Raw genomic sequence first — 72,089 nt, 5'->3', positions numbered from 1 at the left:
TGATGATCTCATCCACGAATGTGAGCAATATCCTACTGCTCAAGCCATGTGGGCACATTTAAGAGAGGCATATGGGGGTACAACTGTGACTCACCTTCGACATCTGACAATCAAGTTTAACACGTACAAAAAGCGTCATGATCACAGTGCCAAGCAACATCTAAGGGTGATGTCAAATATGATTGCTCAACTCAAAAGTGCTGGCCATGTTCTCTCTAATGAGCAGCAGGTTAAGGCAGTGATTCGGTTTCTTACCAATAATTGGGAATATTTGAAGGTTAACTTTACCCACAATAATAGATTCAGAACTTTTGCTGATGTTGCCCGTCATGTGGAACATGAAGACGAATGACTTGGTGTTGCTAAAGTTGTACCTAATGCCTTTGTGACAGAATCGAGTGGTACAAAGAGATCAAGCTTCAAGCGTAAAAGAAACTAGAAAAATAACGGAAAGGGTAAGGAAACCGGAGAAGGATCCTCCAAGAAAAGAAACAAGCCAAATTCCAAGAAAGGAAAATGGTTCTACAAGAAAAAGACAAGAGAAAGATGAAGTGCTGCAATTGGCAAGTCCTAGGGCATTTTGCTCGTGAGTGCACTGAGCCGAAAAAGGTAGCATTTCAAAATGCATCTCTTAGTATTATATATGTTTCTAGCACTGTTTTACTAACTGAATCTTATCCTGTGTAGATTGTAGACTTAGGGGCCATCGACCATGTGAGTCGCGATAGAGAAGCGTTTATAGAGTTTCCTCGAGTTCCACCTGGATCAAAGCATGTATATGTGGGAAATAATGCAAAGCTTGAAGTCAAATGGATAGGCACTTGCAGAATGGGCATGCGTGGTGGACAATCTTTGATGTTGCATGACGTCCTATACGTTCCAGAGATTCGATGAAACTTAGTCTTTGTATCTGTTCTTCTAGATTTAGATTTCAATTTGAACTTTAGTCGCAATAGTCTTAGAATTACTCAAGACAATGTTTTTTATAGATTTGGACATCGTTATGATGGTTTTATTGTGTTAGATTGTAATCCTTCTATGTATAACTATTATGTTGACCGTTGTGTTATGACATGTTATTCTAGTAACAATGATATTGATATTATTACATGGCATGCAAGATTAGATCATATAGGGCAGGATCGAATGAATAGATTGGCTAAGGAAGGACATTTAGGTTCTTTTCTAAAATTGAAATGCCAACTTGTGAAAATTATCTTGTCGGAAAGATTACACATAAACCATTTGGAAAGGCTAAGAGAGCTGACTTTCCCTTGCAATTAATCCATTCTGATATTTGTGGTCCAATGAATGTGAGGGCTAGGTCTGGTGCTTTATATTTTATTATATTCATTGATGATTTCACACGCTTTGGTTATGTTTATTTGATTTCACATAAATCTGAATCACTTGAATGCTTTAAGAAATATGTGAATGAAGTTGAGAATCAATTAGACAAAAGGATTAAGACCTTAAGAACCGATAGATGGCGTGAATATCTTTCAAAAGAGTTTGAAGAATTGTGCAATGAAAAGGGAATCACCATACAGTTAACTATTGCGTACACACCTCAACAAATTGGTGTAGCAGAAAGGAAGAATAAAACACTACTGGACATGATAAGGTCCATGATGGCATAGGCAAATTTACCTATCTCTTTTTGTGGAGATGCGTTATTGACTGCAACTTATATATTGAACAAAGTGCCTTCTAAATCAGTTTTTTCCACTCCTTATGAGCTATGGACTGGTAATAAACCAAACTTAAAGGATTTACGACCTTAGGGTTGTACTGCATATGCAAAAGATTCTTTTAGCAAGCTTGGTAAATTAGGTCCAAAAGGCAAGAAATGTATCTTTATAAGATATTCAGAACACTCCAAAGGGTATGTTTTCATTGGTGAATTAGAGGATGGAAGTGTTAGTGAGACTGAATCACGAGATGTCACATTTCTGGAAAATGATTTTCCAAAGAAGGGCGAGTAAAGAATAGAGAGCCTCTTTATGAAATGTTGAACTCAGATAGTCAGCAAGTGTCTTTTGACACAGTTGATAATTGAATTGATCAAGATCTTATTCTTGATGGGAGTGGGAGTGGGAACTTTCAATCCCAAAATCCATCTGACGAACCTGAATTTCAACTACGAAAGAGTGCAAGAAAAAATATACCCAAACATACTTATGAAATTGAAGATTATATTTTCTTGGTATCTCCCACAGAAATGGATGAGCCAAAGTCTGTGACTGAGGCTTTATCGAGCCCTGGAAAAGATGAGTGGATGAAAGCAATGAAAGAAGAATTAGAGTCCATGAAAACCAACAAAGTCTGGGATCTAGTTGATCTTCCGCCTGGGCATAGAGCCATTGGGAACAAATGGGTTCTCAAAGTTAAACACAAAGCGGATGAGTCAGTAGAATAATACAAAGCACGATTGGTGGCAAAAGGCTTTACTCAAGAAGTTGGAATAGATTATGAGGAAACATTTTCACCAGTTGTGAAGTTTACCTCAATTCGCTTACTTTTGGCTATTGTTGCACGTTTGGATTTGGAATTACATTAAATGGCGTGAAGACAGATTTTCTCAATGGAGAATTGAACGAAGAAATCTATATAGAACAACCTGTAGGCTTCGTCGTTAAAGGCCAAGAAAAGAAGGTTTGTAAATTGAAAAAGATCTATTTATGGTCTGAAGCAATCTTCAAGGCAATGGTATTTGAGATTTCACAAGGAGGTGATCTCATATGATTTCATCATGATCAATGAAGACCATTGCATTTATGTGAAGAAGTCCAATGGGATGTTTGTAATTTTTTCTCTTTTTGTGGACGATATTTTATTGGGCGGAAACAATTTGGAGTATTTAAAACTATCAAGTCATGGCTTTCAAAGTCATTTGACATGAAAGATATGGGCGATGCAGACTATATCCTTGGAGTTAAGATCCAAAGAGATCGTTCTAAAAAGTTATTGAGCCTATCTCAAGAAACTTATATAAAGAAAATTTTGGAGCGTTTTCGCATGAATGGTTGCAAATTCATGGATACTCTTATAGAGAGAGATGAAACTTTAAGCTTTGAAATGTGTCCCAAGACTGAAAATGAAAAGGAATACATGTCTCGAGTTCCATATTCAAGTGTTGTCAGGAGCTTGATGTACGCTATGATGTGTACTCGCCCAGACATTTGTTATACTGTAGGTCTGGTTAGCAGGTATCAATCCAATCCTGGAAGAGATCATTGGAAAGCTGTGAATAGGGCTGGGCATATATCAGGTATAGCCGATAGCCCCAACCAAAAAAAGCTTATTGGAGTATCGATATCGGATTATTGGATTAACGGTTCGATAATAGTTTAAATTTTTTTCACTATTGGGTTATCGGTTCGGACCGAGGTTTTCCCTATTTCTTAATGGGTTAACCGATAACCCAATAAGAATTAGTACTATTTCAGTTGTGTTTGGACAAGTTGAATTACTGGTACTCTTGTTGCTCTTGCTACAACTAGACTCTGAAAAAAGACATTGATCTCTTGATTATGGTTTGGCAGGAAACCAAAAAATTGTTATTTATGTTCCCGTTAACTGCTATTTCCAGCGAATTGGAGATGGAATGCTTGTGGAGTTGTAGTATCAATTTTTGAGATTGCACAAGTCTTGAATTTGTCAAAATAAAGCATGCTTCAAATATTAGTTGTGGCCATAAAGCAGAAATGAGTAGTATGTTATATGTGAATTCTTCTCTTTTTTGCTTAACTCTAGTGAATTGTCTTTTTTATTTTTGCTTAACTCTAGATTGATTTATCTTATCGGGTAAACTGATAACCGAACCGATAATGGTCAATAACCAATTAACCGATAACCGATATCTTATCGGTTCGGTTATCGGTTTATCATATTTGTAAACCGATAATATTCACAACCGAACCGAACCGACCGATGCCCACCCCTTGCTGTGAAGAGAATTTTCAGATACCTGAAGGGAACTGCAGATTATTCACTATGTTATAGTGGAAATTAGTTATACTTGAGAGGATATATAGATGCTGATTGGGCTGGTGATCGGAATGATAGAAAATCAACATCCGGTTATGCCTTCTTACTTAATGGTGGTGCTATATCATGGAAAAGTAAGAAACAAACCTGTACAACCCTTTCAACAATGGAAGTTGAGTTAGTGGCTTGTGCGTCTGCAGTACAAGAAGTTGTTTGGTTGAAGAGATTCTTTGAGCATTTGAATATTACAAAGAACTCTGAGAGTCCCATAACTCTATGTTGTGATAGTCAAGCGGCTATTGCATATACAAAAGATCCTAAGTATCACAACAAGACCAAATACATTGATATCAAGTATAACTTTGTAAGAGACATGGTAGCAAGTGGAGAGATAAATTTACAGTACATTCCTATGCGAAGCATGATAGCTGATCCTTTTACAAAGGCGATATCTAGAGATCTGTTTGAGAAACATGTTATGGCTGTAGGTTTGCGAAGGATATGAACATATTTATGTATTGTAAAATAACTTTAATATTATAATATGCTCATCAATATTTGACTCTTGAATTTTGCTTATATCTCGTATACATGTGATGAATGTTTTGTTAATAATGTGTGTCGAACAAGTCGCTGGATTGGCTCTCTCACACGAGCGATCGCCTCTTACATTAAGAATCGTGAAGAGATGAGACCTTATAGAACCTTAGACAATGCGGGGTTATATTTACTTGTAGAGGTCGTTCTTGATAGCTTATGAATTTCATTATTCAATTATGACTTATTTTGTAAGCCAGATGCGAGTTTCTCTAAGAAGATAGATTGAGGATTATTGAAGTGAGAAACTCGGGTTAGACACTTGAAGGTGTCTAGACCAAGATCTGTATGGTGTTGGAAATTAAAAGAATAAGACACATGCGCCAATATAAGGTGAGAATACCGTAACATGTGTTTCATACCACGTGTGCTATCGACCAATGGGATAATAGAAGAATGAGTCCCTACTTCTTCATTGTGTGAGATCCCAAAGAAGTTACATTAACTTTTATTGAAATACCCTTTGACCTTTTACTGTTTCTTGAAGTGCCAATCAGTGTTGCTACTTTAGCATATTACTAATAGCCATGAGTGATTCGACAATGCAGTGCATGTCTAGGAAAGAGGTTGATTTGGAATGGAAAGATTCGAGTAAAAAGGGAAGACAAATAAATAAATTTTTTTTGTAATTTAACTTATATTCATAGGTCGACTATTACACTTACCATGAAGGTATCAAATGTAATTATGAATACAAAGTTAAACATGAACTCGAGTTCACCTCTTTCGAGGATGAGAGATTAAATAACTAGCTACTGGAGTAGCAGGTGATGTCTGGGGTATTGCGAGTAACAAGATCCTCATATTAATAGTAAATCCCTTCCGCATGTGATTGGATTTCTACATAGAGCTGTTAAACAACCTTAAAGGGATTAAGAATATTATGGCTCTTAATGTTCGCAGGTCGCACGGACTATTTGCCGGTATGAATTATGTATGTTGTTTTCATGGTAGTTACTAGTTTGGATCTAATCCACCTGTGCGAAGTAGGAGATGTTGGATATAAGGTTTGGGTCGTGGGTCGCCCATGTGGACTGACCCGACCCGTTTTAAAAGAGATAAAACTTAAGGAGGTTATAAACGTAGGTTTTATTACTCCTAAAACCACCGCACGTTATTTTGAGAGACGTGAGAACGTGGAGTGGTGGTTTTCATCGGTAGTTTTTCCTATTCCTCTTCTATATATTTGTTCTACAGAAGAATTATCAAAGAAGAATGAGTGTGAAAAACTTTCTTTTCTTCTCCCAACAAAAATCACATACACAGAAAGGAAGGCTTTTAGTTTGTGAATTAATCTTTGTTTTCTTGTGATTCAAAGTTCGACTTAAGGCAATTCTTTTGGTGGTGAGTTCAACGGTTTCCGCTGCGCCAATAAAGTACACAATTTGTTGTTCTCGCCCCTCGTTTTTCTTCAACACATCCTCTAATGCCCCACACCATTGCGACAAGAGGGGTTGAACGTGAGATATCCTAATGTCATCAACATGTTTATGTGTTCCAAATATCATTCCAAAATTTCAACAACTTATTCAACAATTTCAACATTAAAAGCATCAGTATTAAAATTACATGGTATAATATAATCGGTGCCATTTGAAGTTGTTATTCTTGAATAGCTCTAAATTATATGTTCACATTATATAGAAAAACAACCGTTTTAAATACTGCATATATAAATTACGGACGAGACAATTATAACTGCAATAGATATGCTACATGTCCAAACGAGAATTTGAGGCTTTCACTAATGAGCTTGCGTTGTCTCAAATTCACTAATTATGTGCTTGCGTTGTCTCAATTGACTAATATTAGCTTGCTTTTGATTGGATGTGAAATTTAAGATTAATTTCATTATGTGTTATATTGGTAGTAGTAGGAAGAAATTATTGAAGAGTTAATTCGAAAGAGAATACTACGCTAGGAACTGTCCATTTAAAGATAACATTTCCTTCTGAATAATCATATTTGGACCTGTGTGGCCATAGATTTTGCCAAAATATATTTGGATTTTTTTTGGCAAATACATGTTTGGCTATAGATTTTATCTACATTTTGGCAAATTCCCAAAACCCAAATCCTAATGGCCCAAAATATCAACTATTACATTTTTTATAAATTGCCCCAAACTTTTGTATTTCATAAAAGAGTCTACCATTTATTATTTTATAATAATGCTGCTTCGTCTTCTCGGTCATCTGATAGTGTATTATATAGTTTATTATAAAAATAATAATTTTGTACCAAATTTATTTATGTTCAGGACTATGGTTTGCGATAATATAATGAATGTTATTGATAAAGGTACTGTTGGGTATTTGTGATAGTTTTTAGAACTTGTAGGTATAAGTCATGTAGGGGTTTACAAACCGAACCGGAAAACCACACCAAACCAAAAAGTCAAACCAAACTGATTAAAAAACCTAACTATGTTTGGTTTGATTTGGTTTGGTATTGAGTAAAAAAAATCCGAACCAAACCGACATATAAATATATAATTTTAATATATACTTTTAAGGTTTTATATAGAATTTTCTTTTAAAAAAAGTCCAAAAATATTTGGGATTCTCTTACGGGATATAATATTTAATAAAATATGAAGTACTCCATATTTATTAACCTTAAATAATGGGTTGTATGATCACTTTCTTATCAAGTGTTACTGAAATGCATCAATCTCTTTGTTCTTTCGTATTCATATGTCAAGATCTATTAAATCCTGATATCTATTTAGAATTTGAAGTGTTTATTATTATGTAGGTATCATACTGATTTTTATGTTGACTTACTAAATTCGGTTAACCTTGAAAGCGTACATCAACGAAAAATTATTATGTTTATTATTATTTAGGTATCATACTGATTTTTATGTTTACTTACTAAATTCAGTTAATCTTGAAAACGTACATCAACGAAAAATTATTGTCAGACGACTACAAAAACAACTATCATGTGTTACTAAGTAAATTCTCCCATAATATTTAATATTTTTTAAATTTTTACTAAGATATTATTTCAATCTTACTTTGATAAATTTTTTATAAGTAAATATATGTTAAGTGACAAAAAATCCGGAAAACCGGCCAAAATCGAACAAATCCAAACCGATATAGTTGGTTTGGTTCGGTTTTGATAAAAACCTCAAAATCGAACCAACCCGGTTCATGTACCCCCCTAAAGTTATGTTTCATGTTTTTTCAAAAAAAAAAAAAGAAGTGAAATATATTTTGAAATCTTATGGCCAAACATATTTTCATCTTCAAACCAAACTTTACCCAAATCAGATTTTTCAAAACAAATTTGAAAATTTATGGCCAAACGCTAGCTTAAAATCTTTTTGCTCTAGCGACTATTTCAAAGATAAAAGTACAGAAGATTTATGACACAGGCAAAGGTAAAGGAGCATTCTCATCTTATTGTACTATTTTTGGCGAATAAGAGTTATAAATTCTAAAATAAAACGTGATAACTGTTATGAAATAAAAGCAATTTAGTAAAACATGAACAAGAAATAAAAGCAATTTAGTAAAACATGAACAAGAAATAGAGATAGAGAGAAGGAAGAGATTTTCTTCTTCAATTGTGTGTATTTTCCTATCTATTACAAGGCCTTTATATAGGCATGAAAAATGAAGAAAATATGTCATGGAATATGTCATTGAACATAGAAAATATGTCATTGAATATGTCATTAACCATTTGAGAGAAAGATCATGGAGGAAGAGTAGACATCCACCATATTTTGATTTTTATCATAACACTCCCCCTTGGATGTCCATAAATAATGTGCCTCGTTAAAACCTTATTAGAAAAAAAATCCTAATGAAGGAAAAAGAGTACACATATTTAGAAATACGCCTTTTGGTTGTCTCGTTAAAAACCTTGCAAGGAAAACCCAATGGGACAAAACCTTGTAAGGGAAAAAGAGTACAACGCGTATTAACTACCCCTGATGAGATCATCAGTTCACATCGTTGAGCCTTCGTATCCTAATCTTGTACACTAGTTTCTTGAAGGTTGACGCCGGTAGATATTTGGTGAACAAATCAGCCATATTATCACTTGAACGGATCCGTTGCACATTAATATCACCATTCTTTTGAAGATCATGTGTGAACAATAATTTAGGTGAAATGTGCTTTGTCCTAACTCCTTTATGAATCCTCCCTTTAATTGGGCTATGCATGTTGTATTTTCTTCATACAAAACTTTGGGTAGTTTATCACACTTCAAACCACATTTGTCTCGAATAAGATGTATAGTAGACCTCAACCATATACATTCTCGACTTGCTTCATGAATAACAATTATCTCAGCATGATTAAAAGAAGTAGCCACGATTGATTGCTTAGTCGATCGTTAAAATATGACAGTACCACACATGTAAACACATAACATGTTTAAGATCAAGCCTTGTGTGTGTCAGATAAATACCCCACATCAACATAACTAATAAGATCGGTATTGCAATCATTGCCATAAAATAAGTCCACACCGTTAATCCCCCTTAGATAACGCAATATGTGCTTGATTTCATTCCAATTTCTCCTTGAGCAGAGCTATATCTTGCTAAGACATTAACTGAAAAAGTTATGTCATGCCTTGTAGTGTTAGCAAGATGTATTAGCGCACCAATTGCATTAAGATATGGTACTTTAGGACCAAGAAGCTCTTCATTATTTTCATGAGGTCAGAGTGGATCTTTATTTATATCGAGTAATCTCACAACCATCGGGGTACTTAATGGATGTGTTTTATCCACATAGAAGCTCTTTAAAATCTTTTTAGTGTATGCTGATTGAAGGACACAAATTTCATCTTTCATATATTCAATTTGTAGACCAAGACAAAATTTTGTCTTTCCAAGATCTTTCATTTCAAATTCTTTAAACAGTCTACTGCTTTAGGAAGCTCTCCGGGAGTTCTAATGATATTTGAATCATCAACATACATGGCGATTATAACAAATTCAAATCCATATCCTTTTATAAGGACACAAGGACAAATTGAATTATTCTTATACCCTTCTTTCAACAAGTATTCTCTCGGGCGATTATACCACATGTGCCCTGATTGTTTCAATCCGTATAAGGATTTTTGAAGCTTTATTTAATAAATTTCTTGGAAACCTTAATATGCTCCAAGACAATTTAAATCTTTCAATGATATCTACTATACGCATATCAAGTTTTTCATATATTGCCAGATTAAAACCTGAAGTGACTATATCCACTATAAGAGAACATGTTTCCATATAATCAATGTGAGGATATTTACTAATTTTCTTGTGCCACAAGTCGTCTTTATGTCTATCGACTTGAACCTTTCGCACAAGAACACATTTATACCTCAATTGACTTTATACTTTCAGGTGTTGGACTATCCGTCCAACTTCACATTTTTCAACTGAAGTCAATTTCATTGCATATTTTTTATTTGGCCAATCTTTTATCCGTCCAAATTTCATGACAGATTTGATCTCAAGATCCTCGTCAATATTAATCATATTGAGCGCTACATTATATTAACAATATCGTCGACAATCATTTTATGTCGGTTCCATTATTACCCAATAAAGACATAACTTATTGAGATCTCTTTATTTCATTATTTTCAGGTACCTGAGCCTCTCCCATGAGGTCTTATGAAGTGTTATGTCGTGGTGCTCTTCTAGGGCACTTGCCTCCTTATTATGACCATTTTGAATATTTTCCCCTCTCCTTCTTCAAGGAGTTTTATCTTTGGAACTGATTGGTCTGTTACACTTCATGCGTGCCATAGACTCTGTCCCTCATGGACTTTATTCTATTTGGAGCATTAGCAGCTGAAATATGACATTTAGCTTTGGGTCAGCAAATGCGTCTGGCAATAATTTGTAAATGAATTATCACTTGAACTTCAAGTTTATATTTTCTTGTACGAGGATCTATATGTATTCATAATAATTCATTTCACGTATCACTTTCTCAGCTGCCCATTTTCTCCCCCTAATGTTGGGATCACCAACACATTTTCCAACTATCTTTGGGAACTCATCTTTGTGCATTTTGGTGGCATAATTAAATCATATAGCACATCCATATTTCTATATAGAAATTATTTGGTTCCTGACCCTGAACCGATTGTGATAGGGAGAAGTTTTTATAACTTGGCTAGATGCGTACAAGTGCTGCTGTATATTAAATAATAAATCTCATACCAAATTTTGTTTTTGGAAGTTTTGTTCTCATAACCAATGATTTAGCTATAATTGGAGGCATACAATTTCTGCTAAACCAACTTGGATTTAAACCAGTATTATTAAGATAAATCATCATAATTTATATTCTGGAATTGTGCTCTAATAATTTGAGCAAACAATCTTGCAAAAACCAAACTGCAAGTTGATAACAAATGCACATGTGACCATAAAATAGATGCATCTATTAAAATCATATAATAGTAAACGGTCCACATGGCAGGTGACTGGGCCCATATATATATATATATATATCACATGGCAGGTGACTGGGCCCATATATATATATCACCTTTTATTCCTTCCAGAAATCAAAGGATTCAATCCCAACCTTTAACTGGTATATCATGAGAATAAGCAGCACAAGAGAATTCTTGAAGAATCTTCTATTCTTCAATATGTGTCAATGTAATTCTTAATTAATTTTTCGCATCATAATTGAACCGATATGGTCAACCGGTCATGCCAATTAATATTTATTTTAGTAAATCTCTAGTTTACTTGTGGCATATGATTCCAGCATCATGCTTATATTTGTGTAGTACAAATAGAAAGAGGATCGGGTAACCTTTCATATTTACCCGGTATGATTATAGAAATATGAAGATATTCAATCTTCCTTTCATTTATAGTCTCAATATGTCAATCACTTTGACTTATCTATTTGAAACTCAAAAGGTTTTTTTTGAGACTTTACAATATCAATGTCATGAATAAGTTTATTCATCGGGGTAGTAACAAATTGGTTTTTTCGGAGTTCTTAACAACTTTTGTACTACAAGATCTTTTATCATACCATTCATATGGTAAATGTCTCCTTCACGGAGAAAATTATATCATAATAAATTATCATGGTCAAAATCATCATAAGCAAAATCATTTCTTGCTTTAATTTTGCCTTTAATAACTTTTATAAGGCATGGAAAAATAATATTTGGCATATCACATGTACGCGACCAATGACATATTCATGTAACCACACAATAATATTTATTCTCTTTATTTTACTCAAACCTCCCTTAGAGGGGAGTTGTGTGGTATTCATATAATCATGAATTGCATGTCTTTATTCATTGCTTTTATCACATATTGCCACATTCAACTTTAGGAATGAGTTTGCATTCTCAATGCTTATCATAAGTCACATTCTCTTCAAGGAATGGATCATAATCAGCGACGTGCTTTATTATTTTCATACCAATTTGATGGTAAGCATTGCCTTCACATTTTGAAGGACTATTTTGAGGACCCTTATTGTTCTCCTTTTATAATCATAGTGATGATTATTATTATTTTGATATTTGGAATGCCAACGTTCATTGTTCAACCAATTGTCTTCATTGAAACTTATTATGCATTGTTATCACATTCACTTCAAGAATGGAGCAAATCAAGTGGGACAATTTTCATGCCTTTTCATGAAAAATATATTATTTTTCTTTAGTCATCATTATATCATCAATATGGTACATTGGGACTCAAACCCAATGTCTTACCAATATAAAGGCATGTTAGGCCATAATAAATTGGGACTCAAACCCAACTCTTATCATTATGGAGCATCAGGACTTGATCCCGATGTCTTATTCTCAATTAATGGCATAATAGGCTAAACAATATTGAGATTCATTCTCAAGCCTTAATTTCAATCACATGCCAAAAAAATTATATACAACTAATTTGCAACTTAGCAAATCAAATTTGCTTTCTTAAATAAGTGTACAAATCTCAAATCAGCGTAAAGCTTTATTAATTATTTGTAACATCTATATGAAATACAATCATTTGTAGTCAGAATATTTTTTCTAAATTCTATTAGAGTTTAAAAGGATCATAAAATCATTGTCATAATATTTATTGAGTCTCTCTCAAAAATATTGTCGTTTTCGGGGTATACCCTACCTATTGGATTTGATTTAACGCCATGACTTTCCTTCACTCAATTCAACCAAGCAATTAGTGAATAAATTTATCAAAAGTACACCTAACACATATATAGCACTAATACACAAATTCAGCATTTATATTACCTGAAAAGTGACATTATAGGTAACAACTTACCAGTTGTAGCTTGTGCATCATTCATATAAAATACTTAAAAATGGTAAGTCAGTAGCAAACATCAAGTAGGTCATGGATACTCAAAAATACCTCTTCTAGTAATCATACTAATCATTGTTTGCTTTCAAATGATACGATCATAAATTATGAAGTATATTTTCAAATAGCTGGTTTGTTTTCCAAATATCAAAGAAGTACTAATTAATCAACCTAGATAAAGATGTGAAGTATTTCTTGTTTTCTTCAAGATGATTTATGCTTTTAATCAGTATGACCAATTTTATTTTATTTTTTATTCCTTTTTTTGTACTATATGCAAGTGTAAAAATCCAAAAGGAAAAAAAATATTCATCCAAGTAAAAGAAAATGTTTAAAGCGGCAGGACAGATTGAAGATAGTTAACACATAAATATGCATAGGACAATTTATATAAAATATCCTTGGTTACCATGACATGCATCATATCAACAATTAACTGCTACTATGATTTTCACATATAGAACTTCGAAAATTTTATTCCATTCATGTGGTATAAAAGATGTAATATTAATATGTGCTTATGCAATACAGGTGTAGTACGAAGTTGTGTGCATATGAGATTTTAAAGGAATGACAAGTATAAGATAATCATACCTTCTTACATTTCATTACTTACCATATGTAGTTTCTCTTTACATTTAACCATGTGATGATATGTATGGCTTCTAATTGTAATCTTTCCGGATGTAGAATTTTTTTTGTAGATATATATATATATATACAATTAGTTAGAGCATCGTGCTGATAACGTGTTATAAAATAAAAGCAATTTAGTAAAACATGAACAAGAAATAAAAGCAATTTAGTAAAACATGAACAAGAAATAGAGATAGAGAGAAAGAAGAGATTTTCTTCTTCAATTGTGTGTATTTTCCTATCTATTACAAGGCCTTTATATAGGCATGAAAAGTGAAGAAAATATGTCATGGAATATGTCATTGAACATAGAAAATATGTCATTGAATATGTCATTAACCATTTGAGAGAAAGATCATGGAGGAAGAGTAGACATCCACCATATTTTGATTTTTATCATAACATTATCATCATTTTCTGAGTTCTACCCGTTATTGGTTTTTTTTTTTTTTGCCTCAGTGTGTGCAGGGGCGGATGCACATATCTACTGCATACATACAAAGAATACTTAACAAAATATATTTTATTTCCAATGACATTGCTTAGAAACTCACATTGCGTGGTCCACTGGTTAAGCGTGTCTTTCTTTTGTAAAGGTCAGGGTTTTCAAACCAAGAAAGCCACATTAATTCCTTAAACTTTTTATAGCCTTTTTTAGCCCCATTGTTTGGAAATTGCATGGATGAAGCTCTCATAACATTCTAAGTGATAAATATTTCTATTTCTATAGAATTACTAATCCTAAACTTTGCAAAAGGACTACATAATTCTATTTCTACAGAAAATTTGTCTTGTTCTTTTTTATTTCCTTCAACATAGATGAAGAATTAAAAGATAGAATATTTATGTTTGTGGTAAAATTTCTTTAATTATTTACTATCGTTAATTAGTAGCTTTATAATTCAATATTCATTTTAATTTTTAAATATAACACCGCTTATGAATAATTCTGCGTACGCCACCGAGTGTGTGTACCATTATTGGTATTTTATGACCAGTATTGCAAGTGTTCTATACTTGAAGGTCATGGAAGACTTTGGTAGCACTGGTTTAAGTTCTTTCTGGAGAGGTATCCTGATAAAGTGAGAAAGCATATGTAATATAAAACCATCATGATGCAGAGCCAAAATGTTAAGTGCACTCTCTTAATACCAGAAATAGATGCCCTTCAACTACTGTGCATGAAATTAGCTTTCTGACAGTGTTACTCAAACCTAACCAAAGAATACACTAGTCTACAATTTATAAGTCTGTCAAAATCATTAAATGGATAATTGAGGAATCATTAAATACCTACGAGAAATTAGTATACGAACCTACACTGAGTCTAGTATATATTAGACATTTTGTTACAATCTGAATAATTCTACTTCATTCCGACCTTAAATTCCCCATTTCTAGGGAAGATTGAGGATGTTGGGAAGAGCCATCAAAAACCTGTGCAGCGTCTGAAGGACTCACCAAGTGCCACCTTGACGAAGCCCCTCTCTCCTCTACCCCGAGCCCTGCTGCCCGACCAGATGTTACTCTCCTTAAAGATACTGCAGGCTTGTCCTTTTGGTAATACCGTATAATTCTAGCTGTCTTTGTCCAGAAACTTTGATCAGTTGATGGATGAACTACATTGTCATAATATGCTTGACTCTGTTGCCAGGATCTTCTGCATAAACGCCACAGGAAAAATAGCAGACAGACAGTAGATGTTGCACCAGACACTAGATATAAGCCCCAGAAGCTCCCTAGGGTGAGACTTTCTGTTTCATTACTAGCATCAACATTGTCACAATTCCTTGACAAAGCAAACCAACGTTCTTCCAAACTGTTAAGCGTACCATCTTGTGTTAGAGTCAGTATGGCTTCAGACACATCACGAGCTAGCGGAGAGCCTTTCTGGAACACCTGTTAGCCACGTTATGCAAATGAGTCGAATCTACAGACTACTAGACATAAATAACGGACTATTCATGCTAGTGAAAAAAGCAAATGTCGTAGTTATTTATTTAATAGAGGCAATGTCTGCTTACAAAGGCTAGTCCGCCAAATCTGTAATTAGGACCAGCTACAACATACTGGTTGCAATGCTCTCTAAGGAAAACCTTCTGATATGGGATTTCAAGAAAGGCTGCTTTGATGTTTCCACTTTCAAATTCCTTTGGGTAATCTTCCTGATTGCTAATGTTCTTGATATTTTGAAGCTCCAGGACTTGCCTCAAATAATCCTTAACAAAGGAATCACCATCACATCCAACTGTTGTGTTTGTTCTCTTTATCCAATTTATGTCTTTCACACTTGGTTCCAGTCTTGGAACAGTCAGCATTGAAGTCAAAGAAGCTGTATAACTCGAGGTCAGCACAAAGACCAGGAAAAGCCAAACTACGACTACAATCTTCGTGTAGTTGCTCTTGATTTTTTCCCCTGATTATCAGCCAAAGTAAAAAAAGTTATCTCCTTGCAACTTTTATTATTTAAACATAGCTAATAAGCTAAATATAACCTTATCGAACAAACCAGCATTTCATGGACACTTCATTTAACATTAAATCATTATTGATGGATAGCAATACTTACGGTGAGCAAAAAACAGTGAAGAGAATGTAAACCACATTGCAGTTCCAAGTTGATCTTTCCACCGGCCTCTAAATTCAGGATTCGACTGATGCTCCATGAACCAAACTACAAGCATTGTGTAAACTAAGATAGAACCTGTTACTATCCACATGCTTATAGTGAAAGGCTTCAAGAACATCCATGCCTTCTTCGATCCATCAAACTTCACTGGAACCACCATGGTCAATCCTGATTCTGCAAATGGCTGTGTGAACTCCACGTATTTTATCCTTTCAGCTAATATCGTCATGTCTCCAACAATAGCATCATACCTCTGACAGAAGGAGAAAAAAAAATAACACACCCCATTATTTTAGGAGTCCAAAGCAAAGAACTGTGATATAGGAAAAATAGGTAACAAAAGAAAACTGGATAGTATATTTAGGATATCAGAAACTAAATGCTTACCCTATTAATAACTTGCTGAACCAGGTCAGGATATGAGCCATCATATGGTTCAAATTCATAAGGTAGTGTATAATTTTGCTCCAAAATTTTAAGTACTTCTTTGAAAAGATCAATACAGAAACCACTATACTTCCTTTCATTTGAATTTGCCACCTTTTCAACCTTTACAAATTTCTCAAAAGTGGTTCTCCCTGGAACACCAATGATTAATGGTTTTGAATCAGTAGGCATTGCCCACCCTTTTGGGACACGGTTCAATTCCCCCGGCCACTTTACCTCACTAGACTTCATGGTATGGGAACCATTAACTTGGATTCTCCCCCCATTTTCAGCTTCAACAACTTCCGAGAACCCAACCTTTGATGACCAAAAGCCAAGTCTTTTATACCTGTTTCCTACGACGTTTACAATCCTAAATGTTGAAGGGTGTGACAATGCTCCATCAACAAAGCTAACTTGGCCACTCAAACCTGTGAAATTGCTCGAAAGAATTCTGTTTTTCAGTAACTTTGAGTCATTGGAAGTCTTTGTACCCAAATTGTTCACAGCCATAGCAAAAGCTGTGATACTGTCATATGCTTTTAGAGCATGAATTCCAGGCTCTGAGTGATCTTCCATAGGGTACTCAGACAGGAAAATCTTTTGGAATTGACCTTTAAAATCTTGGAAAGACTTAGTGGCTTCTGAGTAGTGAGTTTTGATTCCTAAAGCTCCTTGGATAGATGAAATAAAGGGGGTATGAACAGAATCCAAGAGATCAGCGAGAGAGTCTGCAAGTATCCAAGCTGAATCTCTTCCCATAAGTCCAATCTCTTTGGCTTCTTTAAACAAATGACTTGCAGTGGATACTGATGAGCGAAGAACGACAAATACCCTTGATTGTTTCCTTAGTAACTTCACAACCTCTCGTCGAACAACTTCCCTTGGATCGGATAGAGAAGAGGTTTGTGGAAGAATTACTTGATGCTCTATTTCTGCACCATCACCTTTAAGTGTTTCAGATAAAACTGCAAGGACACTAGAATCACTATACATGTCATCTTCATAAATTATTATGACTTTCCTCCACAGGTACGAACGAACAATAGCAGATATACAATTAATTTGTTCCAAGCTACTTGAACTCATTTGCACCAAGAAAGGCCATTTTAGCTGCACCAACTCTGGTGTGTAGGAAGCTGTAACAAAAGAGGTAATTGGAACTTGATGCCTTTTCCCAATATCAGCTACTAAAGCAGTTTCTTCCCAAGTCTGCATGCCTACAACTATCATCTTGACATTGTTTTTCTCAACAAGATCTTCAGCTGCACCACAATTATTAAGACAAATTAACACTTATGAAATGAGTCAAAGTTCCATTTATTGACGTTGTAAAAAGATATTATTTACATAATTAGGTCACATATAAGATAATAACAACGAAATTTCCATGATAATTTTAATTGGTAACTTGATAAAATGGTAACTAACATGCTATCGCAGGTTAAACTACACTGATAGAGCAAGAATCTCTAGATTATCAGTTTATAATATTTATAGAATTATTTCCTAGAACATATAGAGATACAACAAGTTGATAAATGTTAAATGAAAAGCCAAGTATGAAACCTGTGGAAAGGTCCTCAACTGCATCCTTGCTGGTGTTCCTAAAATGAACTGTTATAAGCTGCTTGTGGTTTCTTTTGTCATGGTTATAATTCTCAACTGCTATACCTATGGCTGTTTTCTGTTCCTTCCCAATACGGGAATTTATGTCAACAATTGCACCTATTTCTATGGTTTCATTTGCAGTTGCTTTGAGAGTTAAAAGGGAGATTAAAATATAGGTTTTGAGGATGAAGATTAACATAGGGAATGGCTTAGAACTCATGCTTTTTTCTACTCAGCTGAAAAGATTTCTTGCTTTAAAACAATTAACCACTATATATAATCTTATTTCTATGTACTAGTCAAATGGTTTTTTCAGTTTACAGTTGAGTTGACTATGTCTTGTGGTTTAATTTGAAAAGTAGAAGGATGGTCATACACTCATATATACTTTGGCACCACGTTAAGTGAATCGCGTGGACTCGTACAAGGGTGAGAAATAGACTCATTTGTCAGCCTTGGGAATTCTCCTCGAAAGTACAACTAATATAAAAGAAAATTGAGTTATACAAGGTGAAAAGTTTATTATGCCCTTTACATTATAAATCCCCTCATTCTCTCATTTATGTAATATCTTCTATATTATATGCTATATAATATAATTTACCCAGATATTTTACTTATAATTAAAATAACTTAATATTATTTTATAATAAGTATGCATTATTAAATTTGTCAATATATAACCGTGAACAAATCTGAAGCCCACATTCTTAACCATGCTTAATGAGATAATTTTAATAAAAATTATAAATTCTAAGCTAACTGATTTATCAGCCAAGTCATACCCATTAGTCCAATAAATAAAATACCCACATTTAGCACAATGATACATCAGATTAATACTTCCAAATAAATAATATTAATAGATAAAGCTTTAAAAAATCTAATATAAAATACAAGTATCTTTGAATGCTTTTTTAAAATTTTTATTGACTATAAAAAACTATCATTTGTTAAGCAAATCTGTTTTTATTATTTCAATAAATATTTTAAACATTTTTATATTCAAGATATGTTCATGTTTGAATATGATTAAACAAATTGAGTGCCATGAAAAAAATTAAATGTATTGATATATTATAAAAATAATAAATAAAAAATATAAATTTATTTTAATTATAAGTAAAATACATATGTAAAAATATATTATATAGTATATAATATAGAAAGTATTACATAAATGAGAGGACTTATAATGTGAAAGGCATAATAGGCTTTTCAAGTAAAAGTATTATAAATTCTGGTCAAGGTGACTTTTTGTGATATATAAAATAAAATAATTTTTGCGTAACAAAAGAAAGAAAAGTGACTTTTAGGTAATGAACACAAAGTTAAATAATTTTTAGGTAACAAAAATAAAAAAAAGTGATTTTTGCATCGTGAACACAAAGAAAATTGCTAATTGTTTGAACTTTGAAATGTATAAAGTCAAGGAATGAACTTACACTGTAGATAAGATGTCACAAATTTCATTCTGGAAGAATTAAGTAGTCCTTGTTATTGGCTCTTATGATAGTATAGTATAGTATTAGAAAATAATAGAAACTGAATTTCAGAACTTAATTAGCTGGCTTTTCCTCAATTGGATATATAAATTAGATAACAGATTTCCCTTGCATTGAAAATTTAGCATTCTTAAAATTAATTCATGATAAATAAATTAAATAAAATAAAACAGAAAAAAAATAATAAACTTGATTTCTTTTTATCTTCTTATGCAGTTATTGCTCCTTTTTTCTGCAAACACGATTCTCCTTTTCCGAAGTAAAATCAAGGGAATCCAATAAAAGAAGTTCAACATTTTTTTGTGTGTGGTAGAGAAAATATTAGCTTGCTTTTACCAAAAAACAGCCTTACTTCTTATTATATTCCGTGGTCAGTCAAATTATGTCAGATAAATTATTATATTCCGTGGTCAGTCAAATTACGTCAAATAAATTGAAATATATGGAGTACAATTTTTTAAGATAACTTAACAGGGATTTAATTTGGCATGGATTGACTTACAGCATAGGTATTTGGTTAGTTTATCTCAAAGGTTTTTGGTATTGGGTTTGCAAATTTAATGCAGCAAGAGAAATGTACCAACTAAGTGGCATAAAGTACAACATTATAATGCACATATTGCCATGGGAAAAAAGAAAATCGAAAATAGAAAATACAAGGCCGGTTAAATTAGTACTAGGAGTAGAGTGACTCATAATCCAAAAATGAGAGCGTTATGTCTGAACCTTTCTTTATTCCCAGCAACTCTTCTTCCCACAAGAAATTACACTTCTCTTATCCATTCCCACTGTAATTGCTCTTCACCTTCCAATGGCCGTTTCCGGCTACGCGCCACCACTAGTCGCCGCAAGTCGGAGCCTGTCCTCGGTGACGAAGAAGAAGAAGTTGAAGCAGAAGAATACGACAGTGAAAGAACCTCTAAGACTATGAGAATGAGGTCTAAGGGTGTTATAGGCATAAATGAAGAGGAAGAAGAAGAGGGAGAGGATTCGCCGATGGTGCTGTCACTGAGTGTGAAACCAGACCGAAACATGGCTTTACTTGATGATTACGAATTGGAGGAGCTCGATTTTGTTCCCCTTGATCCTAATCATCGCAGTGGTTTGCTTTTTCACCTTCCTTTTGTTTATTTTTAATTTAAAAAAATGAATTAATTTAGTTCAAGTTGCTCTTAAATGTAGGATATGTGGCAGTGCTTGGGAAGCCGAATGTAGGGAAAAGTACACTTTCCAATCAAATGGTTGGCCAGAAACTGTCCATTGTTACTGATAAACCTCAAACCACGCGTCATCGAGTTCTTGGTATTTGTTCTGGCCCAGAGTATCAGGTTTGGATTGTTCTACTGCTACTATTCCCTCCGTTTCCTTTTACTCGTTCACTATATTAAAAATAAATTTTCTCTTTTACTTGTTTACTTTAGCAAATTAAGTAAGATTTATTATTTTCTTCCAATGTTACCATTCACACTTCCCAATCATTGCTTTGTTGATAGAATTTTAATTGGGTGATTTAGTAAAAAGAAACTCTTAATAAATGATTTCTTAAAGGGAGTACCAAGTCAATAGTGGACTAGTAAAAGGGAACAGAGGGAGTACTATGTTTCTGCTGAGCTGCAACATGTCTGAGATTATTTATCTTTGGCTGCTCATTCATGTGAAAATATGGTGCTTATACATTGCTTTGTGCTACTTATTAGTGATTGCAACGGAAATTTGTTTTATGTAGTTATACCTAGTTTTCTCAAAAACAGATTTGAGAGTGATGGTTTGCTCACCTTATCTATCAACTGAGCCTCCCTTAGATAATTTTTCTTTTTTGCATGTAGCTGTGAAATGGGTGGCAAGCAGGTGGTTCTTTTTGGTAGAAATTTTGTTTCTTTTAAATTTTACTATTGTCAGAAATCAGAAGAAACCTCTTTTTTGGCTTTTTACTTTTGCCTCGCTCTGCCTGCACACCTGTAGTCGTTGTTGTGTTAATCCTAGTTACTTAAGCATGCTTGATTCTTTCATGCAGTCTGCAGCTTGTCATATGTAATCAATATGCACTCCTCTTTTAGCTGTTGCAATATGCCTTCTATATCTGCTCCATAGATTTCAATTTGTTCCAGACATTTTGTAATCCCCTGTCTCAGACTCATGAACCATTACTGGTTGTTCCCATACAGATGATACTTTATGACACTCCCGGTGTCATAGAGAAGAAAATGCATAAGTTAGATTCAATGATGATGAAGAATGTCCGGAGTGCAGCTGTTAACGCAGACTGTGTGGTTGTTGTTGTGGACGCATGTAAGGCTCCTGAAAAGGTATAGTTCTTCACTGTAAATAGCCATCTGGAAAATATGATCTCTTTCTAACTTTTTCTAGGTTTGCTGCTTTCAGATAGATGAAGTGATGGAAGAGGGTGTTGGAGACCTGAAATATAAAGTACCGACATTGTTAGTCTTGAATAAGAAGGACCTGATCAAGCCTGGTGAAATTGCAAAGAAACTTGAGGTAAGGTACCTGTTGATGTTGAGATCATTTATTGCATTAGGTGTTGCAAAGACGCATTATTATTCTAGTCAGACAAAGTATAAGCAATTTGAATCAACTTATGCGATTCTTTGTAGAATCCATCAACTACATGGCAGTGGCTATTATCATTGGAATTGAGCCAAAATTTTGCTGTTTGATTACCTTATCCAAAAGAAAAGAAAGAAAATTTTGCGTTTTGGAGTACCCATTTTTGAATTAGTAGTATATTGGTGTGGAAATCTAAAGGTGGACGTATTCTAATAGTTGTAAAGGTCACGTAGAACATGGATTTGAGCCAGATGTCAAAATTATGAATTTGAGACATACGTAATTGAACTTATATAGATTGGATATTCTTTTAACGAAATTAGACCAACTAGTCAAGTATTTAAATTCTGGCATTTTCTGATGTTATGTTTTATTCCTTTCAGTGGTATGAGAAATTTACGGACGCTGATGAGGTCATACCTGTAAGTGCAAAGTATGGTCATGGAGTAGAAGATATCAAGGACTGGATATTATCTAAGCTTCCTCTTGGGCCTGCTTATTATCCCAAGGTGTAAATATACTCTGTTTCTATGTTCCCATCTCCTCTTTTCATTGACTTCTTTCTTGAAAATGAGGAAAAATTCATGACTTTGGAATCATCTTCAACTTTAATCTTTATGATTTTTTGTGGCATTTAAGCTTGTAGAGATCTTTTTGGGGTCAACCACTCAATTTGGGCCTTAGACAAATGGCATCTATATTTTGCTAGATAAGTTCTTTTCAAAATGTGAGTAGATTGCATTCCTCAGCTCTCCATGCAACTACGCTTGCCAATACTGCCAAAACTTCTCTATGTAAATTTGATTCCATAAGGTGTTTTTATCTATTTCTTTTGAATTCTCTGCTTTTTAAACTAAATAGTATGATTTGTATGCCATCTGAAAGTGATGACATTTTTTATTTAAAATGGAGCGAGTCTTGTTTTCTTCTTCAATATTATACAACTGATACAGTTCCAATAATTTTATACTTAACTCTATAAAAATTCAAAATCAGCCTTGATGCACATTTGAATTACACCTTAAAATTCATTTAAACAATGTGCATTTGCAAATCTGTTGTTTATATCCAACCAAGGAGAATCATTTCTTTGAATAGGTCGAGTGTGGGGGAGGTCAGAGTAGGGTTGGGGGGGGTGGAGGATTATCTTATTCAGTTTATGTAACTTTATGAAAATGAAACCTGCAAGAGTTGCAACAAAATAGAATCAAAGTTGATTGGTGTAAGGTCTCCAAAAAAAAAAAGAATGTTTGTCTATACCTTCCAGAAGAATGTTCCCATTGGTCTGTGGGATGTCTGAATGATGTAGCATGAACACTGAGAAAGTATGAGTATGCAAGTATAATAAGCCAGCAGTTTCCAGTATATACCTGATATTGATCTTTGTTAGTATTAGCGGTCATTGTCTTGGATTTGATTTTCCATAGAAGTTTCTTTTTCTCTACATTCATCCTCCTTTCTATGTTTTACTAAGAGATATGGAAGGTGTGGAGCTTTTCTTTATTCTCAGGGTGGGGTGGGGAACTCCAGGTCTTCAACCTGGGAATAAGGTTATCCATGTCCTCATATGCATACAGCATGATGTTTACAAGTAACTGCTCTTTTTCCCGTTACTTGCATGTGCAATGCTATAATTAAAATGACATTGCTTAATGCATAAAAGTCTTGTAGCAATTTTAGTCTTTATCCACCTATAATAATGTATAGTAGTTGCCAAGGTCAATTAACAAGCCATCATCTTACTTTCAGGACATTGCTAGTGAGCATCCCGAAAGATTTTTTGTAGCTGAAATTGTCAGAGAGAAGATATTTTTGCAATACCGAAATGAAGTTCCTTATGCGTGTCAGGTAAAAATTTGTTTGAAACCCTCAAGTTGATGGGTAAATAAAATTTGCGTCTATTTTTCTTTTCTGTAGGAATTTACATCACCAGTTTCCAGTTTTCCTCTAAATATGCCCATACTCACTGCAGGTTAATGTAGTTAGCTACAAGACTAGACCGAACGCGAAAGACTTCATTCAAGTCGAAGTTATAGTGGAGAAGAACACTCAAAAGATCATCCTTATTGGGAAGGTAATATTCATCAGTCAGTTTTTGTGTGTCATTGGTGTTTGTTGTTTGAGATATGCTTTTTAACAAACAAAAAAAACCATCCTTTTCGGTTATGCTATATTAGAGTCATCCTTCTTTTATAGGGGCAGTTGGCATTACAACTTTTGTAAACTATGTATCCTGTAATTGCGGCTGCTACCTTGAATAATGCAAATAAGCAGTGTCTGTCCCCCACTCTCACCCTCTCCTTAGCCGTTCTCCCTGCCTTATCTATCGTGCTAGACTACAACTTAATCTAGAGTTTGCACTTATATATTGTTGAGTCATACAGCATCCCACATATAGGTATGAAAGATCATCCAGAGAGTTTATAAAGGTCTTGTACTACTCCACCCATTGTCTTAATGTTGGATGCTAGATTCTTTCACATATGTATTAGAGTTAAGTTTTGGCAAGCCCTTCCCCACACTTGTAGGTCCACGTGTTAACCCCAAAAACAGTTTACACTTGCGGGAGAGTGTGGGAGAGTGTTTAGATATAAAGAGTCCTATATCGTGTATTTAATGTTTATATTCATAAACTCTGCTCTTTGACCAATTTCAGACATAGTTCACACTCAGATGCTAAAGTAATCAGCAACAGTTGCAGGTTCTTTGCCAATGAGTAGTGGAAAGACCAAGATCCTAGCACTCTAGGTCCTGGGTTAGACTCCCTAATAAGATCTAGCATGACCAATTAGGTCCTTGATTAGGCTTTCCCTAAACATGATTATTATATGTATTCTTGTGTTACATGTCTCTTGATTTGTTTCAGGAAGGAAAGGCTTTGAAGCTTCTTGCTACAGCTGCAAGGCTTGACATAGAAGATTTCTTGCAAAAGAAAGTTTTTCTGGAGGTAATTGTCATGATGATCTGTCTGTAGGATGGATTGCAAAGACATTGGGGTACTCTTACATTGTGATACTTCGAACTAACGTGCTGCAGCTGCTTCTTCCTACTTCCTGCTAACACAATTTTGCCTAGGTACAACTGGAAAAGGTGATTCTCATGTTAATTTCTTTGTTGAAACAGGTTGAGGTGAAGGTGAAAGAGAACTGGAGGCAAAATGAAGGTCTCCTCAAGAACTACGGATATGGGGGCCACATTCAAGCTTTGTGATTTGAAAATCTACTTTGAACTTGATACGGATGGAATGCAAATGAATGATCAGGAGATCTTGATGCTCCATGATGAACTAGCTATAATTTCTCAAAGTACAACAGGCTAAGTAGGCAAATGGGATCTTGTGGAAGTTCTTGATATCAGGCTCAGGTACCACAAATATCCTTGCAGAGAGTGGTCATTATGTGAATGCACCAGATCTCAACTCAGCACTGCCAGTCTGATTTGTGATCAACTGTAGTTGTCGCCTGACGGATGCTGTTAAAGGGGGAAAGAACTTGACAAAAGATGCAAGTGGCTACCCACTCAGCAAGTTAACCTTATGCGTATCTCTTTCTTTCCTGTCAAATTGTTTAACTTATGTTGCATTGTTAGTGCTCTAGAGTAAGATGATCTGACGGTCTAATTGCTGCTCTGGCATTACAAAAAGGTAGAAAGAAGTGTATTGTTATTTCTGGGTTGGATCTGATTGATTGACATCACTGTAAGACCGGTTTTTGTGCACAAAATGTCTTGTAAATTTTCTTTACAGCAGAGTTTTGTAGGAAGTAGCCCTCAGCTGTGACAGGAATGATATACTATTGTTTTAATATTCTCAAAATTTAATGCAGATGTATTTAGTTATTGTATATGTAATGTTATCAATTTTTTAGGCAACTGTATTTGGTTTTTCTGTGTCTGCTCTTGGAAGCCACTTATTTCCATCATGTCGGCATCCTTAAGCCATACTACGTACTATCAAGTATCATGAATAATTACTATATATATTACTACGGTATTTCCAACTACGAAAGGGCTTAGTTTTTTGCATTGGTTCGCCTATACTTGACGCTTTGAGTGCTCATCTAAAGTCGTCTAATCTAAGGTTGTGCTTTACATTTACCCAGTTACTTGTTCCCTATTGGTAGTTAAATAAGTCGTAAAAAGATTTAACTTTTGTCTGCTCAGTGCAGCTATTTATACGAGTTAACGTAATATTTTACCTGTTACGTTGTCGCATGTCTTATTTTGCTGGTAAGTGTTTCCACTTATCATGACAAGTTATTTGCAATTTATCTTTTAGGAAACTTGATAAGGTAAAAATTAACTTATTAGAAAATGACGCGTAGTTATAAAAATAGGTTACAGTTTTCACCATGCAACAACCATCGGTCAAATGCATCGAGATATGTAGATAGGCTATATAAATTTCCCGATCGACAGGCAAAGGGAAAGGGTATTCGAACAAGTTATTAATGACGCTTCTTTTGGAGTCAAATTTTGTCATAACAAAAAGGAATCTTCATTATCATGCAAAAATTTATGTCCCTCTCAACTTTTATCTTATGCGGTTGGAAATCCAAGTGTTAAAGAATAGTATTCCATTACCCAAACCTATCATAATAAGTTGATCATCTTATCTTTTGTCAAAGGAAAGAATTTGGGGTATTTTATTCAGAAAGTCAAGATGAATTCTTTCCTGTTTAAACAAACAAATAAACAGATTCATAATTATAAGTTCAACTTCTTCTTTTTTTGTTTTTGTTTTGCGGGAGTGTTAGAATTCTAATTGCAGTAATGAAGTATAGGAATTAGTGTGTAGTAAACTTCAACTTTTCTCTTTTCCTATTAGCAATAACTATGTTTTCGGAAAAAATTAAAGGGAAGTACAAAAACAGTGTGTTTAACTAATTATAGTCTAATATGGGTTGAATTCCCACATAATGATCTCCTTTTAGTTTTTTCTTTTTGCACGTGTATCCCATATAAATTATCACAAAATATTGCAAAATACAAATATATTGAAAATTATTTATAATGGAATTGCAAAAATATTGTTCATTTTCTGGCAAGAGAAGTTAAATATTCGGTATCTACTATTTATTTACCTACCCGCTTTTCTGCCTTTCCAATATTCTATATATAGTTTAGATAATTGCATGTAGTTTGTTAAGAGTACTACGAAAATATAAAATTGTTATGGTAATATATAAAGACAACTCATTATTTGACTTTTAAGGACGAAATAAGTAATTAAATTGTTATCTTTGATGAAAACTCGAATCTCAAAATGAGTTAAATTAATAATCGCCATATTTGTATCGCGCCTCCCGAGTCCAACATAGCACCAAGTTGTATAAATCTATATATATCTATAATTGAGGGACCTTAAGAGATGATGTGGCATATCTCATAGACAATGAAATGAATTTATCTATTTTGTCAATTTTTAAATTTTTTTCTCACTCAATTTAATACAGTAATCCATTATTAAATTCCAGAAATGCGGAAACGAAAATCATTACTTTCAAATTTTAACCATTATACCCTTTTCTTTTTACCCGAACCATTGCAACCTTTCACTCTTCAAAAATTTCTCTGTAACATTCTGCATAATAAATAAGGAATGAAAAAGAAATTCGTTTTAACCTTTCGACCTTTCCACCTTTTCTTCTGACGAAGGTTATTATCTTGTGATGAATGCACAATTCTTGAGACAAAGACTCTCTTAAGGGTAAAATTATCTACTTTCCTCATCAATTGATTTTTTTTGTGAGTCGATCATTTACTTTACAAAAGATAATAAACTAGCGGAGTAGAGGAAGTCAACTATCAGTGAGGAAGTTTTGGCAGAGAAGAAACTAATGGTACAGTTGAAGCTTCATATATATATATATATATATATATATATATATATATATATATATATATATATATATATATATATATATATATATATATATATATGTGTGTGTGTGTGTGTGTGTGTGTGTGTGATTAAATTTCTATTTTTATTTTCAACTGTCACGTACGTATGGTATTTTATTTTCAAATATCTACTTATAAATTTCTATTTTTTCCTTTTTTAATCCCACGGCTTATGTTTGTTTTCCTCGACTTTGTGTCAGAGTCGTCGAAGGTACTTAAGAGAGGATCAAGGAACAAGAGATTTTGGTTCTTGCACAAGAAATATGTTAAAACGAAATTTGCAGGAGTTGACACAGTTGGAAAGTTATATATGTTAAAACAACGGTTGGAAATTGATGATTATTTTCATCTATAAGAAAATTGAAAGAAAAAAAAGGCAATGACTAACAGAGGAAGATAAAAATCTGAAAGTGCTTTTAATTCTAATGTTAAGGGAAGTGTTGATTCTTAAGAAGCTTCGTGTTTGATCTCATTTTTCCATAACATTTTGTCTTTAGAGGGCAAGAGAGTAGAGTTCTCTTTTGGGAATTTTATAGTCGAACTTGCAGGGGTGTATATATATATATATATTATAAGGTTATTCTCTCTTCTTCTTTTCTTTCTGTGGTTCTATAATTCCTGGAGTTTCCGGTCATACAAATGTGATGCTTATGAGTTATGGGATTCCTAATCTTTGACTCATTAATTTGCAAGTTACTGTAACTTTTGCCCAAGATAGTGTAGAAACCTAGATAGACTATCGAGAAATACTTTGTCAAAGAGATAATTAGATGAATGAAAGGGGTTCAAAAGAGGATGATATTATTCAGAAGTTAGATAGGTTGAAATCATAGAGGTGTCAGGTGGACTTTCTTGAATAAGATGATGAGATGTGGTTTTAATTTTAAAGTTATGGACATATAAGGTATAGACTTTGTGCAAAGCTAGAAGAATTTGCTTTGGCAGAGTAGAAGGAAATAAGTCGTAATTTCTTTCTGATAGTAAAATGAAGGAAAAGTTAAATTTAGATTAAATTAATACTACTATAATTTAAGTTTTTGCTTTCACTTTTAAGATGATAATTTAATTTATATATGCTATGTAAAAGATTTCTCATTGTTAATTTATACATGAGGAGAGATCTCAAACTAACAAAAAGTTGTCGTGATTTGAAGTGATTGCGATAACGGCAGACGGTAGACATGCAGTGGTATCTCCCCCGCATTTTTTTTTATATATATTCGTGAATTTTACATGTATGTCATAATAACATGTCTATATTCCATGAATAGAAAAGAAATACCTATTCACTTTAATTTGCTATATCCCATCAAAATATAAAGATGAAAAAGTATGTACCCGTATCAAGCAACTAAAAGAGTAAATTATGAATAGCTCATTTATCTTTCTCCTTTCTTTTGTGAAACCCAACATGATATAAAAGAACAAAAAGGTAAACAATAAGGTATATATAACCTACTTCTATTATTTTTAATATTCAAATACTAATATTAAAATTTTATTCTATAAAGAGGTTTTTCTGCGCAAAGCGCGACAAGTTCACTAGTATGTACATAAAAGGAATTTCTATAAAAAATTATATATGAAAATCACGATTGACTTTATTTCGCCTTTGATTAATCCCCATATCATAATTTTAGTATAACTTAGCTTGTTCACAAGTAAAATTAAATATATTGCATCCATTCGTACATTGCACATATGCAACACTTATCTAGTACAGAGTTTGTCAAAAAAAAAAAACCTTATCTTGTACAAAATCAACACATAGTTATAGAAACAAATTTAGAAGGTCACACGTTTTGCAGTAGCTTTAGTGAACTTCTTGGAAGGCACATCTTTCAGCCTTTTGTAGGTTTTTCTTCTAACAATGTTAGACTTCTTTCACTTTAAAAAAAGACGGAAAAATCAAGCAATTATATCAAATATATACCAAAAGTGGGTAATAAGAGCTACCAATAAAATATAGTAGGAAATAACCCACGAAAAGACATGCATATAACTCACAATCACAGGCATTGCATTGCATTGCTGTAGCAATTTGTCAAAGGTAGATTAAAAGCAATAAAATCCATAAGATATTATAGGCAAAGAAACTAACATATATATATAATGAAAGAAAAAGGACCCTTTGATAAATATTAGTGATTTCTCGCATTTTGCTTTGCAGATCTATTGACGGAACAAAAATAGATCAACAAAGACGTAATTTATAAATTACAGTAATTTGTTAAGGAAAAACGGTACAGAAACTTGCGCAAATCTAAGAGACATTAGGTGAGATGCAATGGAGACTATATTGATTTCTTGTAAACATGGATCTTAAGTAGGAAAATGACAATTAATTAAGCTAAAGAATGTAACATAAACTTTATGTAAGAATTTAAGGAGAATTGAAAGGAAGAAAGTAATGGGAAAAAAAGGTCTCTCCAAACATCATTTTATCTATGTATAGGCATTTAAATATGGTCCATATATGTATTAAGATATTTTGGTTAACTGAATTTAGTGTATTAATTACTCAAAGTACTCTTCAAATTCTTTAGATACAACTTCACGCTAATGACTTTTCATTATCATTTATTTATTCTATTTATTACTCCCTCCGCTTCACAATAAATGTCCAATTTCCTTTTTTATTTTAGTTCAAAATAAGTGTCCAGTTATGTAATCAAGAAAGAATTCAATTTGTTTTTACAAAATAACCCCTATGTACATATCCCTAAAAAGTTTTCTTACTCCTCACATTAAATGTTTAATTAGGGGTAGTTTAGTCATAGTAAGTATTTTCGTATAGAATTTAGTATTTTCTTAATGGGTGTGCTAAAAGCAAATTGGACACTTATTGTGAACCGGAGGGAGTAGATGGTCAATTTACTATTTGGTAGTATTAAAATGTTATAGAAAAAATATTTGGGGGTAATTAAGTTGATCAACTTTTTAAGGGCATTTTCGTAATCTAACTTTCAACTTTAGAGATTCCCACTTTTATAATAACTAGCTTTAGGATACGCGCGTTGCACGTGTATTTCATATCAATGAATATAAATTTTTAATAATTACATAGATATTATGCATAGAAGTGTTTGAATTATCAACAAAAAATTAAAAAATCTAAATTACTGGGGGGAAAAATCATGAACGTTAATCACATTTATCTAACTCAATAAAAGAAGATCTCTTCTCTACAAATGCCTTATTATTTGGACTTTTGTTTGGAATAGATTTAGGTTCTCACGGCACTTTCTAGGTAGATTTGATCATTATCATGATAAAAGATGATACTTGCTAATATATGTTGTTAATTCCTTTAACTTGATAGTAATTGGTAATATCAATTAGCCACACATTCCTAATTTGATATTTATTCGTGATTACATGCAATATCTATTCGCTAGATAAATTTATGGGCACTATAAGAAACTAAGAAACTCTATGACAACACTTTTGGAAATATGTTATTAACTGTTTCTTTTAAAGAAAATCTTAAATAGCTAACATTTTCAATATTACAAACCCTAAATCTTAAAATTTTAGCAAGCTGAAAATAATCTTGAGCTCCTAAGTATGACTTCTATGTAATTTACTTTAAGTTTTCGTCTCTTGTTATTTTGAAGTGGAAGACTTCTAATGTCACCTAGATTATTGTTGTTCCAGGTGAAATAGCAATTTTTAAAATTATGAATTTTCGTGAAAATTAACTTAACTTATATAATTTATCTTATTGTGATTATATTCCTACATATTAGGATTTCCTATATAGTTTAAATAGAAAAGATTTAATAGTCAAAACTTTAGTTAATTTCAACGTCCTGAATATGAGATAGTAACAATTAAATGATGATTTTGTCCAATGTGAAATTTATTATTAAATAATAAAAAGCCCAATCAATTTGCATTGAAGTTTCGTGCTTTTATAATAGTCTAAAGTAATTGGAGAAGACAAAAAAAGAAAAGCGAAATGTTATTTTTCTATATATTGAGTAATTTTTAATTTTAGTCTCTCACTATTTACCACATAATTAGAATTAAGTTGTTGTAAATACTAAATGAAGTAAAATAGTTCTTAAAAGAAATTACTTATTTGATGTTAAAAATTATTTTGTTCATCATGAATACAATTAGAGTGTCATTACGATGTCACTTAATTGCGGAAACTATAAACGTCTACAACTTTTGTACTAACATACCAAATAATTGACTTATTAAACATTTAGTTAAGGTAAAATTTAACAATTTTAAAGTCCTAAATTGTCCTAAATTTTAGGTATGTACTTTAAATAAGGAAAAATTTAATAACCAATTTTAATGAATTTTCATGTCCTAAATATTAAGAAATACTTAATTGACTATTTTATCTAGCGTGAACTCTATTTTTAAAGGGTAAAAAGGCGAACAACATTTCGCTAAGGATCTTCGTACTTTTAATATAGTATACTAGTCTTAGGGTACGTGAGTTTCGAGTGTACTCTATTTCAATACATGCAATAATTTAAAAAATCACTTAATGATTATATTAAATTTTGTACTTGAGTTACAGATTAAAAGTTAATATTGTTTTAATTTTCTTGTGCGTTGTGACCAGTTCTCATTTAATTAAAGTATTTTTAAAAGTAAGCCCGAAATTGATTTTGAAAAATGTCTTTTTAATTATATATATATTCTAAAAACCTTTTTTGTATTGTGAAGATTCTACAAAAATAATTTACTTAAATAAGAATATTTTGAAATGTTTCTCATTTTTATTCCGAATTTTACAAATCAAAATAAAAACTTAAAAACTTTGAAAAGAGAATTATTAACTTATAACTGTTTGATATAACTCACATATTATTAAATTGTTAATTATTGAGTTTAAGTTTTTTGTCACAAATTGAGTCAAACAAAATAACAGTCAAGTCTTTTTCTAATTACGTACATATACATATAATGCAAATATATTTAATTATAAAAGAACTTAGAGAGCTAGATGAAAGCTTATGCGATACTTTTATTTTTCTTCATCTCTTCTTGTTCTAAAAATAGGGTGCAGCGTAAAATTAGGCTCCTTCCTTTTTCCGTGGAGTTAAAGTAACAAAGAATAAGGAAATAAAAGTTTCTTAAACTGATTAGCATGTTCGTCCATTTATTCTATATGTCAAATGATGAAGGATTTAATAAATAATAATCTAATTTAAGTATTTATCAAATCTGTCATGGAATATATTATAGTTATGTTACTTAACTTCAAATAAGATAGGATTTATATAAAATTATCTATTTTAAAGTCCTAAATATTTAGACTTTCTATGTAATGCAAATAAGAAAAAACTTAATAATCAAAATTTTAGTTGATTTCAAACTCCTAAATATTAGGAATAATAATTAAATTAATTACAATTTTATCCTATGTGAAATAAGAATTTAAAGGGTAAAAAAGGCGAATGACATTTCGCTAAGGGCCTTCGTGCTTTTAATATAGTACTAGTCTCTATGTTCGTGCTTTGCACGAGTATGTCTTGAGTTACAAATTATGAAACACGTAACATCCAGTTTCATAAAGTAATTATTATTGAGGAATATGTACAAAGTACAACAAGCAATTCTTATAGTAGTAGTGGTAGCAACAACGACAGTAGTAGTAGTCGCAGCAGCAACAACAACAGTAATATAATAATAATAATAATATAGGTTAGACAGATGAGAATAATACATGAGTTTTTTTGGTCCGGAGAAATATATATGTTTCAATTCAATGAAATAAGGAAAGGAAAAAATTTATTAAATAAAGGTAAAATATATGCAAAATTTAGTTGAATTTGGACTCTAATATTAGGCAAAGGTCTTGAATATTACAATGTCATTCAGCATAGATTTACTTCAGTATTAGAAAATCAACTTGTAGACTTGATAGGCTACCTTGAAGATGTCCCAAAAGAATTTGGCTCAAAATCAACTTTGTATATTGTAGTATAAATCGGAAAAATGTTCTAGCCTCAGGTGATTTACAATTATATCCTTAAATAATATGAATATCTAAGGGTATAAAGGTCTATCAATGTTTGAGGGATATTTTAGTCGTTCAATATTTAGCATAAATTATTCGTGCTTTTATAATAACTAGTCTTAGTGTACGCGCGTTGCGCGTGTTCCCTATCTTAGTAAGTAATTTTTGGTAAGAATATATTTTTAAATTATAAAATAAAGTGTAAGATTCCGTAGTTAATTAAATACTAATCCTATATAACTAACTCAATAAAGAAAAAATTTTGTTCATAGAAGTTCTCAATCATTATCAATATATTCACTTTAAATTATGTTCTATTTTTTTTAGTTTAATCAGTTCAATTTTACCAGTTATTATACTTCCTTTTTAGTTTCAGTAAAAACACATAGCCTTGAAGATTTAAAACTTTTTCTAAAAGTATTATTCAAAAGCTATTCTTAAGTTCATGCGAGAAGATACAAACATGTTTAATTAGCACTTTTATTACGATTCTTTAAAAAAAATCATATAACATAAATTTAAAAATTCAATCTTATGTCTCAATTTATCTCCTTTCAAAGGTTTCAATATTACCTAAGTAGTAAGGTTTTAGTTGCTGAGATGAAAAAAATATTATGATTTACATAACTTTGTCGAAACGTGCGTGACAAAGAAAGCATTACTAAAACATAAAAATCTAATAGGATGCACAAATACTATAAAACATTATTGAAATTTAATGCGTGTGCATGTACATATTAATTTAAACATTTTATTTTTAATATATAATCTATTTTAAAGTTCTAAATATTTATACTTCCTATATAGTTTAAATAAAAAAAGATTCAATAAGTAAAAATTTAATTGATTTTAAAGTTCGAAATATTAGAAAAATATTTAAATTATATTAGTATTCAATGTGAAATTTATTTTTAAAGAATAAAAAGTCAATCATCATTTTCTGTAGAGGTTTCGTGCTTTTATAATATAGACTTGCTTTTACGGTTTAGTATGATTAAAATATGCATCAAATAATTATTTTGGTTGCTTAATTGAATATGGATTAATTATATTATATGACTAAAATAAGAATATTTAAAGTGCACATTTTATTGTTCCATGTTAAAACAATTTTAATGTGGATGCTATTGTATTAAAAAACATTAACTTAATATGCGATTTCATGTCCTCATATTTCAATTAAATTAGAATTCAATTCAAAGCACCGTATAAATGTTCTCATCTATTTTCAATTAGTATAATATATATAAGGTAAAATATATATGTATTTTCTTCTTACCTAATTTAATAAGGAAAGATAAGTTTTAATTGATTTTAATATCCTAAATATTAGGAAAGCACTTGAGTTACAATTTTATCCATTATGAAAAGTACTTTAAAAGGGTAAAAAAGGCGAACGACATTTCGCTAAGGGTCTTCATACTTTTAATATAGTATATAGATAGATAGATAGATATGATGATAGATATTTTTCGGAGCTTGACAAGAAGATAATGATCATTCAGTCAACGGTATGAAGAGATGACAAAGGGACGTCTAGTAAATTATCTAGATCACTTTTAGGGTGTACAAAGAAAACCGACAAATCGCACCAACCTGGTAATCCGAGTCAAACCGAGAAAAAAATCCGACTATGGTTTGGTTTGATTTGGCTTTAACTAAAGAAAGTCAAACCGAAACCAAACCAACCCGACATTACATATACTGAAATTTTAGATATATTTAATATATTATTATTTCAAGGTTGGACTTAGAACTTTTGAATGTTCCAATAAGTTTTATAGCCATTAATATTACTAAATTAAATAATGCTAACAAATGCCCAAACCAAAGTCAAATCAATACTAATGCTAACAAAAGACATTCAATTCAATACTACGAAAGGGAATGTATTGAATATCTACTTTTTGTTTTGCAATAATTTAGATAAAAATGCATAATCTATTTTTATTTTTTCTTTAGCGTTTAGTCATGTAATTGATACTCCCTTATTAGTCTACTTATTTTAGCATGGCTTAGTACTTTTAGATTATGTTTATTTTTATTATGGCTTTTTAATTAGTAATATTTATATTACATAATTTTATTGTTTTTATTATTGAATATTTTAGGATAATGCCATGACATATCTCAGATTTTGTATTATTTTCTTGGAAAATACTTTATATAGTTGTATTTTACATTTTTACTAGGATTAAAAAAATATTTAAGCACAATTTATATGTTCTATTCTACGAAGATTTTACCGGGAAAAAACCTGAATAACCCGAAAACCCGAGAGTGAAAAACTCGAGTTTTATTGGTTTGGTTTGGTCTTTAGATTTAATAACCCAACACAATTGGTTTGATTTGGTAATTGTAAAATTCGAATCAACCCGACCTATGTATACCCCTAATCACTTTAATATAGTTAAGTTATTCCCTAGATATTTTGAGTTCCTAAATGCTGATGATGTTAGTCCCATGATGTTGGCATCCTAAAATCATTCTACTGATATTAGAAATACCGATATATATTGAATCTAACGCAAAATTATTTTTGTCACTAGCTTCAACTACATTTTATGGTGTTTGAATTCCAAGCGTTGAAGAATAGGATTCCATAAGCGAAGAGCCATATATTTTGATCAAATATGAGAATAAGATACTCAATCATATAGATGACAGCTTCAATAAATGCCAATCTTGTTAAAGAAGGATTAAAGAACCTATTTCCTGAACTAAAAACAAGAGAGAATTCTTTCTTAATAATAAGTAGCCTTTATTTCATGTTGTGCATGATAGATGACTGTTCCATCCAGTTAGCTTTCTGATGTGGGGTTATTTCATAACTGAACTCTCACTAATATAAAGTACCCTAATCTTTTGTGCAAACTTTCACTATTAAAAGTTCCCTTGTCTTTTTTTGATAAGCTTACCCTTATCTTAATTTGGAATTCATTCTTTTCAATCCTCAGAACTCATATACTAGTAGATTTATAAATTTGTGTTTGATACTGATCATGCCAAGCCTTTCATTATGCTTTATCACAATTATTTTTCTACTTGGAAAGGTCCAAGGCAGGCTTCTAAGGCTTAATTCTTCCAACCAATTGATCTCAGATGGAATCGATCATCGACTTAACAATCAAGAATATGGACAACACTTGCTTTCATCAGGCAAAATATGTCAACAGTTATATGGTATTTTTCCCTGTGCAAACAGCATAGGAGGCTACATTTTCTTGATAATAGTCTACCAATACTTACTGATTACAGGAGAAAGACTGGTCTCAAGAGGAAGCAAGACTCTCTTTAATATTCTTGGCCCTGGCATTTTTGGTGCCACTATTTTTCAAATCTTGAAGACTTTGCCCAGGATTGTCATGGTCATTGGTTAGTCTATGGTCTAACTTTCAACCTTTCTGTCTCCCTTTAATTTAACTGCTTAAGATATTAATAAACCTGGAATTTGACTTTTGGTTCAGTTGTCTAGTTTCATAGGTCCTATAGTACCAAGTTTAGCACAAAGTTTAGCTTGCTTTCTCAATTTGCATGCAATAGATGAATAGAGATCATTTACAATACAATTATTATTTTGGAATATCTTATTTCCTATTAGAATAAGAAGGGGAGCCTTGGCGTAACTAGTAAAGTTGCTGTCATGTGACCAGGAGGTCACGGGTTCGAGCTGTGGAAACAGACTCTTGTAGAAATACAGGATAATACTGCGTTCAATAGACCCTTGTGGTCTGGCCCTTCCCCGGATCCCGCGCATAGCGGGAGCTTAGTGCACCGGGCTGCCCTTTAATTTCCTATCAGAATAAACATAGATCCAATTAGCTACTTAAGACACATGGGTATCCACCATAGAGTTGTAGCTACACCTGAACAAAATGGACTGATTTTAATGGTACTTTCTTTGTAGCATCTGGAGTTGCAGCAAGTAAAGAGAAAGCTCAGAATCAAATATCTTCAGGAATTAGCACTACAGTTGGAGCTACAGTTTTCAATCTTACTTTAATGTGGGGAATATGTGTGATATTTGGCACTAAAGACATGACAGAAAAATCAGCTGCAGCATCTTCTTCACCTTTCAAAAGTTTGAAGGGCCTAAGTGGTATTTCTTTCTTGAATTTAAGTTACTGAATTCGTATGTGAGAAATTTTTATTGGAGTCTATGCTGAAATTTATGCTTTACAGAAACTGGGGTTACAATTGACCCAAAAACAAGTAAAACAGCTGGAATCATGCTCCTTTCCTTGATCCCATTAGCACTAGTTCAGCCAGTCACTACTTTCAACTCATTCTTTGCAAGGCGTATTCTAATTTTCATCACGCTTTTGGTATCAGTCATGCTTTTAATGTCATACTTTCTTTATCAGGTAATCAAATTTTCTGCTAATTGTTACTAATATTCTATCATCTGTTGATACTTACATTAATTACGTAGAATATAAATACATATTGTAAAACTTCGAAAACAATCGCATCTTTTTGAGAAAAAACATTTCATATACAGAGTTAGATACTGGATTTAGAGTCAGTAGGTTTAGATCGGAAGTTATGTCATTATGTACACTAGTTTATTTTTTTCACTGGACACTACATATACCACACTATAGAAAAAAAAAAGCAAGAGACTCCAAGAAAGCAAACTAAATCATAGTTACGAAAGTTTCCTTACAAAGGGGCTGACTTCAACAACCCACAAGGACGACTTGTCAAGCTACACAACCCAGAAAACTTTTGTACTATAACCAACTTAGCTGTTATAATTCAGAAAACTTTCGTACTACAATAAGCTAACTTTCTTAGAGTATTCTTGCTCTATTTTCATACATGGACCGGCCTCTCCATCCATTCGAAACAAAAAACAAGAAGGAAATTTAGAAGGAACTAATATGTAATATATCACAAAGATTTACAAAGGTTACAAGATTGCAAGATGATCTTACAACTACTACATGACCTCCTTTATATAGGGCTAGGAGGTTATTAGGTCACACCTATTGCAAAATGCTGGATCCACCTCTGTTCACAAGTCGTATTGAACGAATTTCATACTCATGCATATATCCTAGTTCAAGGCCTGATCAGGATTCTTGCATCGCTCTTAATTTGTGTGTTTTCCCCAGATTTTTGATCCTTGGATGCAAGAAAGAAGTTTAGAATATTCCAAATATGAGAATTTGCTAGCAGGATTTCTGCATCATGTACAGAGGCATGCAAGAGGGAAGCTCATTAATGAAGAAGGACAACCTGATATTGATGTCATCAAAAGGTAATGATAGATCCTTGAAAGAAAAGAAAAATTATAGATGTCTCTTTGCAATGAAGCTAATAAGACTAAAAAGGGTCGCCCGGTGCACCAAGCTCCCGCTATGCACGGGGTCTGGGAAAAGGCCGGACCACAAGGGTCTATTATACGCAGTCTTACCCTGCATTTCTGCAAGAGGTTGTTTCCACGGCTCGAACCCATAACCTCTTGGTCACATGGCAGTAACTTTATCAGTTAAGCCAAGGCTCCCATTCAGCTAATAAAACTGATTATTCTTTTTCAGATTATTCCTAGAGACTGATAAAGATGCCAACAAATGCCTAACACTAGCCGAATTGGAGAATCTAACACTTGATATTCAATCAGGGAAAGTTAAGGTGGACAAAGATTATGCTATTACTAAGATATTGAATTCTTTTGATCAAAACAACGACAAAATAATCGAAGAGGATGAGTTTGTCGAGGGATGCAAAAGATGGATAGAAGAAGCAAAGCAGTTAGCTCAAAGTAATGATTCAAATTCTAAAAAGATTTTACACAAGGCAAGTAAATTCTTACTGAAAATTATCCGAGTTTTTGTCTATTTTCCCTAAGGTCTGAGAAGAAAGTGGAGCAAGCATTTTTACAGTGACCTCATTAGATAACTAAGCATAATTTCCTCAACAGGTTGTTGAGCAATTTACTAAAAAACAAAGGGATGAAATTGCTGAGATTGAGCATATAATGGCAAGAATTTTGAAGCATGTTCAAACCCAAGCATTAGAAGCTGAACACCTTGTCAATGATGATGGAAGCCCCAATACTGAACGGATTAAAGAGTAAGTTACTCTTTTTTATTCAATACCCCACCCGTCTCCCCGAAAAAAAATGTCTATGTTAAATTATACTGATAGTGTAAAAATTCCATATACTATCAACGTATATAAGTTAAATCCACAATAAAAGATTTAGACCTTCCTATTTCTGATCATCTGTAGTTATAATATTGTGGCAGAATCTTCCATCAGTATGACTTTGATGGGAACAACGTCATAACAAAACCTGAATTGGAAGAGCTAATAGGTTCAGTCAAGTTTGGAGAAGTTGAAATCAATCGCGATGACTCAGTTAAGAAAGTGTTGAGGGATTTTGATAAAGATGGTAATAACATGATCGACGAACATGAATTTGTCCACGGGATGACAAAATGGCTCAATGAGGCTATTAGTGTGACTAAATGCCCTGACAAGAAAAGGGCCATTGATGAATATGAGAAGGTAAAATAGCATTGCTCTCTCAAAAAAATTGATTTAAAGAAAATGCTTATTACACAGTTGACTAATGTCAGTACTGTATGGCTTATTTTGTAGATTAAGTGGAGTGAAGTTGACAAGTTAGTCTATGAGGTGGAAAAGGATGGAGAAATCAACTATAAGTTGTTGACATGGGCATTTAACAAATCTGTGCTTCAAGTTTTGTTGGGGATTGCAATACTGACTTTATGTGCAAAACCTCTTGTGATTAGTATAGAAGATTTATCAGATGCTATGGGGATGCCTTCTTTCCTTATCCCTTTTGTTATGGTACCTCTAGCTCTAAATGCAAGAATGGCAATAGCAGCAATATTTCCAGCAAGTCAGAAGAGTTCAAAAACTGCATCTTTGACATTCTCAGAGGTGGTTTAACTCTCTTCACTCTCTCACAATGATCTTTTCAAACATTCTATCTATTAAAAATTTTGATCTATTGTATAGTTTCTAAATATGTAATTAAAAAAAAAAAGGCAGTCCGGTGCACTAAACTCCTGCTATGCGCAGGGTCCTGGGAATGACCGGACCACAAGGGTCTATTGTACGCAGCCTTAGAGACTGTTTCCACGGCTCGAACTTGTGACACTTTACACGCGAAAGAAATAGTGTTGAACAATTTGATAACCCTCTTAAAGTAGAAATAAAAAAAGTTTGATTTTACTAAATGTGTGATTGTTACTCACAGATTTATGGAGGAGTGATCATGAACAATATCATGGGCATGACAACACTTTTGGCAGTGGTGTGCATAAAGGACCTAAGATGGGATTATTCAGCTGAAGTGCTAATAGTTTTGGTGGTTTGCTCTGTAGTTGGACTTCTTGCATTTTTCAGCACTACATATCCACTTTGGACTTGCCTCTTAGCATTTTCTCTATACCCTTTCTCGGTGTTGCTCTTTTACCTTCTTGAATGTGTATTTGGATGGGCCTAAGTGGTATCATAATACCACATACAACCCCAATTCACACCTATCCTCTCAGCTCAAATGGAAAAGTAAATAAGAGAGGTGCTTTATTTTCTTTGGTCTTGAAGACTTGTACAAGCTGTTGAGTAAAAAAGAAAAATTCTATCATTTTATATCAATCCATAATAATTTTCCCCTCATTTGGTGCGTTTAATTCTATTTTATGAATGAAAAAATGATATTGTATAACCGCTCTTAAGATAAAAACCGAAAAAATGTATACATTTCTATATGTTATATACAAAAAATATATAAATTTATCCACTTTTACGGCTACCGAATATAAATAATTTTCGTTGAGGGCTAAAAGTTATTTTTGCCCCCGTTATGAATTGACATGTTTTGAAACTAAATAGGAGCTAGCGACAGAGGGTTGAGAGAGAGAGAGCGCGCGAGCGAAGGGGCCAACATGAACCAAAAAGAGAGAAAGAGCAATCGAAAAGAGTGGTCGAATAAGGCAAATGAGAAAATAATAATGGAGAAAGATAAAAAATACCCCTCTACTATTCAAAAATGTTCACTTATACCATCCGTTATACTATTGGTCCACTATAGTCCTTGACGTCATAAAATTGGTGCAGAAATACCCATTTGTCGTTAGAACCCTCCACCATGGCAAAATTAGTCCACGTGGCTTGACATATTGGTGAGGTGGATGCCATGTAACATGTCACCTCATCATTACTTAATTGGATTCTATTAATTTGTTGCAATATGGAGAAGATTTGACAACCAATTTTCTGGAACGTGTAGGCTATGGAAAGTGGTAAGACAGTGTATGCAAAATTCTTCATGTCAGATGATCCTAGAATTCTTAAAAAGGAGTAGCAGTCTCGTGACATAGAAATTCTCAATATCAAAGGTGATGCAGTAAGAATTTGTAACTCACTGAGACGGTGATGAGACGTATAAAAGCAAGTCAAGCTTTTTGTGTGAACTGGATTTTATGGTAGAAAAAATTGGATAAAAAATCTCAATAGACTGTTCTTTTCCCATACTCTCTGGTACAGTTTACAGTAGCATTTATAAAGACAGACCAAGAAATCAAATTTTCGATTCAATTTGATTTCTGATGAAAAAATAATGGTTTGATGGTGATCAACACTAGCGGTCTAATGGTGTGGTAAAAGGATAGATGATGTTGGTGAAGGAGGAGGTGATGTTGGTGGATGATGAAGTAGGAGGGAGCATAAAGTCAAAATGGGATAGGTGCGATGAGATGGCATGCCACGTGGCATCCACCTCAGTAATATGTCAAGCCATGTGAGATAATTTTGCCATGGCGGAGGGTCCTAATGGCAGATGAGTATTTTTGCAGTAGTTTTATGACGTTAGGGCTACAGTGAACCAATAGTATAACACAGGATATAAAGTGAATATTTTTGAATAATAATTTTTTGACCCTTTTACGAAATAATAATGTCAAACGAACAAGTACGAGTGTATTCCTACAAGACATCATTGTGAGGGTGTTTGGATTGGCTTATAAAAAGTAACTTTTAAGTTAAAAGCCAAAAGCCATAAGTTGGTAATACCCAACTTTTGACTTTTGACTTATTTTTGTAGTTTTTATGCCTAAAAGTAAGTGCTTTAAACACTTTTTATCATTGTCAAACACTACACAAACTAAAAAGGTGTTTAAAAGCCAATAAACACTTAAAATAAGCCAATCCAAACACTATATCTCATTAACACAAAAGGAAGGGTTCCGCTTATCATTGTACTTGATGAAACATGGTAAAGAACTAGAAAAACCGAAATATTTGCAACTCAAACATAAAATCTTGTTGCTTACACAACTCTACATATATAATCATCCAACTTGTAATTTGAGACCTGTCACTAGGGAAACATCAAACAAGGATAACTCAATAGCCTAACCTAATGATGGATACCTCGTAGCCCAATAACAAAGCGTAGTTCAGATAGCGACAGCAGTAGTGACATTATCATAATGGCTTCATTAGTTAAATCAAATTGCAATTTCCTTTATCTAATGACATGGTCCCGTAGCTCAGTTGGTTAGAGCGTTGGTCTTATGAGCCGAAGGTCGCGGGTTCGAGCCCCGCCGGGACCAGCTTTTTCATGCCCCAGGGTCTAGTTCTGGGGCTATCTTTCTGTAGCTACGTATTTTCGGCCCCGTTGGTCTTATCGCATTGGGTCCAGACACGGAATTATGGTAGGGCCCGATGCACCTAACTCCAATATTTTCCTTTATATTTTTTCATACCTTACAACATTATTTGTTGTGACATTATTGCACAACTTTAATGATCACCTTAACTATTCAGCAACTAACATATAACAGCAAGAACAATCAAGATTGATTGAGATTATGCTTATCTTATGTGAAATTAACTAACTTCAATCATTATCTTCATTGTTTTCCGTTTTATTTTCTCCTATTATTATGCTTGGCACATTAAGCAGATCAAATTGTAGGGATAATTTCTCTTTCTAACTTTTACCCCATTAACCCTAGTTATGAAGCTGAATATTTGATAATTATCATAGTTTAAAAGTTATATTATTTGTGTGTCGCACTATGCATGTTGTGTAGGAGTATTATTTTTGACTAATCGTTACTGGTGGCGGAGGCAGGACTTTTACTAAGGGGGTTAAAAAAGGAATAAGTTAAAAAATTTAAAGAATACTGTAAGCTAATGGGAATTGAACCAATGACCTCATAATTGCTTTAAACCCCCTCAACCATTAAGCCATGCGTTTGGACTGTGTAAAGGGAATTCAAAACATAATATATAGAGGTAAAAAATAGATTTTATTTTATATATACAGTTATAATTTTTCGGGAAAGGGGTTCGGGTAAACAGCCTTGCGCCCCTAAATCCGTCCCTGATCGTTACTTAAAATTTTATATAATCATCGAGCAAATATGTTTTTTTATTAGATTATAGACATTCTTGAAAACTGGGGCTACCGTCAAATACATGCAAAGGGACATATACATACCTACATTTTCTAAAGATATTGTCCTACGTATTTTCTTTTGATAAAAAATTCCCAGCCTGACCTTAAAAAATGTAGTTTAAGGAGGGACAAGAAAAGACTAGTTAATTACACTAGACCAGATTCACTAGAGAATTCTTAATTCTTATGCGGCATAATATTTCTGTATCATATCCTCAATCATTTGTGCCATGAAAAGATGGAAGACATCGAAGAAAATTAACAACATAAGCTTATTTTCTCAAATCCAAGTGTCAGTTGAAGTTTTGGAGTTTCTTCAAATTTTACAATTAGTGTTTTCTTTCAAAAACAGCAAAAAGTTCAGTATTTAATAATTTAGGAAAACTGATTTTAAGAAATAATAAAAAGGTAACATCTTTCAAGATTTAGTTCAAACAAACAGTAATGTTACTGTATATGCCAGAAGAAATTAAAAAAGATAAATAAAGGTCCTACTCTTTTACTCAAATGCATGCGAATAAAATTTTCCTTTGTCTTGATAGATGGTCTATAAAAAGAAGCAGAAGTATTTTTCTCTTCAAAGAATGCCAACTACTCCTTAAAAAAAAAAATTAATAAAAAAAAGGAACGCCAACTACACTATGCCATAAACTTCTCCTATATCATTTTTTTTGTGCTAAAGATGAGAACCATCCTAATCAAACCCCAAAGCAAACCATGGTTAACAGCTGGTTATTCTGCTGTCCCTACCAGCAGCAATTTATTTTGTTGACATGCTTTATTGGACTTTGTTTAGCCCTCCTTTGATAGAGGAGAAACAGGCCCTTTGTTCTTCTTCAAATTTTAACAGATGGAGTACTTTTCTTTTTGTTGTTTTTTAAAAAAAAAAATATTTATATCCATCTGATTCCTTGGTAGTTCAACTTCTTTTGGAAAACATGCTCTGTTATTTTGTGTCATGGGGCCATGACAAATGTCCATATTCCACACAATCACAAATTATACCAACCATTTGTTCTTTCTTTCTTTTCTTTTTATGTCACTTTTTCTCAAGTATTTCTTCTCTTCTACTCATCCTTTTTTTTTTGCACTGCCATCACTACTCTTGCAATTAATTGATTTTCCTCTTTTTATTCTGTTTCTTCTTCGCATTTTGGAGATATCCATTTGCTAGAAAGGGCTATAGCTGAGCCTACATGTGAAGTTTTTTTTTTCCTGGTATGCTTTGTCCTACACACAATTTGTTTACTCTGTTGTGTTGTGTGTTTCAATTTTGCAATTTTATGTGTTATTCTTTGTTTATGGTGTAAATATGTATCTGGGTACTGTTCAGTTTCTTGAAATTTGAAATAGAATTTAGAATCTGTCTGGTAATGGGGAAAAACAATCAAAGGTTTCAGCTTAATTGATTATTGGTTCCTTCATATTGTTTCTGTGAGTATTTGCCTCTAAGCGTTTTACAATTTTGTAGCTGATGATCTATTACTATCCAGTCAAGTCAAATTATTAGGAGGAACTTTTGGTATTGAATCGAAGCTTATAGTTTGAGAGTCCATATTGAAATTAAGATGTTTTTAGTAACTTGTTGAGTTTACCCTACTGATAAATGGATTGATGAATTTTAAGATCAGTGGCCTTAAGTAAGAACCACTTATATCTTGCTATGGTAAATTGGTAATTAATGGAGTATAACCTACGCTCCGCTGAGTTTAGTCCATATATTTGCCTTAGCTAGTTCACCCTTGAGAAATAAAAGTAATGTATTCACAAATATAATGGCTTTGATTTTAGGTAGAAATGATCTCAATTTTCCTTCTAGAGTTGTAGTCAACCAAAATCTCTCACCATCCTGCGGCCCCCAATGAGAAATGTGAAGTAAACACCAGAGTCTACACGGGCAAGCGACTAAGAATTTGGTGCTGCCTGTGTCATTCTCTTGTTTCTCTATCTCTTATGCTATAAGAAATTGGTGCTGCCTATAAAGTAACTCGGATATATTCAGAAGACCATCATCAAGTCCTCAAAAGGAAACATAAATACAATACAAACCTAGATTTTCTTAGTGCTGCCTGAAATTAGTTTAAACATATATTAGGCAACATGAAATTTCCCACGATTAGAGTATTCTTTACTTCCCCTCTTTTTCTTTTGTATGGGTAAAAGGACTTCGTGTTGTCAGCTTGATCAGTTGAATGAATATTTTCATGGATAATGCAACCATTTGAAATAGCTGCTTTCTATTTAACCCTCTGATTAAGAGAATATAAGAGCCTGGCTTACGTAAAATAATAAACCTTCAATCTGGATATGTTTACAACTAATACAGTTCCATGTTCGTTGTGATTTGCAGCAGAGTAAGACATATATAACAAGCACCTGCAATGGGTTCTGCGGACTGGCTTAAGAATGTAATTGGTATGAGAAAATCAAAGGATGGGAAATCTAAAAAATTAAAGGTAATCTACCGCACTTGTCTCTTTTTGCTGATGAATTGCCTTAGATATCTGTACTCAGTATTAGAGTTACATATGTGATAACAATTGTGGACAAGAAAGGGAAGGTGTTTGATAAACAGTGTATTTAGTATCTTAGGAACAAGCAGGCTGCTGGCTCTGATTATCTAGGTTAAGACTTTGTTCTTTTCTCTCTTCTTTTTCCTTCTTTTCCTTTTACCTTTTCTTTTGGATCGAATGAGATGACGAAAGACCCCGAATGGTGCTTCAGACAAAATTTGTACTCTTCAGGCCACAAGTTGTATCATTAATTGATATCCATGACAACTCATTCCTTCTATATTTTCATTATCAATTTTAGAATCACCGGTACTTTGTAAGGTCAACTGGATTCATATTTTTAGTTTGAGACAGGGAACATCAGCAATCAAAAAGTCTAATGGATGCAAAGGGGATGATCCCCTCCAGAAAGAGCCATCCAAAATAACCAATGGTGTCTTGATCAAGAATCAGAGAGAGCTGGGAATGCCTATTGATGACAGAGCAGCTATTAAGATTCAGACAGCATTCCGTGCTTACGTGGTAAAAGCATAGTATTTAATTATTATTTATAATAACATATAGATGCTTTTTAATGTATTCTTCTTGCGATTAAATATTTCTTGAGTGACTTTTTTCTTCTAATAACTTCTCTTGAGACGCAATGCAGTTACAGAGTGATATAAACCTTCATTTGTCTACAGTCCTGATCGTCAGAGATACACTCCCAAATTTAGGACACTAACAAATTAAGGAATCGCATATGTGCATTTTATCTTTTTTTATATATCTGAAACATCCTAATTGTTTACAGTTCACATGCAATTCGTCTTTATGGTTTCTTTTGTATCTTTGAGCGGGGTTGGGGCACCAGGGAATAGGATTCTTAAAATTATGACTTTACTTGGAACATGCTGGTAAATTGACTGGTGTCTTATTTCATGGCATGGGAAAAAGCCGTCTTTCCTATTACTGTGACAGAAGATGGGTAAAATAAAACTATGACTTTAGTTTGGACTTTGGAGTTGCTGATATTTACTGGTATGTTATTTCATGGCATGGGAAAAAGCTATCTTCTGTTATTACTGTGACAGAAGATTATAAGTAATGTACTTCCTGTCAAATCATTTTAATCATGCTATAAAGTAGGATTGCAGTCTCAAAAAAAGGGGGGGGGGGGGGCATATCCTGCAAAATGGTTTGGGTATCTTTTCTGTACTGCCACTGCACTTCTTTGATCACTCCTTTAACTAGTGAAATCCTTTAATATTAGTAAAATATCCCCGATCCTGCCAGGGTGGCTTATTGGTTTATTTAGTACAAATTGAACCACTGATGTCAGATGAGCATCTCTATAACCTCAAAACATGCAGTGAGAGACCTCTTAGGTTCCCATTGGTACGTGACAGACTGTTGTATATGATTTGTATTCTTTTCACTCAACAAAGGGCTATCAGATTGTGCCCTTCACGGTGTCTCAGCTAGATGTTGCACTCTTAGACCAAAGATCTGTTTAATCAGCTGATAAATTGTGTAACAAATAAGATTGGGAGTGTATCTTTCAAACCTTTGTAACAACTACGACTACAACTACCACTACTACTACTTCTACTGCGCCTCAGTGCCAAACTAGTTGGGGTCGACTATATGAGTCCTCATTGACCATATTACTCCATTTAAACTCATCTCAGGCCAATATTTTCTGGTTCTTACTGGTGTCATTTTCTCTTATCTTACATGACGCTATTGTCTTGCTATCGTCTGAGTCATCCAAAGAAGGTGCTTCAACTCTTCTCTTTAGGTTGAATAGAGTTTTCTCCGTTTGCAGGCTAGGAAATCTTTACGTCGATTGAAAGGAAATGCAAGGTTACAGTCCCTGACACAACGTCCGTCGGTGAAAAAACAAGCTTCATCAGCTTTGAACTATATCCACTCGTGGAACAGGATGCAAACTGAGATTATAGATCGCCGTGTTCGTATGGTAACGGAAGGGCGTCTTGAGCGGAAGAAGCTGGAGAATCAATTGAAGCTAGAGGCAAAGCTCCAAAATTTAGAGGTTAGTCAGCGATGCTCTTGTGCTCACTAATTGTTTATCTTACCATCTTTCTCCCCAGTCTTTGAAGCCTCCAAATCAGTATTTGCTAGTTCTCTTTCTGCTGTCAAGAGAGTTTCTTTCCTTGATATTTCAACAGTTATTATTTCTGTTAACCTTCAATAAAAGATCTATTAATTCTGTTAAATAGAATAAACCACTGTTTGTTGAAGGAATGCGTGGAACTCTGTTAATAGAAGTCAGGTATCCCAAACTCATTGTATCAAAATGAAAGCTCCAGTTCGCGTGATTGTCATTCTTACGAGTTATAATTCATGATACTGATCTCTCATAATCTGATGCTTTTGCTTTAACACAATTCAACCTAAAAACCTTCTCATGCAAGTACAATGTGATAAACTCCATGCTTAAACTGCTTTCTTTTTTTCTTTCCTGTAATGTTATAGGAGTTCATGACAGTTTCCAAGTCATATGATGCCTTCTTAATCGCACTGTGTTCTATATACATTGCGCAATTACAAACACACAAACAAAACTTTTCAACGTCTTTTGCTAAAAAAATGTATTATTTAAAAAATGAAAAAGTTTCAAAGTTATAGATGTTTAGGATCTCTCTTGGATTGTGGATATTAGTTTAAAGTAGGATACTTTTTAAGCTTACCTATCCCGGTTTCTGAAACTTATTTGGGGTTAAACTTTACAACTTTGTAATCACTCTCATATGAAGATAAGATGGAGATTGTGTTGAATCAAGTACTACTGACAGCTGTGTATAGTTAATTATATGTAATAAGTTAGTATTATGATTAGTTGTAGTTAGAAGGAGTTAGGTGGTTGAGTAGTTAGATTAATATAAAATGTACAGTACTATTCCATTTGTTAGTTCAGTTAGTTGAAACAGAGCATAACTGCTCATTTTGCGCTCTCGTCTGTTTCTTCTTCATTCTAGCTTTCTCCGCCATAGCTCAAAGATGAATCTAGAGTTCATCATGGTCTCCAGATTCATCTTCCTTAAATTGTTTCTGTTAGTTACTCATTTGAGTTTGAGCAATTGCTTCGATTCCCATAATTAGGGTTAGATCGATTTTGAGCAATTGGCATTTGTGTGAGCTAGATTTTTGTTGACAATGGCGATTACTGACGAGGACAATGGATCGACTCACGAAGCTGTAGCTGTAGCACCAGTGATCGATCAGCATCATCCGTTGTTTCTGCAACCAAGTGACACTCCAGGTAGTTCTCTCATCTCTGCTTGACAGGACTTGAGAATTACACTTTGTGGAGTAGTACTATGCGCGTTAGTCTGCTAGGTAAAAGTAAGCTAGGGTTTGTAGATGGAAGATATCCAAAAAGAGAAATTTCCTCCTGTTCTTCATGAACTTTGGGAAAAATGTAATGCTATAGTTCTATTGTGGATTATGAACTCTGTGAGTGCTGAATTGCTAAGTGGCATGGTCTATGCTTCGAGTCCGCACAAAGTATGGATGGACCTCAAAGAAACATTTGATAAGGTTAATGGTTCTAGAGTGTTATAGCTGCATAAACAAATTGCAACTCTGGCCCAAGGATTGTCTTCTGTGTCTCCATATTTTTCAAAATTGAAGGAACTATGGGTAGAGTTTGATGTTCTTATACCCTGCCCTGGGTGTGGCTGTGTAGAGTCGAAGAAATATGTTGAGTACTTTGAGTACCAAAGGCTGTTACAGTTTCTCATAGGCCTAAATGAGACATATTCTCAATCAAGCAATCAGATCTTGAACATGTCTCCTAGACCTTCCATAAACAAAGCTTACTCAGTGATTATTTCTGAAGAAAGCAGAAGAGCACTGTCCCAATCCTCTCAAGTTTCTGAAGTTAATGAAGGTACAACCTTGTTCAATAACAAGGGAACATCAAGTGGAGCTCCAGTTCAGCTGAATGCATTAGAAGACCACGTCCCGGAGAACCTTTGATATACCTTACCACTCACAATGCAGCTTTCATGTGTGACTGCTTTGGTTTGTGCATGTATTGACTTAGAATTTGCACTATATAGGCAATATCAACTCTAGTCATAGTAAGATAGAGTAATCTGCCTATTAGCCTTTGGTATTTTCCAGCATCTGCTAGCAGCTTGTCTTCTGTTTCAAGAGAAGATTGATCATGAATGAACCTGTTATATTCTTCAGATGTGAGTTTTACATTTGCTTCCAAAGGTGTACCAGCTGGTTTTGCACCACTAAGATCCATTTCTGCAATGAGTTCCAAGGCATACTTCCTTTGATTCATCACAATTCCTTTAGATGATCTAGCAAACTCTATTCCAAGGAAGAATTTGAGTTCACCCTAAGTCTTCATTTTGAACTTCAACTTTAAGTCATTTCTGTTCTGAAGAATCAACTTTTGGCTGCTCCCAGTTACAAGCAAATCATCCACATAAACAAGCACTACTATTAACTCACACTCCACTTTCCTGGTGAACAATGAATAGTTAAAGTGACTTTGAGTGAATCCAAGTTGTAGTAAAGCATCTGTTAACTTCTTATTTCATTGTCTAGGAGCTTGTTTAAGCCCATAGAGGGACTTATGGAGTTTGCAGACACTGTGCTTCCCCCTGGCTAGCAAACCCTGGAGGAACCTCCATGTAAACATCTTCAAGTAAGTTTCCCTGAAGAAAAGCATTGTGCACATCCATTTGAAAGATGGCCCAGTGCTTGGCTGCAGCAATGGCAAGAATTGACCTGACTGTAACCATCTTGGCTACAGGAGAAAAGGTCTCAGTATAGTCTAACCCCTCCTGCTGGCTATACCCTTTGGCTACAAGCCTAGCCTTGTACCTTTCCACTGCACCTGAGGAGGTATATTTGACCTTGAACACCCACTTACATCCAATGGGAACTTTCCCAAGAGGCAGATCTACTTGGCATCTTTGACTGCCTCATTGTAAGTTTTAGGCTCCACAATGGCTGAATAAGCAGCTAAAGCAGCCCCAAAAGAAGGTGACACATTGGCATAGCTGACACAGTCTGATATTGGATAACAGCAGTGTGCACTTCCTTTACCAGGAACAATATAGTCTTTCATCCATATGGGTGGCCTGCTCACCCTAATGGCATCATGATTTAGGATAGGAATATCGGGACCACTTGATGAAGCAGTAGAAATATCTAAAACTGGGAATAAAATGGAACTAGTAGGTGAAAGAGGCATAGAAGGGTCAATTGAACAAGGAGAGATAGGAGAGGCAGGAAAAGAAGAAGAAGAAGAAGGTGGGAACTGAGCATCTGCAGGACTACTTGATGAAGTAGTAGAAATATCTAAAACTGGGAATAAAGTGGAACTAGTAGAGTTCAAGTGCTGAAAGGAAAGACATCCTCCTTAAACACTACATCCCTGCTAATATGAAACTCCTTTGTGTGAATACCAAACATTTTATATCCCTTCTGTGTAGCAAAGTAACCAAGAAAAACTACAGGACATGCTCTGGGAGCAAATTTGTCAGGTCTTCTAACTGTAGTTACATATCCTAGGCATCCAAAGGCTCTCATGTGTTGTAAAGAAGGTGAATGCCCAAACAAGATCTCAAAAGATGTTTTTTTGTGAAGGACAGTTGAAGGGAGTCTTTTAATGATGTATACAGCAATACTAACACATTCTCCCCAGAACCTTAATGGTACTGAAGCCTGAAATCTGAGTGCTCGAGCAACTTCTAGAATATACCGGTGTCTCCTTTCAGCAACTCCATTTTGCTGGAGAGTATAGATGCATGAGCTTTGATGTATAATCCCCAGAGATTGTAGCAATTCTGACATATGGGAATTGAAGAATTCACACCCATTATCCGATCTGAAAAACTTAACAGATGTAGAGTGGACATTCTTAATCATAGTAAAGAAAGACCTAAGAGCAACAACAACTTCAACTTTAGTAGGTTAAAGGAAGAGCCATGTATACCTAAAACAGTCATCCACCAAGGTCAAGAAATACCTCTTTCCATCATAGGTAGGGACTCTATAAGGACCCCAAACATCATCATAAATTGTATGAAAGCAGGATTTGGAGAATGTAGGGCTAAGAGAGAAAGGTAATCTTGTTTGTTTAGCTAAGGGGCATACTGTACAATGCTTGTCTTTACTACTATATTCAACAGCTTGAAAATCATAAGAACCATTTAGTTTCTGCAAAGTATCTAGGGGTGCATGACCCAATCTTTTATGCCACACAGCTATACTCACTACTTTATTTGGGGCCTTTATTGTATTTATAGAGTTTATTTGCCTTGGAACATTCAAGGTATCTAAAACTGAGCTTTGACTTTGAGCTTGTAGTGCTACTGACTTCTTTGGAGTAAAGTTGAACACATACAGTCCATGTTCCTCTCTACCAATCCCCCTCACCTGTCCACTGAAGAGCTCCTGAAAAGTGAAGAAATCAAATCAGGGAAGAACATAACAACCCATCTCAGATAGAAGGTTGTATTTGAAGTCAGTAATATGCATCATATTAGACACTATTAGGTCCTTAAGAATAGCAACAGACCCTATGTGACTAACATGAATGGTAAGGTATATCAAAGATTCTCAGGTAAACTGGAAGATTTTTGTGACTCAGATTGGGGAGGATGTCTACAGACCAGGAGATCAGTTACAGGTTACTTGGTGAAGTTTGGGGATGCATTGATTTCATGGAAGTTAAAGAACCAAGAAACTGTAGCAAGAAGCTATGCAGAAGCAGAGTTCAGGAGCATGATCATAGCAGTGACTGAACTCACATGGTCACATGGCTATTCAAAGAGTTAGGGGTGGAGGTTGAGCTACTTATAACTCTTAACTGTGATAGTAAAGCTACTATTCAAATAGCAGCCAATCCTATATTTCATGAAAGAACCAAACACATTGACATTGATTGTCATTTTGTTCGCGAGAAGTTAGTGCAAGGCCTGATCAAAACACACCATGTGCCTACTAAAGAACAGCAGGCTGATCTTCTAACAAAGAGCCTTGGCGCAGCATGACTACTTAATGTCCGAGCTAAAGTTAAAAGATATCTTTCAACCATTAGCTAGAGAAGGGGTGTTGAATCAAGTACTATTGGCAGCTGTGTATAGTTAATTATATGTAATAAGTTAGTATTGTGATTAGTTGTAGTTAGAAGGAGTTAGGTGGTTAAGTAGTAAGTAGTTAGATTAGTATAAAATGTACAGAAACAGAGCATAACTGCTCATTTTGCGCTCTCGTCTGTTTCTTCTTCATTCTAGCTTTCTCCGCCATAGCTTAGAGATGAATCTAGAGTTCATCAGATTGGTCTAAGTGGTGTGTGTGGCTAATTGCAGTCCTATAATATTTGAATGAGTTTATCAGAGATCTAAAGGCGCAAGAGCATAGATAAGTGAAATTTTAACATTTATGCTTTTTCTCATTTTCCTTAGTATTTGATTCACACCTAGTGAAATTTCTAAAACATGGAACAACTACAATATCATCTTAATTGAGAACGTTTTGCTTTAGTTTTTTTTCCTAATCTTGACCCAACATGCAATTTATTATCCTACTTATATTAGCTATGTGAATGGCTGACAGGTAGAGTGGAGTGGTGGCCCAGAAACAATGGAAGTTATTCTAGCAAGGATTCACCAGAGAGAAGAAGCCGCAACGAAACGGGAGCGTGCTATGGCCTATGCATTTTCACATCAGGTATGTTAAACCGGATAACAATCTTCAACTTGTTTAGATTTGCGATCTCAGAGCAGGAACTACCACTGAAATATTATTATGTTACAGTGGAGGGCCAATTCCAGCCCAGTATTTGGATCGGGTAATCATGAAATGAGCAAAGCTAATTGGGGCTGGAGCTGGACGGATCGATGGGTTGCTGCTCGACCATGGGAAAGCCGAGTTCCTGTTCACACAAGTCCAAAGAAAGTCAATGGTAAAGCAAGTAAGACCACTAAAAGTAGTACTACTCCGACAAAGAAAACACCAATTTCTGTTAAATCGTCTTTGCCTAATGGGAAAGTCACCGTAAAAGCTAAAAAGCCAAATGAAGTAGCTGCACAAAAAGTGAGCAGCAAAGTTAAGGAGACAACCACCGACAAACAAGAGGTGGTAGTAGAAGCAAACTGAAAAGGATGAGATCGATCTTGAAGCCAAGACATTTGGGTTTTTTCATTTTACCGAGGATGGGGGTGAAGAAAAATTATCGTGTAAGTTTAATCACCGGGCATGAGTTGATGGATGTGGAGTGCTTTGTCTGAGAGTTCGCCATTGTTTTTCCAAATTCTTCTTATCATATGTTTCTTTGAGATGATAAGTTATTCATCATAGGTTAAAATGTGTATAGATGTCATATCTCATTCAAGAGTATTTATATTATAGCTTTGAGTGCCCAGAATAATCCTGTGCCGATGTCTATTTATTGCGGGGTGCCTTTTTATTTGTATAGATTGTTTTCTTCCTTGCCATTCACAAGGCAAGTCAGCAGCTTTTCTAGAATTACATACCTATCGGAAACAACTCTCTATCGTCTTAAGGTAGGGGTAAGGTTTGCGTACACACTACCCTCCTCATACCCTACTTGTTGGATTACACCGGACTTGTTGTTTTACATATTTGTGGTTATAGCAGCAAGAATTCTTCCAATGAATATATATTTGTGTCTTTTTGTGTGTCCCATTCTCCTTTTCAGATTGGCAGTGTCTTCAGTTACAGGTATAATCTTGCTTTGACAAAAACGCATGCTTAAATAAGTGAATTATTTTCCACTTGTCTCCTTTTATTTTCTGAGTCACATAGTAATCGAGAAAGCAAAAAGATTGCCCCAAGTGCGAAGAAAAGGACCCATTTCTATGGTGAAGAATGAACTGAGCTGAGGTATTGAGATTTTTTCTCTGTAACGTTAAATTTTAATTCAAGTAAGGTCATTGTAATTTAAAACTTACCTCCGTCATATGAATGTAACATTGGCTTAAAGTCCAGTTACTTTAACATAGAAAAATTAAAGTTATTTAACTGATATTTACTTGCATTTGATGTTTAGATCAAATCAAATAATTTAAGCTTGGCAGTTAAAAATTAAAAGTGAGAATACATATCATTTAATCATGAGTGAGCGATAATCTATATCTATATATATATTAAATCAAGAAAGTTACCATATATAATTGACATTATGGTTAAGCCAAGTGACAAGCTAATAAATGTCAATAGTATATGGTAACTTTATTCTATATTTGACTATTTTAGTTAAATACAAATATAATATATATATATGGAATTTGATTTAAAGTTAATTTTGAAATTATAGATAAAGTTCTAAAATTCGAATTTAAATTAAAAATAAAATTTATCTTTTTTATCATGTTATCATACTTTATTCGGTTAATGATCATATGCAATCATATTAGGAAATTTTGTTATTTTTTCTAATTATTTAAATACTACTTCGCCTCTAGCAAAAAAAAAAAACTACTCCATATAACTATAAAATTCTTTCACATTTAAAATCCTATAAGTATAGTTCTTTGAAACACTGTAGCTAGATTTGAGTAAAACGAAATTCTTTTAAAATAAATGTAATATATAGAGTACATGTATATGTTTATTTAAATAACAAAAAAGAGCTTACAAAACCAAATAAAAGTTTACTTGCATATATAATAAAGTAAACATACATGCTGGAGAAAGAAACATCACAAAATCAGTCAATATTAAAAAAAGTTGTTTCTTTTTTCTTCTTGAAGAATATTTGTTTGAAGAGTCAATTTGCATAAATGGACATCAAACAAATAACAAACTTTGGCTATACAATTGCTATCATTAATTTTAATTTAGCACATTCAAGGAATTGAAGGGTATAAGCTGAAACCCCTTCATTTAGTTGTAGTCAAGCCAATATTGCAAGGGTATAATATTTTTTTTCGTTGAAGAATATTAGTTTTGAATCATTAGATTATGTGAAAGTTTTTTTTTTCAAACTCAACAAGAGAGAAATTGGTTTCTAATTGATAGTTTCTATAGCGACTTTTAAGTGTAACAAAGATTATATATAAAGAAAAAATTGGTATGACGTGAAATATTTTTTTAAAAATGTAAACAAATTATTTCGAAAAAACTCTTTACTTTTTTTAATTCAAAGATAATAAAAAGATAAGATATTTTTGAACATTAGTAAAGATTTTTAAAATTATTATAATAGAAGTTATATCATGGATAAACTCAAAAAACCGAAGTCTTATGGAATATTTACATAATATCCGGCCATATTTATTATTTACTTTTTATAGCTAATATAAATAGATGATATACCGATAACACACGATTATACACATATTATATATGAATTATATATAAATTACATATCATTCAATTTTTTTAATTTAAGTGGTCGGGTGAGCACCTATTTAGGCTGATTAGATAAAACCAAAAGAAAAATATAAAATAATTTCAACCAAAGACTAAAAATATAATTAAAGTTCATATGTACACAATTTTTATTAAATCTCATCCTTTTATAGTGAAATAAATTAATTTTTTGTAACAAAAGAAATAATGACATAAAAAATAAGATAAAAAGAAAATAAATATTGAAAAATTGTTAGAAAGATCTAAAACGAGAAATAAAAGATGACAACAAATTTCTTCTTATGTTTCATCTTTGTTGAGTATAAAAAATTTGAAAGTTAATCTCATCGATTTCAAATACTTTTTTTCAACTCAAATACATAGATTATAAGATAAGGATATCTTAGAATTTTTTTTAAGTTACATTATGTGTCTTTTTAAAAAAATCAATATTACTAACAAACTAATATGATATTAGAATTTGAATTGGAATGCAATTTGAGTAGTTTGCATTGAAGTTAAGCCAATTAGTAAGGTGTCGAAAAATAAACTACTAGCCAATTTTAAGACAATATATGCAATGTTATATAATAACAATCAACTAATTTAACATTTAGTGATTCAAAGAACAAATTTTTTGTATATATAGGGTATTAAAAATTCAAAATCTGTGGCTAGAGATATCGATAAACTTAAAATGGAGTCATACTGAAATAAAGTTTTTCCGGCTAAAGAATCATTTAAATTTTTAGATAGCCGATTAAAGTGAATTTTAAATTAAGAAAAATATTTTCACTTGCATCATTATAAAGAGAATCATTATTGAAATATATATAAAGTTTTAGAAATTAAAATTTCAAAATAAAAATATTTTTTGAAAGATAATATCATACCAAATAAAAGTTCAAGTCGTAGTATAAGAGTCACGTCGTAATCAAAGAATCGTTTATATCGTGTCAACCTTTATGCTTTGCCATAAATATGAGTTATTATTTCACTTTGTGGCTATTTTTAGGTTCCAATAACACCTATGAGAATAATACAAAAATAAAATTATCACTACGAGAATTGAGAAAATGTTAGTCTTTTTTCATATAATGTTTCTTAATTAATATCTGACGATTATCTATAATTATTTAGAAGGTTTAAATGTTAAGGTTATGTCACGACCCCAGTTCGCCCTCCGTGAACTGTCGTGACAGCATCTAGTCTCTATAACTAGGTAAGCCTAACAAATGCGGAACATAAACGAAACTTGCGGAAGAAAATAACCAAAACCAAAAGTGACTGAATGTAACAATAGTTATAATGTCGCTCGGCATATACAACACAACATTCTCAAAACCAAGTACACTATCCCAAAACCCGGAAACTCACGGAAACACAAGCCTTTGGAATATCTAACAGTCTAACTCCAGAATATCTAACAAGAAAGAAAAATACAGAAGGGCAATATTTGACAGCTAGAATAGAAAGAGACTTCTCGGTCTGCGGACGCGGCAGATGTACCTCAAAGTCTCTAGAGAAGTCGCCTCCCTCAAGGATGGTAGCCCTGAGTAGCAGTACCTGGATCTGCACATGAAAAACATGCGCAGAAGGGGCATGAGTACACCACAACGATACTCAGTAAGTGCCAAGCCTAACCTCGGTTGGGTAGTGACGAGGAAGGTTAGGGCCCTACTGAGGTTAAATAAAATATAAAGATTGGCAGTATAGGGCAGAACATTATAAATAAGTACATCAGTAAAATAACACAGGATGTACAGTGTAAGCACGTGATTTTTGACCCTCCCCGAGAATTTTCACATTTTTAGCATGAATATGTGAAATTGGGTCTAGTATAGCTATTTTAACTATTTTTACTTTATTTCGTTGCAAAAAGAAAATTTCAAAAAATATATATATAAATTTTAGTTTATGTATTTCCCATAAACTTGAAAAATACAAAAATTGCACTTTATTTTTGTACCTTATATAATTTCGAAAAAATACAAAAATAATAATTCTATTAAAGTTTTATAGGCATTTTTAACTTTGAAAAAATACAAAAATATTACCTCATATTTTATCTTAATATTTTAAAACGAAAATTACAAAAAAAAAATAGTTTTATTAATATTTTGTAGCTATTTTAAACCTTGAAAAATATTTAAAAAGATATAGTTTTGTTTAAATACTAGTCTTATTTTTGGTAGTTATTTTGCTTACATAGGACTAGTTAAGCAACGTGTTCCTATTTCTCGGGTCCGGGCAAAAGAATAATATTCGGGTTTAAACTACCCGGTTTTAGGCCTAATTTTCGGACCTAGCCCATAATAAACCGTGTCCAGGACACGTGGGGAACCCCACCACGCGTGGGGGACATATGCCTCGAACCCCACCACGCGTGGGGCTCATTTTCATGGGCAAAGCATTACAAAACACGGACAGACTTTCAGGACTTGGGATTTTTAAAAAAGAGTGTTGTTCATCATCTTCTTCTTCATAAAGAAGAAGAAGAAAAACCCTACAAAAAAAAAGGGAGCCCAACTCCTCATGGCCTTCCACCATCGTCAACCCGTCACTGCCGTCGTCGTCCAACCACCCCATCTCGACCAACTCCCCGTCACCTCCACCATAACCGACGACCACTGTTGAATCTTCTTCTTCAAGAAGAAGAAGAAGCAAACACCAGCGGAACCCTACCAAAACACCCTACTGTCCAAACCCTCTGTCTCACCTTCCCGTGGACCTCAACCCAAAACCACCAGCTCCCTCCACCTCCGTCAACGGTTCAAACGACCTTAACCACTTCCCCTCCGTCGACCCACTGTCGCACCCAACGGACCCCGTCACCTTCCCCAGCACCGGACCAACTTCCCTCAACAACCCCAGCAACCTCCAGCTCCACCGCGTCGACCCTACTGCCCAAAACCACCAAGAACAACCACCCTTCCACCTCCAGTTACCGGCCTCACCATCGACCACCACCAGTCGACGACCCAACGACCCTAGCCCCCCCCCCCACGTCCAAAAGACTACTCCCTCACGTCCGCGACACCCACTCCTCCATTACTGCCCACACGCCACCCCTTCACGTCCAAAACCACCAACAAAACCCTCGCGTCCAAAGCCACCGGCGTACACCACCAAACAGGTCCGTCAGTAGCCCCCCCCGCGTCGACCTTACTGCTGTCGACGTCGTTCCGTCTTTCGCGAGCAGTTGTGGGTTGCCGCGATCCCGCCTTGCCGAGTTTTCTGTTTTTCGTCGAGGTCCGGTACGTCGAGGTGTTTGTCCGAGGTTTCATCATTATTCCTCGTCGAGTGAGGTCCGGTTCGAGTTCCGTAGGAAGCACTGTTTGTCGTTCTAGGATTGTCGAGGTTCGAAGGTTGGTGTTCTTCGTCCCTTGTTTCATTTTGTTCGTTTTGCATATTATGGTTCAAGGCAATAAATGAGAATATTCGATATATATGAATGTCAACAATGCAATTTGTGTTGTTGTGTTAAAAATGTTTATGTTATGTTTAGTTACTGCTTGCTTAAAGTAAATGTGAGCATATGAACGAGGTTATTCGATTTTTCATTTTTACCATGGATATTATTACCTGTTAGAATCGTTTTTTTTTCTTTTCGTTTAATCTTGGATGGCTTCACTAGTAGGAAATCGTAGTTGTTTTAAGTTTGCCCTTAAATAGTAAAAATGAGACGAGCCTCGAAAAATGCACAAGCTGCGGGGCCCTCTAAATGTATATATTAGAATAATTAGAATTCGGGACATGCCGTTTAGCGAATTTTACGGCCTTCCCCAAAATAATAATGCGCTAGTTGCTTTAGGCGCGCCTTCAATAATGTTATCTCCCTAAACTCGGGTGCACATTTATGTGACCCAAATCCAAATCTCAACGGAGTCGAAATGTGTCTCTAGTCACGGGCGCATTGATTGTGGCGTGGCCGAGATGTATTTCCATGACGTTGCAAATTCCTTTAAAAAATAAGAATGAGATGAGCCTCGCCGAATAAAAATACAAATTGCGGGGCCCTCAGTAAATACTTGTTTTAAATTACTTAGAATTCAGGAGGGCCGCTTAGTGAATTTCGTGGCCTTCCCAAAATAATAACGCGATAGTCTCTTTAGGAGCGTGTTTAATAATTTAATTTTCTTAAACTCGGGTGTGCATTTCATGCGACCCAAAATCCAAATCTCAAAACATCAAATAAAATGCGTTCCGGATTGTGGGTGCATTTCATGTGACGCAGTCCAAAGCCGTGTTTTAAACGATGTTCACATTGTCCTAAAAACAATAATAGTAAAGCGGTTAAAAGATAAATTTGCACATAAGTTCATAGTATATTAAAAATCAGATAAATAAGCCAAATATAACAGTTGAGCGACCGTGCTAGAACCACGGAACTCGGGAATGCCTAACACCTTCTCCCGGGTTAACAGAATTCCTTATCTAGATTTCTGGTACGCAGACTGTAATATAGAGTCATTATTTTCCTCGATTCGGGATTAAAATTGGTGACTTGGGACACCCTAAATCTCCCAAGTGGCAACTCTGAAATAATTAAACGAATCCCGTTTCGATTGTCCTTTAATTGGAAAAAACTCCCCCTGCGCCCCCCGGGCGCGGAAAAAGGAGGTGTGACAGCTCTGGCGACTCTGCTGGGGATGAAAACCCAGAACCACTGGTTTAGGGTTAAGAATTCGAGCTTAGAATAATTGTTATTATTTGGCTTTATTTATTATCTGATTATTACATGTTTTGAGCCTAATGTGCTAAATGCTGCTTTTACCGCTTTGATATTATTTGAACTGTATATAAACTGTGCCGAAACCTTTCTCTTCTTACCTCCGGGGATGTGCTTACTGGTTGAGACTCCCTATTCTGTTAGTGTCATACCCTAAATAAACGAGGCTCGGAAAGTTTCTAAGCCGGCTGGCCTTTTGGTTCCCGGAAAGGAGCTCCTTCCTCAGCTCGAGTTGTCCGCTCGGGTACACTGTCTAGAACACCGACCCAGGTTTTTGAACCTAGTATAACAAAGCCACATGTCGGATCCCTAGTAGGAACGTTTATTTGCATCATGTGCATTTGACTTAGGGGACTCAACATAGGGGTTGGGTCCGTCTAGGACAAGCAACCTGAAAATAATAGACAATCTTTCGGCATCCTATGTGCTACATGTTGTATTTAGTCAAGTGCGTATGGGTCATTTGGTCATTTCCAGCATGATGTTATTTTAATCAAAGCATGGGGAACATTTGTGGAATCCAAGAAGCCTTGGAATTCCCTATGTCCCCCACGCTTGCTTTTTGGGAAAACACATGGGGAACATTTGTGGAATCCAAGAAGTCTTGGAATTCCCATATGTCCCCCACATTTCACATGTTGGGAAAAGCGCATGGGGAGCATTTGCGGAATCCAAGAAGTCTTGGAAATCGTTATGTCTCCCATGCCACATTTTTGAAAGAAATAATAAATATAAAAAAATAAAATTACAAATAAAACAAAGCATGAAAATTCAAAAAAAAAGATTTTGTATGTTTTCATTATTTTCCACAGGTTAAAAAAAAGAGTCGTGAAAAAGAGGAAAAAAAATGACAGTGTAGAGATATAACTACTTATTTTTAGAGAGAAATCAATGTCCGAGTAGTATCGAAACTCTGCCGAAATTTTGAGAAAATGAAAAAAGGTCTTATTAGTTTGTTATATTAAAAGCAAAGGAAAAATAGAGAAAAAATCATCATTGTTCTGTCTTGTTTTTAAAAAAAATATAGAAAAGAAAATAGTTTGTTTTGCCATAAAAATAAAAAAAAAGGGTTTTGTTTTAAAATGGGTTTTGATTTATTTATCTGTTTATTAAAATGTCAAAATAAAAATAAAAATAATAAAATAAAAAGAGTTGGGCGCTGAAAGTAGTTTTACTATTTGTTGCAAATATATATATATATAAAAAAAAATCCAAAAAGTTTTTCTTTATTCCCAAATATGTATATATATATCTTTATCTGTTGCAAGAACATTTGTCTTACCAAAAGTTTTTAGAATCCCAATTTTCAAAACAAATAATCCAAAAATATTTTCCATTATTGACTTCTTTAGAAAGTCTTTCTAGTTGTTTCTTTAAAAAATAAAATAAAAAAATAAAATAAAAATAAAAAAAATATATAATATAAGGTAAAGGTAAAATTCCGAAAAATATTTTTTTCTTTTCTTTAGAATAAAAAAAAAACGAAAATTCAAAAATATTAGTCTTTCTTTTAAAAAGAAAATCAACCAGAAAATAATATTTCCTTGCTTCTTTTAAAGTAGTTCTTTTAAACGAAAATTCAAAAAAAAAGTTAGTTCATCTTTTTATTATTATTTGTCTACTTATTCTTATTTGCCCGAACTACGCGGGTTTGATTCTCACCGGATGTGAGATACGTAGGCAACCCTCATCGGGTCCAACCCCACCTTCTCAAAAAAGAAGGGATGTTTTATGTTTTTCGTTAATTTGTTTGTTTGTTATGAGTGAAAAATAATAGTCTATTTGATTGTTGTGAAAAAAAAGAATAATAATTATATAGAAATGGAAAAGGGTCTTCTCAATAATAGTTTATTCGCCCGAACTACGCGGGTTTGATTCTCACCGGATGTGAGATACGTAGGCAACCCTCATCGGGTCCAACCCCCTTTTTGCTAAAAAAGCCAAAAACAAATAATAATAATAATAAAAAAAAAACATGTCAAGTTTTTATTCATAAATAAGTCGGGTGATGTCCAACTTCCCCTTTTACAAAAAATAGCAAATATGTCAAGTTTCATAAAGAAGTCGGGTGATGCTGTTTTATCAAGACATAGCCGAATGTTCCCGAAAGGGACGCCGGAAGGCTGACTTTGCATAAACAGCCACTTTTGGGTCATTTTTAAGACTTGGTCCATTTGACCCCCACAGCCTAAAAATCTTCGTCCCCGAGACGTTGACAGGCCGTGTTTGCAATATTGAGTTTCCTATTTTTGAAAAAAACAATAAAAGAGCCATAACTAAGTCAGGAGATGTTGTTTGTCATAAATAGCTGAATGTTCCCGAAAGGGACGCCGGAAGGCTGACTTTGCGTAAACAGCCACCTTTGGGTCATTCTGAGATATGGACCCACACAGCCTTAAAAATCTTCGTCCCCGAGGCGCTGAAGGGTCGTGTTTGCAACACCAGGTTCTTATTGAAATTTGAAAAGAAAAAAAACAAAGAGTCGGCGGTCAGGTGAATACCGTTTGAATTTTGTCATAATGAGCCGAGCCAGCTTCGGCCGCGTCTTAAACCGTTCTTGCCGAAATAGCCTTAGAGAATCTTTCAGTTGTCGAAAGGTTATTTTCGTAAAAGAATGGACAAGCTTGTAAAGTGTCAAAATAATCCTCCCCAGCCTCAAAATTCATGTGAAGTTTGCCAGGGGCCACATTTGCAAAAATGACCGTTTGGTTTCATTTGTCAAACGGAGAAAGGGAGCTGGCCTTTTGTTTTGAGTTTATAATATTTTAGAGTATGCAGGTTATTTGATTTTCGAGACCGTTTGTTGTCTTTTGTCAAAATCTGTTAGTATTGTTAGTGTTTAAACTTTTGTAATCAAGTTTGTTTTATTATGAAATTGAAAATTCAAAAAAAAAATGTTTTATTATTATTTATCGTTTATTTGGCCGAACTACGCAAGGTCTGATTCATGCGGGGTCATGATACGTAGGCAATCTCCATAAGATTCGACCACAACAAAAAAAAGAAATGAAAAAAAGAAATGAAAAAAGAAATGAAAAAAGAAATGAAAAAAAAAAAAGAAATGAAAAAAGAATGAAAAAAAGAATGAAAAAGAAAAAGCGAAAAAAAAGAAAAAAAAAGAAGAACATCGAAAAAGAAAAAGAAAAAAGATGTTGTTAATAATGAGGACCGACTGAGTCCATTCTAACCTGTTTGTTTTGCAAAAAAGTTAAGGTGGTTGGTTTGTGGTAAGCCGGACAATGACACCCGGAATCCTTTACTTGCACCTCATGATGCACACTCTGCGGGGATCAGGCCTGATGACAGAAGCATTCGAGTCCTATTGGGAACTTGTTGACTAAGGGTAATGATATTGAAGTCATTTCAATACTAATGCAAAGCTCAGTGGCTACGATGCCAAGTTTGATAAAATGGGAGGACGCTCCGTTCCTTGGTTAACAAGAAAGAAGCAGTTGGTGGCTTATTTTGTTGTCATTTCTGTTGTCCGGATTATTAAGGTTGTAATGTTGATTTTGTCTTGTGTCAAACCTTCTTATCTTTTCCTTTTGTCATATCAGTTTGTGTAAGTTTTGTCAAGTCTGTGTTAGGATTTTATTCTGGTTGTTTCGGTTTGTTTTTATTTCTTCAAACCATTTCACCGGTAATCTAATAAAAAATTCGGTCCTCTATTTATCTCCAGTCATCTTTTTGTTTAGTTCTTCTATCATTTTTTGATTCAATGCCGATTCTAGGAACATGACATGCGCACACACTTTGGGCCTAGTCTTTAAAGTTAATCATAAAATCCCAGAAAGGCGACCAAACCATTTAAAGGAAATAAGAACGGTTTGGGATTATTTGAAGCCCGAGTCATGTGGAACTGGGGCAAGTTAAGCACAAAGAAAACCGTTAAAAGCAAGGTTCGCAAAATTGGCATGAGGGTCGGTCATGATAATGAGAGTGTCGCCCAACGGTGCTTAGAAATGACAAAGGAAAAATAAAATGTTTAACATAATTGTCAAGTCCAGCACCATCAGAAGAGACTACAAATTTAAAGTGTGTTGTTTGCACTTGGCATGTTTTGAAGACTGGAATGACGAAGGCATTTTGTTCTGCTACCCAAACACTTTATCCTTCGTTACCCCTTTTGAGCCTTATTTATTTTCTTTCATACCCCTCGTTCGGAGTTAGTAGCAACGAATAAAATACGCAAGCATGGCGGGTAAGAGAAAAGAAAGAAAAGAAAACAACAAAATAGGAAAAGAAGAATGAAAGAAAAAGAGAAAAAAAAACGACGAAAGAAAATGAGAAAAGAAAAAGAGAAAAGAAAAATGATAACAAAAAGCAAAAAAGGGAAAGTCAAATGAAAAAGAGGAATTGGGAACTACGTTTGACCTGATTCCTCAAAGAGGATATGTAGGCGCTTCACGGCTCGGTCATAGTTTTGAAAAATGAAAAAATCATCAATTAAAATATCCCCAAGCAAGAAACTGGGGCAAAAGTTGCGTTTGTTGTAAATAAATCTAATTCCGAAGGTTGTAATTAATAACCCAAAATTAATGCATTTTTGAGCCTTTTATACCCTTTCTTTCTAGCCCTATCCAAAACCCACATTACGGTCCAAAGAAAGACCTTCCGATCAATCTTCAAAAGATGCCAAGTCAGACAAATGAAGAGTCTTACCGGCGAACATAACATTCTGTTCCACAGCAGAAAGGACTCTAATCTCCAGCAGGAAGAGTCATACCGGCGACACTCCAAATCCCCAGTTGGAAAATGATACAAATGAGAGAGTCTTATCGGTGAAAACCTTCACAGGCACCATAAGGCGATGAAAGCTGAGAGAAAAGCCAAAAATGAGAGAGACTTGATAGTGAAAACCCTTCGGGCACTACAAGTCGAATAAGATTGAGAATCAGATGGGGAATCGCCGATTGAAGATCTTGAAAGATGATTGACAGTAGAGGATAGGCCACATACGCATGTCATGGCCATTAGAGTCGGTATCTGCGTTTGATAGGTTTTTATTTATAGTTTCTTTTATAAAAGAGTCGTTGTTTCCTTTGTCTTTTATTTTGTTTCTGTTATCTTTCTCCTTTCATAAAAGATTCCCCAATAGAGTCTGTCTGGTCAGAACAAGTATGAAATGACTTCGAATAGGCCATCAGCTTTCCAAAATGAGATCTGACTAGTACATCCAAGTGGCATAGTCAGCGAGGAACAAGCGCGAGGCCAGTGTCAAAATATATATCCCCAGCAAAAGGCCCATGAACAGAGCAAGGAGAGCAGTGATCATGATTTGGCAAAATCCATACTAGACTAAGAGGTCGGGGAAATGCCAGTTTCCAAGCTATGCCACAAAAGAAGAGGGATATCCCCCAGCAGGAAGGGATTATCCCCAGCACATAATATCATCCCCAACAAGTTGTGCAACGCAAAGCAAGGAAGGAAAAAAGGAAAAGCTATCCCGTTGGGAGTATCACAACCAACCACCATGTTTTAAACTAACAATTTTGTTTGATTTGAAACAGGTAAAGGAAATGGCATTGATGCCAGAACTGCGTGCCACAAGGGATATTATCAAACTGGGGCAGAAAATTTTCCTTCCATTTAGAAAATTTTCTGGAAGTCAGGTACCCCCAGCTGATAACATTTTACCCCCCCAACAGGTAAGTAAATCAAGGGAGGTAGTCTTTGAAGGATAAAGCTATGCAAAAACAAAACAAAAAAAGGAATAAAAAAAAAAGAAGAATAATAATAAAAAGTGGGGAAGATAGAAAAGGAAAGTTCATCCCAATCCCCAGCAAGTATTCGAGGTAAGACATTTTCAAGTCTTAAAGATATTTTGGGTTCATCCGCCCTCAAATAGGATATGTCGGGTTCATCCGCCCTCAAATAGGATATGTCGGGTTCATCCGCTCTCAAATAGGATATGTTGGGTTCATCCGCCCTCAAATAGGATCTGTCGGGTTCATCCGCCCTCAAATAGGATCTGTCGGGTTCATCCGCCCTCAAATAGGATATGTTGGGTTCATCCGCCCTCAAATAGGATATGTTGGGTTCATCCGCCCTCAAATAGGATATGTTGGGTTCATCCGCCCTCAAATAGGATCTGTCGGGTTCATCCGCCCTCAAATAGGATATGTTGGGTTCATCCGCCCTCAAATAGGATATGTTGGGTTCATCCGCCCTCAAATAGGATATGTCGGGTTCATCCGCCCTCAAATAGGATCTGTCGGGTTCATCCGCCCTCAAATAGGATCTGTCGGGTTCATCCGCCCTCAAATAGGATCTGTTGGGTTCATCCGCCCTCAAATAGGATCTGTTGGGTTCATCCGCCCTCAAATAGGATATGTTGGGTTCATCCGCCCTCAAATAGGATATGTTGGGTTCATCCGCCCTCAAATAGGATATGTCGGGTTCATCCGCCCTCAAATAGGATATGTTGGGTTCATCCGCCCTCAAATAGGATATGTCGGGTTCATCCGCCCTCAAATAGGATATGTCGGGTTCATCCGCCCTCAAATAGGATATGTCGGGTTCATCCGCCCTCAAATAGGATATGTCGGGTTCATCCGCCCTCAAATAGGATATGTCGGGTTCATCCGCCCTCAAATAGGATCTGTCGGGTTCATCCGCCCTCAAATAGGATATGTCGGGTTCATCCGCCCTCAAATAGGATCTGTCGGGTTCATCCGCCCTCAAATAGGATCTTATTTTCAAAGTTATTGTTGAAACCAGGCGCCCACCTGAATAACGAGAGAAATACTTTTATGTTCTAGTTTGACAGGCGCCCACCTGAATAACGAGAGGAATACATTTCAGTACTTGCATTTCATGTAACCAGGCGCCCACCTGTATAACGAGAGGAATACATTTCAGTCTTTTTTTTACTTTCAAGTGTTGAAATTGGGAGCCCGCCCAGATAACAAAGGCATAAATTCAGTCTTTTTATTTTTTGTCGAAGTTGGGAGACCGCCCAGATAATAGAGGCATACTTTCAGTCTTTTATTTTAAGTGTCGAAATTGGGAGCCCGCCCAGATAATAGAGGCATACGTTCAGTCTTTTATTTTAAGTGTTGAAATTGGGAGCCCGCCCAGATAACAGAGGCATACATTCAGTCTTTTTAAGTGTTGAAATTGGGAGCCCGCCCAGATAACAGAGGCATACATTCAGTCTTTTATTTCAAGTGTTGAAATTGGGAGCCCGCCCAGATAATAGAGGCATACATTCCACGTCTTTACCCATAGGAGATGCATTTCCTCCTAAGAATAGTTCACCCATAGGAGACGCACTTCCTAAAATTCAGTTTTACCATAGGAGACGCACTTCCTAAGTTCAGTTTTACCATTAGGAGACGCACTTCCTAAGAATAGGTTCACCAATAGGAGACGCACTTCCTAAGTTAAGTTTTACCAATAGGAGACGCACTTCCTAGATCCATTGTGCCAATAGGAGACGCACTTCCTAAGCAAGTTTCATCAATAGGAGACGCACTTCCTAAGAATAGTTTCACCATAGGAGACGCACTTCCTAAGAATAGTTTCACCATAGGAGACGCACTTCCTAAAGTTCAGTTTCACCATAGGAGACGCACTTCCTAAAGCAAGTTTTATCAGTAGGAGACGCACTTCCTAAGATAAGTTTCACCAGTAGGAGACGCACTTCCTAAGCTCAGTTTCACCAATAGGAGACGCACTTCCTAAAAATATTTCACCAGTAGGAGACGCACTTACTAAGCAAGTTTCACCATAGGAGACGCACTTCCTAAGTTTCAGTTTCACCAATAGGAGACGCACTTCCTAAGATATGTTTCACCATAGGAGACGCACTTCCTAAAGTTCAGTTTCACCATAGGAGACGCACTTCCTAAAGTTCAGTTTCACCATAGGAGACGCACTTCCTAAGTTCATTTCACCCATAGGAGACGCACTTCCTAAGTTCATTTCACCCATAGGAGACGCACTTCCTAAGTTTAGTTCTACCAATAGGAGACGCACTTCCTAAGTTCAGTTTTACCATTAGGAGACGCACTTCCTAAGAATAGGTTCACCAATAGGAGACACACTTCCTAAGTTGATTTCACCAATAGGAGACGCACTTCCTAAGCTAAGTTTTACCAATAGGAGACGCACTTCCTAAGCTAAGTTTTACCAATAGGAGACGCACTTCCTAGATCCATTGTACCAATAGGAGACGCACTTCCTAAGAATAGTTTCACCCAGTAGGAGACGCACTTCCTAAGAACAGTTATCCCCAATAGGAGACGCACTTCCTAAGTTTATTGTACCCATAGGAGACGCACTTCCTAAGTTTATTGTACCCACAGGAGACGCACTTCCTCAAAGTTTAGTTTTACCCGTAGGAGACGCACTTCCTAATCGAGATTTTATTCATAGGAGACGCACTTCCTAGTTTCTAGTCACTGAAGTTTTCACCCTTAGGAGACGCACTTCCTAGTTTAGCTCATTCCGATTCAACCATAGAAGACACACTTTCTAGTTTGAGTCGTTGAGGTTTTTATTTTAGCAAACACATTTGCTAGCAAGAGTTTTGGTTTTACTTATAGGAGATGCACATCCTAGCCTAGTCTTTAGTTCACTCTCATCATTGCATCAGTAGTGTAAGTAAGTTACGATTTTGCTAACGACTCACAAACCTTCCCAGTACAAACTGGGTTAGGAAATTTTGTTTGTTTTAATTGTCAGGGACCCGCCTGTAGAACGGAGGTTGTTGCGTGTCGAAGATAGAAGAAGTCAGGAGTCCGCCTGTAGAACGGGGAAACATTTTTCAAGATCAAGCAGTGACCCACTGGAAAGCAGAAGGTTACAACAAAAATCCCCAGCACTTAATCCAAGATAGAAGCAACAAGAAGCTCGCCCCAAGAATGCAAGCCAACAGTCTGGGATGATCAACAGAAGCTGGTCACCAAAAAACAAAAAAAAAAAAACAAGAAGAAAAAAAGAGAGAAAAAAAGAAAAAAAGAAAAGAACCCAAATTACGGAAGTGGAGAACAAATGTGGTCTGCTCAAGAACTAGCGCCTACAACTAGCAAGTATCAAGGTTCAGATCCAAAGTCTGTATGAAGCACCATTCAAGACTCAAGACCAAGTTTCAGAAGACTTAAGAGATAGGAATCCTTGTAACTAGTAGCTGATAGGCTTAGTTAGTCTTTTTCAGTTTTCATTTTTGTTGTAATGACAGGACCGCGGACCGGAACCTCAACGGAACGGCACCTCGATCGGCTCTTCACCTCGGTACACTCTACCATCTCTCTCCCATTTTCGAACTACACGTGGCCTGATTCCTGTATAACCAAGGATATGTAGGCAGCTCAGATACCAGGGCTCGGTCACATTCCCTCCCTTTCCTTAAGTGTAGTCCGTCCAAGTAATGGTCGGGTCAAAAACACGTCTAGTCGTTCTTTGTCGGAAAACTCTTCGTGTTTCCAGTCAAAGAGGAGCAGCTGTAAGCACGTGATTTTTGACCCTCCCCGAGAATTTTCACATTTTTAGCATGAATATGTGAAATTGGGTCTAGTATAGCTATTTTAACTATTTTTACTTTATTTCGTTGCAAAAAGAAAATTTCAAAATATATATATATAAATTTTAGTTTATGTATTTCCCATAAACTTGAAAAATACAAAAATTGCACTTTATTTTTGTACCTTATATAATTTCGAAAAAATACAAAAATAATAATTCTATTAAAGTTTTATAGGCATTTTTAACTTTGAAAAAATACAAAAATATTACCTCATATTTTATCTTAATATTTTAAAACGAAAATTACAAAAAAAAATAGTTTTATTAATATTTTGTAGCTATTTTAACCCTTGAAAAATATTTAAAAAGATATAGTTTTGTTTAAATACTAGTCTTATTTT

The 72,089-nt window shown here is 34.4% G+C and overlaps 4 protein-coding genes and 1 non-coding gene across 6 annotated transcripts; 4 read left to right on the top strand and 1 right to left on the bottom strand.

Annotated features, from left to right (window-relative positions):
- Positions 1-14,807: 14,807 nt before the first annotated feature.
- On the bottom strand, positions 14,808-18,483 carry LOC107790599 (glutamate receptor 2.9). The gene is made up of 5 exons (XM_016612550.2): positions 18,183-18,483; positions 16,575-17,878; positions 16,128-16,440; positions 15,583-15,974; positions 14,808-15,457 (listed from the first exon to the last, which is right to left on the bottom strand). The coding sequence occupies exons 1-5, from the start codon at positions 18,442-18,444 to the stop codon at positions 14,930-14,932; spliced, it is 2,799 nt and encodes a 932-aa protein (XP_016468036.1). The 5' UTR covers positions 18,445-18,483; the 3' UTR covers positions 14,808-14,929.
- Positions 18,484-20,416: 1,933 nt separating this feature from the next.
- On the top strand, positions 20,417-26,136 carry LOC107790598 (GTPase ERA-like, chloroplastic). The gene is made up of 9 exons (XM_016612549.2): positions 20,417-20,831; positions 20,912-21,057; positions 21,895-22,035; positions 22,112-22,225; positions 22,678-22,803; positions 24,044-24,142; positions 24,267-24,368; positions 25,161-25,241; positions 25,418-26,136. Exons 1-9 carry the CDS (start codon positions 20,435-20,437, stop codon positions 25,502-25,504), a joined length of 1,293 nt encoding a protein of 430 aa, XP_016468035.1. The 5' UTR covers positions 20,417-20,434; the 3' UTR covers positions 25,505-26,136.
- Positions 26,137-36,797: 10,661 nt separating this feature from the next.
- On the top strand, positions 36,798-41,837 carry LOC107790597 (sodium/calcium exchanger NCL). Of its 2 annotated transcripts, XM_016612547.2 has the most exons (10): positions 37,051-37,364; positions 37,440-37,556; positions 38,089-38,280; positions 38,364-38,545; positions 39,299-39,444; positions 39,725-39,983; positions 40,108-40,259; positions 40,436-40,697; positions 40,791-41,096; positions 41,416-41,837. In XM_016612547.2, the coding sequence occupies exons 1-10, from the start codon at positions 37,184-37,186 to the stop codon at positions 41,662-41,664; spliced, it is 2,046 nt and encodes a 681-aa protein (XP_016468033.1). In that variant the 5' UTR covers positions 37,051-37,183; the 3' UTR covers positions 41,665-41,837. The 2 variants fall into 2 exon arrangements, with proteins under 2 accessions (XP_016468032.1, XP_016468033.1); XM_016612546.2 differs by having other exon boundaries at positions 36,798-37,556.
- A 1,863-nt stretch (positions 41,838-43,700) lies between these two features.
- On the top strand, positions 43,701-43,774 carry TRNAI-UAU (transfer RNA isoleucine (anticodon UAU)). The gene has a single exon. It is a non-coding gene; the product is annotated as a tRNA-Ile (tRNA).
- A 1,655-nt stretch (positions 43,775-45,429) lies between these two features.
- Positions 45,430-55,557, top strand: LOC107790596 (protein IQ-DOMAIN 9). Its single transcript, XM_016612545.2, has 6 exons — positions 45,430-45,843; positions 46,976-47,081; positions 47,493-47,660; positions 48,946-49,173; positions 54,729-54,842; positions 54,930-55,557. The coding sequence occupies exons 2-6, from the start codon at positions 47,007-47,009 to the stop codon at positions 55,269-55,271; spliced, it is 927 nt and encodes a 308-aa protein (XP_016468031.1). The 5' UTR covers positions 45,430-45,843; positions 46,976-47,006; the 3' UTR covers positions 55,272-55,557.
- Positions 55,558-72,089: the final 16,532 nt, after the last annotated feature.

Source organism: Nicotiana tabacum, chromosome 3, assembly GCF_000715075.1.
Source record: "Nicotiana tabacum cultivar K326 chromosome 3, ASM71507v2, whole genome shotgun sequence".
NCBI classification, from domain to species: Eukaryota; Viridiplantae; Streptophyta; class Magnoliopsida; order Solanales; family Solanaceae; genus Nicotiana; species Nicotiana tabacum.
Note: the sequence above shows the minus strand (reverse complement) of the source record. Positions and strands in the feature narration are given on the sequence as shown.

Coding starts and splice junctions, on each gene's coding strand:
- LOC107790599 (XM_016612550.2), bottom strand. CDS start 18,444: ATGAGTTCTAAGCCATTCCCTATGTTAATCTTCATCCTCAAAACCTAT. Junction 17,879..18,182: donor AGTTGAGGACCTTTCCACAG/GTTTCATACTTG, acceptor ATTGTGGTGCAG/CTGAAGATCTTGTTGAGAAA. Junction 16,441..16,574: donor TTCAGCAAGTTATTAATAGG/GTAAGCATTTAG, acceptor TCCTTCTGTCAG/AGGTATGATGCTATTGTTGG.
- LOC107790598 (XM_016612549.2), top strand. CDS start 20,435: ATGAGAGCGTTATGTCTGAACCTTTCTTTATTCCCAGCAACTCTTCTT. Junction 20,832..20,911: donor TGATCCTAATCATCGCAGTG/GTTTGCTTTTTC, acceptor TCTTAAATGTAG/GATATGTGGCAGTGCTTGGG. Junction 22,804..24,043: donor GGCCTGCTTATTATCCCAAG/GTGTAAATATAC, acceptor TCTTACTTTCAG/GACATTGCTAGTGAGCATCC.
- LOC107790597 (XM_016612546.2), top strand. CDS start 37,184: ATGCCAAGCCTTTCATTATGCTTTATCACAATTATTTTTCTACTTGGA. Junction 38,281..38,363: donor AAGTTTGAAGGGCCTAAGTG/GTATTTCTTTCT, acceptor TATGCTTTACAG/AAACTGGGGTTACAATTGAC. Junction 38,546..39,298: donor TGTCATACTTTCTTTATCAG/GTAATCAAATTT, acceptor TGTTTTCCCCAG/ATTTTTGATCCTTGGATGCA.
- LOC107790596 (XM_016612545.2), top strand. CDS start 47,007: ATGGGTTCTGCGGACTGGCTTAAGAATGTAATTGGTATGAGAAAATCA. Junction 47,082..47,492: donor GGAAATCTAAAAAATTAAAG/GTAATCTACCGC, acceptor AGTTTGAGACAG/GGAACATCAGCAATCAAAAA. Junction 49,174..54,728: donor CAAAGCTCCAAAATTTAGAG/GTTAGTCAGCGA, acceptor AATGGCTGACAG/GTAGAGTGGAGTGGTGGCCC.